Raw genomic sequence first — 72,089 nt, forward strand, 5'->3', positions numbered from 1 at the left:
AGAATCCTCCTGCATGTCTAATACTACAAAGTCCACAGGTATATAGAATTTACCTACTCTAACAGGGACGTCCTCTAAAACACCTAAGGGGTATTTGACAGAACGGTCGGCCATTTGTAGAGTGATATTGGTAACCTTAAGCTCACCCATATTCAGTTTAGTACAGACAGACAAAGGCATGACAGACACACTAGCACCTAGATCACATAAAGCTTTATCAATAAATACGGTGCCAATGTTACATGGGATGGAAAAACTCCCGGGGTCCTTAAGTTTAGGTGGAGACTTGTTTTGCAAATAAGCACTACATTCCTCAGTGAAAGCTACAGTCTCTACCTCACAAAAAGCACGTTTTCTGGTCAAAATATCCTTCATGAATTTAGCATAAGCAGGAACTTGTAAAATTAATTCAGTAAAAGGAACCGTTACCTGCAAATTTTTGACCACTTCCAAGAATCTGCCAAACTGCTTGTCTAGCTTATTCTTGAGTTGTCGGTTTGGGAAGGGGAGTGCAATAGGTGGTACTTGTATATCCGCTCCCTTCTTAACCGCAGTTGTAGCCTCATTCTCATTGACTATCTTTTCAGCTGGTTCCTTTTCACCCATAACTATCTTCGGGATTTCCTCACTGATCAGATCACTAGCAGACACCCCGGAATCAACCTCAACCGGCATAGAAGGACCATCATAATCCCTACCACTCCTCAATGTAATTGCATTAGCAGACTCCCTATTTTCGGGCTGTGAAGGAAGTTGGCCCGGTGGCCTCCCTGCAATAGTAGTAGCCATCTGTGCCAACTGTGTATCAATGATCTTGTTATGAGCAGTAAGAGCATCGATTTTTGCATCCTTTTCACTTAGAGATTTTTGCATTTGTAGCATCATGTTTCTCATCTCTACTAGCATAGGGTCAGGCTGTGTGGCTTGAGGTTGTGGTTGTGGGGGTGATGTGTGTTGTCTAGAGAACCCAGGTGGCCCACTAGACTGTTGGTTGTAGTTGTTTCGGGGTTGGTAAGATTGTTGGTGTGGGGGTTGATATGGTTGTGGTGGTGGATGTTGAACTTGGTGAGGGTTTTGGATGTTGTTGCTCCTGTAGGAAAGCAGAGGGTTATTTTTGTAGCCCTCATTGTAAGAGTTGGAGAATGGGTTGTTTTGTTTGTAGGATTGAAAAGCATTACATTGTTCAATAGAGCTTCTACATTCCTGTGCATAATGACCAGACATTCCACAACTTTCACAAATAGTAGTAGGTTGGGCACTCATAGCAGCTACACTAACAGGTTGGGCAGATTGAGCATTGGCCGCTTGCATATTATCGAATTTATAATGTAAAGCAGTCAATTGGGCAGTTAATTGTTCAATAGAATTTAAATCATGCTTACCACCCCTGTTAGATAGACCTCTAGGATTTCCATACTGGGCATTGTGAATGGCTATCTCCTCAATCACTTCCATAGCTCTAGGCACCTCAAGTTGCATGAACCTCCCACTGGCAGCTGAATCCAACAAACATCTAGACTCATTGCCCAGACCATTATAAAACTGCTGAATCAAGAACCAATCTTCCAAACCATGGTGCGGGCATTCTCTTTGCAAATCCTTGAATCTCTCCCAAACCTCGAACAAACTCTCATCCGCTTGTTGTGAGATACCTAATATCTGACCCCTCAGACGAGCTGTTTTCTCAGGTGGAAAATATTTAACATAAAAAGCAAGAGCCAAGGATTCCCAATTATTGATTTTCAAAGCCGCCCGATTCAACCCATTAATCCACAGTTTAGCTTTCCCACTCAAAGAGAACGGGAAAAGTATCTCCATAGTCTGCTCCGGAGTCAATCCCTTTTGCTTGATGGTGGAGCAATATTGGATAAAGGACTGAATGTGAAGATTCGGATCTTCACCTGGTTCCCCACCGTACTGGCGTCTCTCGATCATGTTAATCAATGCGGGCTCAATCTTGAAGGTCTCAGCTGCAATAGAAGGCATGATCGCCTTTGGCAGCACGGACAGACTTGGCTTAGAATAGTCCGTAAGCCGTGGGGTAGGTGGCGGTATCAGATTTTCGTCACCCATCTCTATCTCTGAAACTGAATCTGTATCTGAAGGAAAAAGATCGCCAAAATTATGATCAGAATCAGAGTAATTCCCACACTGTGCAATGAAAGTTCTTCGTCTACGAAAGGTTCTTTCGGGCTCAGGATCGAATGGAGTAAGATTACTAGTACCTACGGTCCTGGGCATAGACAAAGACTACAAAACAATGTGAGATCCGGTCTCAAGGAACGTGAGTTCCTTGAGTAGTAACAAACAATAATCTAGGATAATCAATCAACAACAGAAAATAAAACCGTTTCCCCGGCAACGGCGCCAAAATTTGACAAGTTAAATCGCACTCCTATCAAAGATAAACCTAACATTCACCAACTAAAAACATAGCAAGGGAAGCAGGGATCGTATCCACAGGGAAACAATGTTCTTTCTACTATTAATTAACTAATCTAGACTACTGGTAACAAAGAATTGGATTGGTTTGTATATTAAGCTAAGGCAAATAATCAAACTGGAATATAACAATATTAAGGGAATCTAGGGCAGCGGTTCACCACAAATGCAGACCGGGATTGGACAACGGACAATAACAATTAATTAACAATCATAACTAGGAAAACATGCATCTCTCGAATCTTATGAATTCCTTAGGATAGAACAACTAGCGGGCTCTCGCTACGTACTAGAAATAATTCCTATCTAATAGCCACAGACCAAAAACATCAGATTTATACCTCTCGGCGCATAATCTAAGGTTAATCAAACTCAAATCAAAATAGTCCGGCCGAACAGAATTGACGAGCAATAATAATAAGCTATAGAAATTATAATCAATCAATCAAATAATCAAATCCACATATAATCCCAATCATGCATTCATGGATCCCCTAAACCCTAGAAATTAAACTACTCACTCATGATAACTAATAACAAAGCGATTAACATAATGGAAAACATGATCAAAGCAATAGAATAAATTAAAGTAAGAAACAATACCTAATTCTCCAACAATGGAAATTGAAAGCTTGTGTTTTTATATCAATCGAACTAAGTGTTTGAATTAATATAGAGAGGAAATAAAACTTAGAAAAATAAACTAAGGGTTTAGTGCTGGAAAATAAGATGATCCTAAAAAAATAAAACAAGTTTGCTTATATAGTTTTGCCAAAATAAGGCCTAAAAACGGAATTAAAAACGCGAAAAACTGCTGGAGGTTGGCGTCGCCCGATCGGGCGACGCTTCGCCCGATCGGGCGACGCTTCGCCCGATCGGGCGAATAACTCGATAGTCGGCCCGATCGGGCCAAAATCCGCCCGATCGGGCGGATTGCGAAATCTCCATAAAGCCTCCAGATTGACCGCCCGATCCGGATCGAGCGAGCTGTGCCCGATTGGGCGCGCGTTGATGAACTTGGCTTGCTTATACTTCCGCCCGATGGTTGCATTTCGCCCTCAGCTTCCAGGGCGATTTGCAATCTTCAAGGTATGTCGCCCGTATCACCAAGTCTAACTCCCGGGGCTCAACCATAAGCATCTAAGGCTCCCGAAAGTCGACGATAGAGGTCCCGAACTTCTCGGACTCATATAGTGGCCTTGATCAACAATGAAACGGGTCTAAAACGACCAATTTCTCATAATCAAACCTGAAACTCAAGGCACACTCAATAACACACATTAGTACTAGAAACGGCTCCTAAGAGCACGTTTGATACATAAAATTACTAAGGGACGGGGGTAAAAAACTCTATATAAAACGCATATATCAGCAGCCCGCGAGCTCGCAGCCCACTGCCGCAAGCCCACACGCTGCCGTAGCCTTGGCGCGCGCTGGGCCTGCCTTGCGGTGGGCCTGGCGCAGCTTTGGATGGTGCGTTTATGGCGCGCTGGCTTGCTGGGCGATGGCCCGGCTTCGTGCTGGGCCTTCGTCTGGCAGGCCTCGTCCGATGCTAATTCGTACGATACGCTTCCGATTAATTTCCCGATTCCGGAATTCATTTCCGATACGAACAATATTCAATATTTCCGATTCCGGAATCAATTTCCGTTTCGAACAAATATTTAATATTTCCGTTTCCGGAATTATTTTCCGATTCCGATAATATTTCCGATTCTGACAATATTTCCGTTTCCGGCAATATTTCCGATTCCGGCAATATTTCCATTTCCGATAATATTTCCCGATACGTACCATGTTTCCGTTTCCGACAACATCTACGACTTGGATAATATTTATATTTCCGATACGATCCATATTTCCGTTTCCGGCAATATCATCGTTTCCGGAGTATTCATTTCTTGCCTGTGACGATCTCAGCTCCCACTGAAACCAAGATCCGTCGATTCCGAATATCCATAGATGGAGTATTTAATGCCATTAAATACTTGATCTGTTTACGTACTATTTGTGTGACCCTACGGGTTCAGTCAAGAGTAAGCTGTGGATTAATATCATTAATTCCACTTGAACTGAAGCGGCCTCTAGCTAGGCATTCAGCTCACTTGATCTCACTGAATTATTAACTTGTTAATTAATACTGAACCGAATTTATTAGACTTAACATTGAATGCATACTTGGACCAAGGGCATTATTTCCTTCAGTCTCCCACTTGTCCTTAGGGACAAGTGTGCATTTCCTAATTCCTTTGTCGCTCGATGCTTGCTCTTGAACATAAGGTAAGAGTTGTCATCCTTATTATGTCCAGAGGTGTTTCTCGGTTTCAGAGTTCAACTGATCAAATAAACAGATAATCATAGCCTATGATTCATCCGAGCACGGCCATGCATTTCACAGTTTCTAGCTCTCCGAGTGGCCTTGTACAACTTTTAAGCATCTCATCCCGATTTATGGGAGGACAATCCCAATCTTGCGATCTTGAGATTAGATTTCGTTTGATAGGTGATTACCTGAGCGTTGCCTTTATAGCCTCCTTTTACGTTGCGACGTTTGGTCAACGTCAAAGCAACCAGTTCTCAAACAAGTAATCTCAAATCACTCAGGTATTGAGGATTTAGTGTCTAATAATTTTAATGAAATTTACTTATGACAGATTTTCATCTCTTACAGTAAAGTTTCATAGGTCTTGTCCAATACTAGTCTTCCCAAAGTAAGTATCTATGCAAATGATTATGACATTTCCATGTCCACATAGTTCAAGAAACAGAACTACTAGTCATCTTGCATTCTAGTCGTCTAACGTTTTCTATGCGTCCAATTTTATAGAAAACTCCGACTAGGGACCATTTTCAACCTTTGACATTCAAGTTCACTTGATAGACATTTCTTAGTCACAGGACTGGTCCTGACAGTCTATCTAGAATATATCGTCAAATTGAAGGGACTCATCATTTAATAAACCACAAATTAAATGGAAAAATGAATTCTTTTCATTTATTGTGAATGATTAACCAATAATGTTTTACAAAGATTTAAACTCTAAAACTTTAAAACATTTAACAGGGTCATCAAAGTCATTCTCCAATATGCTTGATTCCCATAGCTGCAGTGTGCGAGTTGTGCTTCGCCTGCGGCAGAGGTTTAGTCAATGGATCTGATATGTTGTCATCAGTTCCGATCTTGTTTATCTCGACTTCTTTTCTTTCAACGAACTCTCGTAGAAGGTGAAATCTACGAAGTACATGCTTGACTCTCTGGTGGTGTCTAGGCTCCTTTGCCTGTGCAATAGCTCCGTTATTATCACAATACAGGGCTATTGGTCCTTTAATGGAGGGGACTACACCAAGTTCACCTATGAACTTCCTTAGCCATATAGCTTCCTTTGCTGCTTCATGTGCAGCAATGTACTCCGCTTCAGTTGTAGAATCCGCAATGGTGCTTTGCTTAGCACTTTTCCAGCTTACTGCTCCTCCGTTGAGGCAGAAGACAAACCCATACTGTGATCTGAAATCATCTTTGTCGGTTTGGAAACTTGCGTCCGTATAGCCTTTAACAATTAATTCATCATCTCCACCATAGACCAGGAAGTCATCTTTGTGCCTTTTCAGGTACTTCAGAATATTCTTGGCAGCAGTCCAATGCGCCTCTCCTGGGTCTGACTGGTATCTGCTCGTAGCACTGAGTGCGTACGCAACATCCGGGCGTGTACATATCATAGCATACATTATTGAACCAATCAATGATGCATATGGAATCCCATTCGTTCGTCTACGCTCATCAAGTGTTTTTGGGCACTGATTCTTGCTTAGAGTCATTCCATGAGACATGGGTAGGTAGCCTCGCTTGGAGTCCGCCATCTTGAACCTATCAAGCACTTTATTGATATAAGTGCTTTGACTAAGTCCAATCATCCTTTTAGATCTCTCTCTGTAAATCTTGATGCCCAATATGTACTGTGCTTCTCCTAGATCTTTCATCGAAAAACATTTCCCAAGCCAAATCTTGACAGAGTTCAACATAGGAATGTCATTTCCGATAAGTAATATGTCGTCGACATATAATACTAGGAAAGCAATTTTGCTCCCACTGACCTTCTTGTATACACAAGATTCGTCTGCGTTCTTGATGAAACCAAAGTCACTGACTGCTTCATCAAAACGTATATTCCAGCTCCTGGATGCCTGCTTCAATCCGTAGATTGACTTCTTTAGCTTGCATACCTTTTTAGCATTCTTTGGATCCTCAAAACCTTAAGGCTGTGTTATAAACACAGTTTCTGTTAAAACGCCGTTTAAGAAAGCAGTTTTGACATCCATCTGCCATATTTCGTAATCGTAATATGCAGCGATTGCTAACATTATCCGAATAGACTTTAGCATTGCAACTGGTGAAAAGGTTTCATCGTAATCCACACCGTGGACTTGCCTGTAACCTTTTGCAACCAATCTAGCTTTGAAAACTTCAAGTTTCCCATCTTTGTCCTTTTTCAGTTTGAAAACCCATTTGCTTCCAATGGCTTGGTAGCCATCTGGCAAATCGACCAAATCCCATACTTGGTTTTCAGACATGGAGTCTAATTCAGATTGCATGGCTTCTTGCCATTGCTTGGAGCTAGGGCTCGTCATAGCTTGTTTGTAAGTCACAGGTTCATCACTTTCAAGTAATAGAACGTCATAGCTCTCGTTCGTCAAAATACCTAAGTACCTTTCCGGTTGAGATCTATATCTTTGCGATCTACGCGGGGTAACATTTCTAGTTTGACCATGATTCTCACCAGATTCTTCTAAAGATCTCTGAGTTTCATCCTGAATGTCATCTTGAGCATTCTCCAGAGTTTGTTGTTCGACTCGAATTTCTTCGAGGTCTACTTTTCTCCCACTTGTCATTTTGGAAATGTGATCTTTCTCCAAAAAGACACCATCTCGAGCAACAAATACCTTGTTCTCAGATGTATTGTAGAAGTAATACCCCTTTGTTTCCTTTGGATAGCCCACAAGGATACATTTGTCAGATTTTGGATGAAGTTTGTCTGAAATCAATTGTTTGACGTATACTTCACATCCCCAAATCTTCAGAAAAGACACATTTGGAGGCTTTCCAAACCATAATTCATATGGAGTCTTTTCGACAGCTTTAGACGGAGCTCTATTTATAGTGAGTGCAGCTGTATTTAGTGCATGTCCCCAAAATTCTAATGGAAGTTTGGCCTGACCCATCATTGACCTGACCATGTCTAGCAAGGTTCTGTTCCTCCGTTCCGACACACCGTTCCATTGTGGTGTTCCAGGAGGAGTCAATTATGATAGAATTCCACATTCTTTCAGATGGTCATCAAATTCATAGCTCAGATATTCACCGCCTCTATCAGACCGCAGTGCCTTAATCTTCTTGCCTAATTGATTCTCTACTTCACTCTGAAATTCCTTGAATTTGTCAAAGGATTCAGACTTATGCTTCATTAGGTAGACATAACCATATCTACTGAAGTCATCAGTGAAAGTGATAAAGTAGCTGAAACCACCTCTAGCATTTGTACTCATTGGTCCACATACATCTGTATGGATTAAACCCAATAGTTCATTTGCTCTTTCTCCAACTTTAGAGAAAGGTTGCTTTGTCATTTTGCCAAGTAAACATGATTCGCATTTACCATAATCCTCTAAGTCAAATGGTTCTAGAATTCCTTCCTTTTGAAGTCTTTCTAAGCGTTTCAAGTTTATATGGCCTAATCGACAATGCCGCAGATAGGTGAGATCTGAATCATCCTTTTTGGCCCTTTTGGTATTTATGTTATATACTTGTTTGTCGTGATCTAATAAATAAAGTCCATTGACTAATCTAGCAGATCCATAAAACATCTCTTTAAAATAAAACGAACAACTATTGTCTTTTATTAAAAAGGAAAATCCCTTAGCATCTAAGCAAGAAACTGAAATGATGTTTTTAGTAAGACTTGGAACATGGAAACATTCTTCTAGTTCCAAAACTAGCCCGGAGGGCAACGACAAATAGTAAGTTCCTACAGCTAATGCAGCAATCCGTGCTCCATTTCCCACTCGTAGGTCGACTTCACCCTTGCTTAACTTTCTACTTCTTCTTAGTCCCTGTGGATTGGAACATAAGTGTGAGCCACAACCTGTATCTAATACCCAAGAAGTTGAATTAGCAAGTATACAGTCTATAACGAAAATACCTGAAGATGGAACGACTGTTCCGTTCTTCTGATCTTCCTTTAGCTTCAAGCAATCTCTCTTCCAATGCCCCTTCTTCTTGCAGTAGAAGCATTCGGATTCAGAAGTGGGTTGACTGACCTTCCTCTTTACAGATTTGGCGCCAGTTTGCTTAGTTGGGCTGGCCTTGTTGCCACCTTTCTTAGCATTCCTCTTCTTTCCATATTTCTTGAACTTTCCCCCACGCACCATAAGCACATCCTGCTTATCACTTTTGAGCGTCTTTTCAGCGGTCTTCAGCATACCGTGAAGCTCAGTGAGCGTTTTGTCCAGACTATTCATACTGTAGTTCAGTTTGAACTGATCATACCCGCAATGAAGAGAATGGAGGATGGTGTCTATAGCCATTTCCTGAGAAAATTGCTGATCCAGCCGACTCATATTCTCAATGAGTCCAATCATTTTGAGAACATGTGGACTTACGGGCTCGCCTTTCTTAAGCTTGGTCTCAAGAATTTGCCTATGAGTCTCGAATCTTTCGACTCGAGCCAGATCTTGGAACATGTTCTTCAACTCACTGATGATTGTGAAAGCATCTGAGTTGATGAACGTTTTCTGCAGATCCGCACTCATGGTGGCGAGCATTAGACATTTCACATCCTTGTTGGCATCAATCCAACGATTGAGGGCTGCCTGAGTGACCCCGTCGCCTGCGGCTTCGGGCATCGCCTCTTGTAGGACATACTCCTTTTCTTCTTGCATAAGAACTATTTGCAAGTTCCTTTGCCAGTCAAGGAAGTTCTTCCCGTTCAACTTCTCCTTTTCGAGAATTGATCGAATGTTGAATGAATTGTTGTTTGCCATATTTAAAACTACAATTGAAAAGAATAAACAAATAAATAACCATTCACAGTTTCTCTTAATAAACTTAAATTCTAGCATACATGCATAATTCAATGTTTATTAAGCATTTTATTCAAGTTATGTGTTCCGGCAGGTGTGAATAAAATGATTCCAAGATCCTAAAATCATTGAAGAACTAAGCACAGTTTGTCGACTTAATCCTAAAACATCTTAGGTAAGCAAAAACCTTTTGCTAATAGTCTAGAAACTATTCTTGGTTGATAGGTACGTCTAAGAACTTATTAGGTAAACCTATCGATTTTGCCACGACATAAAAGGACTCCTTACTTATATCGTTGAGTTTCACCAAAACTAACATGTACTCACAATTATTTGTGTACCTTGCCCCTTTAGGACCAATAAGTAACACCTCGCTGAGCGAAAACTATTACTAGATTGATGTAAAGGATATCCAAGCAAGTGTATATTTTGGCATGGCACCTTTTAACTCAATTTTTAAGTTTGGAACTTAAGGCTCTTACTATGTTGGTTAGATTTTAAGTGAACTAAAATCCTTAATCATGCAACATAATCAAGCTTTTGATCTCATGCATTTTAAGACATATTTAAAAGCAATAAATAACTTAAAACATGCATAAGATAAATGTGATCTAGTATGGCCCGACTTCATCTTGAAGCTTTAACTTCAAAGTCCGTCTTGAAAATCTCCGTGGGAGGCACCATTTTCTTCAAATAGGATAAGCTATAATTAAAGCTAATTACAACTATTTGATGGTACGCAGACCATATTTGAATTGAAAAACAACTTTGGTACTTTAGACCAATTACATTCAAATTAATGGTACGCAGACCATATTTTCTATCCTATTTGGGCCATACTAGTCATTTCATAACCTGCAAAACAGTACATATACAATATATACCATTCACCCATTCATTATCATGAATGGCCCACATAGCTGGTTAGTAAAACACATTATGCATCACGTAAACATTTGCAGCAATTAATCAAGGGCACCAATAATCTACCAATTATTCAGTCCTTATTAATTCTAATCAAGTTGTTTTAACCTTAAGGATTTGTAGACCTAATCAAGAGTTTATGACTAAAAGGGCTCCCACTTAAACCAATAAATTCATATGCTTTACTAATTTTAAACATAAAAATGTATTTCTAGTCTAACCGGAAACATACAAATTTAATTAAAATTTAAAGCTCATATAAATTTATAATTGAATCCAAAAAGTTTAATTTAATTTCAGTCGTATTTAAATTAATTCATGATTTTAATTTTAGTAAAATAATTAGAATAAATAAAATTTATTATAATTACAATATTCAAAATTAAAATCCAAGAAAATAATTTAAATTATTAATTTTAAAATTAATTAAAATTAGGTAAACTGAAAATTTCAAATTAAAATTTCAAAACGATCCAATCGCAACGCAACAACCCCACGCAACGCACGCCCATGGGCCACACGCACACAGCCATCGCTGGCCATGTGCGCGAAGCCCATGCGCTGCGTCGCATCGCTGCTGCTGCTCTCCTTCGCAAGGCATCACGCGAGCTGGTGCTCGCTGCGCGCGCCAGCACTCGATGCACGCGAGCCATCGCTCGCTCGCCAGCGCTCGCTTCATGCGAGCCAGCGCTCGCTGCGCGCGCTCGCCAGCGCTCGCTTTATGCGGACAATTGCTCGCTGCGCGCGCTTGCCAGCGCTCGATCCTGCGAGCCATCGCTCGCTGCGCGAGGCATCGACGCTGGGCGTAGCACTCGTGGCACGCGAGCTTGCGCTCGCTGCGCGCGAGGCTCCGCACGCTTGCGCGCGGCAGTGCGCGCTGTGGCGCAGCTCGCTTGCTGCCCACACGCGACTGCTGTGCCTTGCTTTCGCCCTCGCCCATTCGTCCATTGCTCACAGCCCACGACACAAGGCAGGGCTGCTGCCTTGTGCTCGTGCACCATGGCCTTGCTCATTGCATTCGTGCCGCATGGGCGACGAGCTCCCTTACTCGTTGTCACATGCCCGCACTATACAACACCCCTTAAGGGTAACACGTAGCGTCCATTGCTTTGTGCGTGCAAGTTATATGAGCGAATCGCATAAAATTTAAAAAATTTATATTTAAAATTAATGACAAATTAATAAATAATATTAATTTCATAATTTTAGGGCGAAAAATCAAAAATTTATTATTCAATTGATTTCCGATTAACATGGATTCAAGTCTAGGTCATAAAAATTTAAAATTTAACATAAATTTACAATTTTTATGGTGGTTTTTAATCATAGGTATCTAATTAAATTATAATTAATTATGAAAATCAAATTAATTCTAAATTATTCTAATTTTCAACAAATTAATCATAATTACAAATTAGATTGCATAATTAACAAGGCTAGGCATTCAAACTTGTTAAACATATACAGTAGGTCAATCAAAAATTCAAGATTTATCAACAAGAATCGCAAATATTTAATTTAACATCTTAAATTTACGAAATTTTGCATTCGAAAAACTAAAACCTCCGAAAAGTCATAGTTAGGCTTCGAATTTGAGAATTCTGGGTTCGGCAGAAAAATATTTTTTTTTCAAAATTTTAGAATTCCTTTTACATGCGGAATTGACACAAAAATCACTCGATTTGGATGAGTAACGAAGAAACTGCCGAAAAATTGCGTACGTATAATTAAATAAACGCAATTTGCAATTAATTAACAATTACGAAAATTAATCACCCCTTTTAATTCTTGCAAATTTGTAATATTTAACCATGTTCATGCAATTTTAGATTATGAAAATAATAAGAGGCTCGTGATACCACTGTTAGGTTATGATACATATGACAATTCATAAATCATGCGGAAAAACCATAAAGCCAGGAAAACATATTATTTACACATAATCATTTAGCATAGTTTAGATGCATACTCTTTGTTGCGTGCCCTCCCTAGCTGCGCCCGAACCGAACAAGAACAAGTCTTTAGGACTCCAAGTGTCGTCCCTTCGTAGATAGTCCATAGCACGTCCGGATCCGCCTTAAGATTGACCAACTTGAATCGCCCTTAAGATACTTAGAATTTTCGGCACTTTATAGGCAATTGTATGACTGAATTTTGCTCTCAAAAACTCACTTTGAATACTTGAATGCTCGATGTAAATATGTGGCCCTAGGCACCTATTTATAGAGTTATGGAAAAGGATTTGGAATCCTATTAGGATACTAATTTATTTAATTATAATCCTACTAGGACTCTAATTAAATAAACTAAATCTTTTAGGATTAGATTTAATCATATGACAAATCCCGGTAGCTTTAGGATTCGAGTAGCACAAAAACACACACGCACGCACAGCAGCCCACGAGGGGCGCCATGCGCGCGCGCGCAGCCTGCGAGCTCGCAGCCCACTGCCGCAAGCCCACACGCTGCCGTAGCCTTGGCGCGCGCTGGGCCTGCCTTGCGGTGGGCCTGGCGCAGCTTTGGATGGTGCGTTTGTGGCGCGCTGGCTTGCTGGGCGATGGCCCGGCTTCGTGCTGGGCCTTCGTCTGGCAGGCCTCGTCCGATGCTAATTCGTACGATACGCTTCCGATTAATTTCCCGATTCCGGAATTCATTTCCGATACGAACAATATTCAATATTTCCGATACCGGAATCAATTTCCGTTTCGAACAAATATTTAATATTTCCGTTTCCGGAATTATTTTTCGATTTATAATATTTCCGATTCTGACAATATTTCCGTTTCCGGCAATATTTCCGATTCCGGCAATATTTCCATTTCCGATAATATTTTCCGATACGTACCATGTTTCCGTTTCCGGCAACATCTACGACTTGGATAATATTTATATTTCCGATACGATCCATATTTCCGTTTCCGGCAATATCATCGTTTCCGGAGTATTCATTTCTTGCCTGTGACGATCTCAGCTCCCACTGAAACCAAGATCCGTCGATTCCGAATATCCATAGATGGAGTATTTAATGCCATTAAATACTTGATCCGTTTACGTACTATTTGTGTGACCCTACGGGTTCAGTCAAGAGTAAGCTGTGGATTAATATCATTAATTCCACTTGAACTGAAGCGGCCTCTAGCTAGGCATTCAGCTCACTTGATCTCACTGAATTATTAACTTGTTAATTAATACTGAACCGCATTTATTAGACTTAACATTTAATGCATACTTGGACCAAGGGCATTATTTCCTTCAGAAGGAGGTGGTGCGTGCGGCAGTTCTGGGGAGCGACGGTGGTTGGGGTGGTTGTATGGGGTGGGGTGGAGGTGGCAGTAGTGGTGGACGGTGGTTGCAGTGGTGTTTGCGGTGGTGGTTCGAAGTTACAGAAACAAGGGGAAGTGAGGTTTGTTTGATGTTCAATTCTGATTTTTGGCTTGAGAAATTTGGGTTTCTGGTGGTTGGGTTTGTAAAGGAAGAAAAGGAAGAGTTCAATTTGAACTTTGCAAGTGAATGTAGATGAGATTCAGGGAAAAGAAGAAGGAAGGAAGAACTCATCTTCTTCTTCCTCTGGTTCACGTGGAGAGCAGGAAAAAAACAAGTGAAAGTGAAATTTTGTTCTTAAGGGCATTTTGGTCATTTCACAAGATTAGGCCAAATTCTGAGATTTGTTGCTATTTTTGGAAGCTACTAAAAATAGAAACGTTTAGTTAAAATAATTCTTAAAAATATCGTTAACGAAAAATAAATAAATTTTCGTTTATAAATTTATCGTTTAAAATAAATCGTAAAAACGATTAAAATAACGAAATTCGATTATTCATAATTATTTAAAACGAAATCAAGTTAATAAATATTTTTGATTTTATTAAATCGAGTTTAAAATTTTGGGGTATTACATCCACCCAAGAGTCAAGATCCACCCCGCTTTTAAGTCATTGCTAATTAAATAAAGTATATGTTGGGAGCCTACCAAACACCAAATAATATAGAGTCCGGCTTTCTACCGACAGTCGGACCATACCGACGGAATTCTTGCGCGTTAAATAAGCGAATAACCAAATGAATGAAACTACGTCTTGTATCATTCAAGGATTGCGAGTTTCTCTGACACGACTCCCCCCATTGTTCATACTCAAGGTATATACGTTCCAAGAGTTTTGAAGCTCATTCGGGTTGCACTTTACGTTATTTAGTATATTAAGTTCAAGACTCAACCCAAAGACATAACTCACCAGTAATTCAACAATTACACACATGAATACTCAAACCCAACCCTGGGCTCAAGATTTTATTTGGTAAATCAGTTTTGAAATTTAAAACTCTATTCTATAGTCTTCAACAAATCGATCGATTAAAGGAGAGACGAATCAATGAGTGACATTTGTCATCACTACATTGATTACCTCTCTTTTAATATAATATATATAGATAGATAGATAGATAGATAGATAGATAGATAGATAGATAGATAGATAGATAGATAGATAGATAGATAGATAGATAGATAGATAGATAGATAGATAGATAGATAGATAGATTGGATTAAGTCTCTACTCTTTGAGAAGTGTTGATATCATGTTAATCCGGGGCAATACAAAAGGAGAATATGATCACATATAAACCTGATAGGGTTCCATCTCATAACCAACTGGCGATAAGTGGAGTAACCCACCAATCTTATATATCAATCAACCGCTTCTTCTTTTTTCATGTGGGATAATTTATCCCAACTTACATGTGGATTGGTACGTACTCTCAATAGAAATTTAACATAACAAAAGCTTTTGTGTAAGACCGTCTAACAGTTAGACCATTTTTTTGGTACTAACTAAACTAGTGTAAAACATAAATAAAAGTAACAAAATCATAACTAATTGAATAACAAAATAGTTAAGGTGTAAAGACAAATAGTAAAGTTTTTGAGTCGAATAGTTATTATTTTTGAACAAACTGTATTAACTAAAACTCATAAAATATTAACTAATTGATCTCATTGCTTAACTAATCAGCTTCATTGTTTAACTAATTAGTTCAGTGCTTAGCTAATTAGTTCGATTGCATAACTAATTGGTTTGTTGCTTAACTAATTGAATTTCAGATTTAACTAATTGGTTTCAGTGGTTAACTAATTAGTTCAAGTGCATAAAAGTGGTCTAACCGTTAGACCAATCTGTCCTAAAAAATTTGTATTAACCTAATTATATCGGAATTCTAAATACACTATAATTCCTACTACGTAATAGATACCAATATATATTGCTAAGCTAGAATTTCTTTTGTTTCAATGAAAAACCTCTTGTATGAGTAAAATGTCATCTAGAATTAACTGAATCTTAAGATACTTGAATCAGTGATCACTGTTGGAAATAATTAATAATGCATTTAGGGGATTTTTTAGAGTTGGATCCGATTGGATTATAATGGTGGTGGACTGGTAGGACTTAAAGCCACTTTGTTCTGTATTTATTATTCTTGTGAAATATACATATACTCTGCTAATTTTATTTTATTTCTTGATCATAAAGAACATACAAATTGACGACAAAGACCCCAAATACAAATCCTTAAATCTCTATTCGACACCAAACATTTTTTGAGCAATTCCAACATTTGTGTTTGGGGTGTAGGATTTAAAGGTGTTGTGTTAAACCATAAGGATATTCGTTCTAAACACCCGCACCGATACGGTATCGAAAATCGCTTCTAAAACAACGATCTCCATACCACAACGGAATGTTATTCTTATGTGATCTAAAAACAAGCTAAGTAATATAATGAGATTTGATTTGACTGATACTACGTATAAAACAACGTACACATGCATTAACTAGTGACAATTCTTGTCTTTTTGGCCAATATAAAATATAAAACAACCTTGTCTTTTTTGTTTCATCTCAGCCTTTTCCTTGGTTTGTGTATTGCACTTGTTGCCGGTAAAAAGGAATGGAAGAAGTATGAAACATACTACGTAATTATTTATAACAATATTTTTCACCTCAATTGGAAAAGTAGACGTACATGCATTAACTAGTGAAAATTGTTTTGATATTAGCTATCAAACTCTTAACTCTTTGAGGTCTTGGGTTAGAAAGTAGAAACACATCTAACTGCATTCTCATCTACCATAAATTAAGTGTGAAAATTAAATTATAATGTAGTACTACGTACTACGTAAATCTTAAAACTAAATCAATAATGAGTTGAAAGGTTCCAGTGATTCATCCAGGAATCGTCCCATTCCCAAAGAGGTTGTTGTTGATCACATTCCATGTCCATAATAATGTTGACTTGATTATTATTTAATCCTTGAGTAGCATCATTATTATTGTTATTATTAACTGCAGCTTCTTCCCCTGATGACCACGAGCTCTCACTTGATCTACACCTCCGAATCTCCACCATTGATCGAGCTTGAATTTGGTGTTGGTCAGATGAACTTGGTTGATTATGATCAACTTGTTGAGCTGATAATAATGCGGGTGTGTTCATGGGTGGTGCAGCTGGTCGTCTATCAAATGCTCGCAAACACTTTGATTTTATGTAAACTCGGCATATTGTGAACTCTCCCTTTTGCTGCAATAATACATCATATTCTTTGTTACAAGTTGAACACTTTGATTTTATGTAAACTCGATCGGCATATTGTCAACCCAAATTCAACATATTTTGCAAATATTGCTGGGGATACATTTCAAGTGGCCTGGACAAAATCGCTTGTGTTGACTTTTAAGACGTACTACATTATACGGAGTATTCACAAATAAATTTCTACTTTTAAACACTAAATTGTTGGGTCCTTATTAGATGTGCTAACACTACAACTAGCTAGACTGCTAGATCTTAGAAGTAATGCTTAAAATTAACTAGTTTTTAGCCCCGGGTTATATATTTTATTAAATCTACATAATTGTGTATGTTATATAAAAGTTAAAAGGGCAGTAAACTAATCAATTATTCCACCATTGATGAATTAAGAATTTAAGATGTTATTGATATGACATAAAATTAATTAAAAGTATATGGCGAGTCATACAAGTTTTCTTTAAGAAAATAAAATTAGAACTACAAGGGTAAATAGAACAATTAAAAAAATACATAAAAGTAAGAAGATAACACGTGGCAAGAAAATCATTGTGTTTAAAAATATTAGTATAGATATGTTAGTGGTCCCTAATAATTATAGGAACATAATTATCTTGGAAGAATGTATTATAGTTTTGTTTCTTCTTTCTCTATATATTATAACTTCGACATAGAGTACTAGACAAAAAGTAATGCCATCACATAAATACTTTTTAAGTTTCGTCATGTACGCGAAACTACTTGGAATGAACATATTTAATACCAAGTACGTCGTAAGTTCGATCATCATGTAGCGAAACTACAAAGTAATATGCCGCTACGTTACTACGTACACCGTTGAAGTTTTAAAGCCAAGCTACTGGTTACTATTGAGGATTTGTCATTTGTGTGTATAGGTCTACTATTAGATTGAATCTGAAATTATATTTTGTCTATTTTGTAATCATTCTGTTCCATAATTATGTTCCAATTTATGTTTTTCATGTTAAGTAATCGAATTCACATTTTATATCTTTACTTATACATGAGTAAAAGACTGAAAGTTATAAAAACTTGATATTGTTAAACTGTTAAAGTATTCATTGAGACAAATCAAACAAGATCTCAAATTAATAATATATTTTTATATATTTGGAAATTTTTTAGAAATTCTCTTCCATTATGAATAGTGTTAAAATTTCTAAATTACAACATCTTTATAGAATAGAGAGAGTATATCACATTGATTATGGTCGTCTCAGTTCCCTTAACTTGTACCTAATTTGTACTCCTATTGCTCGATCGTGAAGCTCATTTGTACAAATTAATAAAGAAATCAAATTGGTTGGTGATCGAAGCTATACTTACAGATGGAATAGGATTAGTTGAAGAAGAGGGTTGATGATCAATGGCCATGTACTCATTCATCTTCCACTCAGTCTTAGAGCCTGATCTACTACGAGCTCGTCCATGGTAGAAAACCATTGTTCTCTTAACACCAATGATTTTATTATCAGAAGAGGAGTAGACATAACCAGGTGACCCAGTGGCTTTCCAGTAGCCGGTAGTGGTGAGGCGGTTCGGCCTTCCTCCTTTTACTTGTCTCTCTTGTTTTGGTGTGAAGAAGAACCATTCTTGTACTTGAGGGTCACACCTACATCGCTCTCCTGATAATTCTGCAACAAATATATGTATCATCATTAATTCAAATTAAATATAATGAGATCGAGTTTAAAATGAATAATACGTACAAAAAAGTCTAACAAAAAACAATTAGGGTACGTTCATATATATATATATATATAATTAAAGATAGGATCACCGAAACACTTTTTAGGGCATTGGTCAAATAATTAGCTAGGGTTAGGATAGTTACATACGTGGAAGATCCCATGGATTATAATCATAAATATAAACCACAGGTATAACACCTTCGATATCTTGTCCTCCTCGTCCTTGAAGCTTTTCTTGAAGATAAAAAGATATTAACTCTTCTTCTGTTGGATAAAATCGAAACCCCGGAGCTTCCATTATTTCATCAACAATATCACCCATTTTAATCTTAAAACAAAGATAATTAATTACTTAGCTCGTATAATATAAAACGATAGATGAAGCTAATTTAAGTCATGGAATGGGTGATCGATGAGCATGCATGAAATAAATAAATTAAGGGGAAGTGAGGCATTAAATATATAATGATCAAATGATAGAACAAGTTGATAGAAAGTGAGAACAAGTGTGGAAGTTTCTATTGTCTGTGTATTACACGGTTTGTGGAAAACCTATATTTCAGATAATTAAAAAAGGAAACAAAATTTACACGCAAACAAGACTTCCTATCATTGAAACGGCGAGTCAATTAGGAGACAGGATACACCGTGGTCCCCCAGTTGATTTTTGCCCTATATTCAGGGTAAAATACTATTTTCACTTAATGTGTTGAAAAATCAAACAAAGTATTAAATATCGGCAACAATTACAGTAATTAATACAACAATGACATTATTTTAATATAACAAGGACAAAATTTATGCAAACAATGACGATAATTATATACTCCCTCCGTATTTATTTAAGGATACACTTGGTCGGACACGGGTATTAAGAAGAAAAATTGAATGAAATAAAGTAAGAAAACAAGTGGGGTTGAGTAGATAGTTTAATAATTAAAACAAGTAGGGACCATGTCATTTTAGTGGGTGGGGGTTGGAGTGTAGTTATGAAATTATTTGTTTAATAGGGTGGTGGAACATATGATATATTATATATTATTTAATTAGATGGTGAGGTTGATAAGTTACTAAAAATGGCAAATGTATCTCTTAAACAAATACGGCCGGAAAAAGCAAGTATATCCCTTAAATAAATACGGAGGGAGTACTCCGTAACACTTTATATGAATACTTTTACCCATCAATACCTAGTATTTAAAAAACATAATCATCACCATTTCAATGACACATAAGCAACACCATCTTGAACACACGTGTCCAAACCTTATTAATCTTTCTATTTACTTTTTGTTATAAAAAAATAATGGTCATTCATTATTCTCTTTAATTTATTAGAATTATACTCCCTCCGTCCCATATTTACAGCCCCGTTGACTATACGGGTTTTAAGAAAAATGGAATATAGTACAATTGATTTGTATGAGAAAGTGGAATATGTTACATGGAAAAAGGAATATAGTACATAAAAAATTGAAATATAGTACATGGGAAAGTTATTTTGTTGGGTTTTCAACGCATTTTAAATTAATATAGTACATGGAAAAGTTGAAAACTTAATGGCCAAAAATGGAAACATGACTTTAATTTTGGGACGCTTAAAATAGACAGAACTATAAAAAGGGGACGGAGGGAGTACCAAAAATTAAGATCAATACTAAACTTTCCTAAACTACCGTCCCCTACTTCATCTTCCCCATTTTTCAACTTCCCATTAACTCTCAAACCTTAATTATTTTCAATGTCAATTTAATTCAATCATAAATCTACCCTTCTCCTTCATTCAAAATTTAACCTCCCACTAATAGAATTTTTGGTTGGTCCGTTTTAAAACGGTAGGAGATTATAGGGTGTTTTAATTCAACATTTCAATTGTTTATTTTCATGCATGCAATTCAAGTTGTAGTACCACCTCCCCCCCCCCCCCCTCTAAGCACATTGTTCTTGATTTTTCTTAATTTTGGGACGCAAAATAAAAAAAGGACTATAGAAATGGGACGGAGGGAGTACCAAATATTATGATCGATACTCAACTTGATTATGCCTTAATAACCGTCCCCTACTTCATCTTCCTCGTTCTTCGATCATCTTCCCATCAACTCTCCAACCTTAATTATTTTCAATGTCACTTTAATTCAATCTCCAAATCTTCTCTCATTCTCCTGTAGCGTTCATTCAAAATTTTAACCTCCCACTAATAGAAATTTTGACTGATCCTTTTTTAAACGGTAGGAGGTTATAGGGTGTTTTAATTCAACATTTCGATTGTTTATTTTCATGCATGCAATTCAAGTTGTAGTGCCACCTCCCCCCCCCCCCCCCCCCCCCCCCCCCCCTCTAAGCACGTTGTTCTTGATTTTTCTTAAGCATATTGAAAGTATGTTTTTTTTTTTTGTTTAATTAGTTGCAATTCATTTTGCAGAGAAGGAAAATCTTAAAATGTATGGTTTCCATGCAAATGTATGGTTTTGCAGAGAAGGAGAATCTTAAAATGTATGTGAGTCATCATCAATGTACTATATTTCAATTTCTTCTCACACACTTAATTTCACTTTTTTTAAAATTCGTGTTTTTAGTCAAACATGACTATAATTTTGGGACGGATGGAGTACTTCGTAGCTTTACATGAGCATATATATGATAAAGATTCCTGAAAAAACTGAATTTGGAAAAATATGCAGTACAATTAAGCTGTAAAAGTACAACGTATGTAGATGGAAGGCGCTCAAAAGTCGAAATTAAGAGTGGCTAAATTTTGTGCACGTATCCGTTACTAAGTTTACTACTCCGTACTTGTTAATATCAATTTTTTATAATAAGAAGTATCGTAAAGTTAAAATTCTACGACAAAGAAAATTGGGTATCCAAGTGGGTTACTGGTTAATATCAATCAATAGAAAGAAGTTGCGCATAATTTCTAGTTCTGAGATCGTCCGAGAGGACTCGTATTCGTTAGTTGTTGTTATTCGAAAATAGGGAGGATGCATCATGCATGTACGTAGATCGAACAAAGAATAAATATAGAATGTAGGTCATTCAAATATGAAGCCAATTGACTCGGTGACGACTTAGTCAAATTTCTTATTGTTTTCACACCAAAGCAACTTCTACATACCTTCCTTTGCATTAGTAATGTCATTTTCTATAGTGATTGTGATTTGCGGTAGACAACAAAACAGGATTTTATACACAGATGTGTTAATCTCTGTTTAGAATATATTTCTCTCATTATAAAATATGCCAAACTAAGAATTGTGTCTAACTTGCTCCAAAGTAAGACTTCTTCAAACTAATCATAATAGTACTTCTAAATGTTAGAATATGCATTGAGTTTCTCTAGAGAGTACTGGTAGACAGAGGAGGCGTGATACACCGCTGGTAACCAACAGGCGTATTTGCCCATGCAGTATTTTGTTCACTTCACGTGTTTTTGTTGACAAGTTAACAAAAGTAAATTTTAAAAGACCAATGACAATATTTATGAAAACAATGACAATTTATAAAAACAATGACAATATTCTTACTAGAAAACATAATTATTCTAGAACATAGCTAGAAAACGAAAAGCAAAACCAACAGTAACCCAAATAATCAATGAAGGAATTTAATACAGAATGATAGTAACCAAATAATAAATGACGGAATTTAATATAACAATGACAGTAACCAATAGTCGATGACAGTATATCTAGATGGCATATTGTAGCCATATGTACGATCATTCCAATTCCAAGATCTAACAATTTTTAAAATCCTAATAATGTTAAAAATTACACAAATTTACACAAGTGATGTTAAATTCACATGAATTTGTAAAAATTCACAATTGTTTAAACTAGAGAAGAATGAAATTACCGTAGGAGAGGAAACTCGAGAGAGAGTGGAAGATGATGGAGAATGGAAACTGAAGAAGGAGAGAGGTAGAAGATGATGGAGAATGAAAATGCAGAAGGGAAGAGGTAGAAGATGATGGGGGTGGGCCAACTTTTCCTTTTCTTTTCATTTAACATTTAAAAGAAATCAAGGAAGCTAACCAAGAAATACGAAGAAACAATAAATCATGTTCAATAAACAAAGGAACTCAGAAAAAACTACAATTTCATATCATCAACAACCACGTACATGTCCACAACCAGAAACACATACATGACAAAAAACTACTCCGTATAAATAATTTAGTGAACAAAATTACCCAGGAATTCAAACTTTTTAACCAAGATCACAAAGGAATCGGAAAATTTAATGAAGCAATTGTACCATGAACACAAACCCCGGAAACTCATGAATAAAATCAAGAAGTAAACCAGGGAGCAAATAATCCAGAAATTCAAACTGTTTAACCAATATCACAAAGAAATTAGGAAATCTAATGAAGCAACTGAACCAAGATCACAAACACCCAGAAATTCAAAATGTTGAACCAACCAAGAACACATATACCAGAAATTCAAACTAACATCCAGATGTAAGAATCAAAACACAAGAAAAACAAATGCACATCAAACCAGAGGCACAAAATCCAGATGTAAAATGTAAACATAGAGATAACTTAACAAAAAAAAACATGCTAAATAACCGACTTACCGCAATTGGATATTAATCAATCTTTATAAGACTTCCAAAGCCAATTGATTTCCGTCAATTGGTTTTCTATGGAATCCTCTGTATTATTGGAGGACCTTACTATGGGCAGCTTCAAGATCGGGCAAAGAAGAGCAAAAACGTTACAATGGGCGATCGGGAAAGCCATAAATGGCAAGGGATTGAAGAAGATAACGGAAAGAATAATAGAATTAGTAGAGACTGAACGAAAATCACTAAAAGGGGAGACGAAAAAGGCAAGGCAAAAAGAGCCCGCCAAGGAAGAGGAGGGAAGATACCAGGCCAATAATAATCTGGTGTGAAGGGAAATGAAGAAGGGAGTCAGGGAAATGAATCTCCTTGTCGAATACCTCTACTTGGAGTGAAGCCTTTCGTTGGTTCCCCGTTCCATAATATCTGTAGTTTAGCGGAGGAGACACATTGCATTTATGACTTCCACCATGACTTGAGGCAAACGAATTTCCATAAGAGATTGCCTTATAAAGATCCATCGGAGACGATCGTAAGCCTTCTCGAAATCTATTTTTATAGCCATGTAACCAACCTTTCCCTGCTTCTTTCTCATGGTGTGGAGAATTTCCTGAACTATGATAATATTGTTTGTGATTTGCCTTTTTGGGACAAAGCTACATTGGGTTGGTGAGATAACCGTGGGGAGCATCCCTTTGAGTCGATTAACTAACACTTTTGTAGCAGCCTTGTACAAAATGTTACATAGCCCAATGGGGCGAAATTGAATGACAAATTAATTGGGGTGACATTTCTTTGGGAATAAGGACAAGGAATGCATTGTTGAGATCTTCAGGAAAATCACGCCCCTCTAGGATATCCAGGACTTTGCGGGTCACAGACGGGGATAGAAGCTCCCAGTAATGTTGATAGAATACAGGTTGAAACCCGTATGGACCCGGAGCCTTATATGGTTTCATGCTCATGATAGCAGCCTTCACTTCACACGGGGCATAGGCACGGGTTAGAGTACTCCAATCTCCTCCTGGAATTCGAGGGAAACAGTTTGGCATGAACTCAGTGGGCTGGGCCGAACCGTTCTCTTCTTGGAACAAGGATTTCCAATAATCTACCACTAGTTTCTTCACATCATTTGCCTCTGTGATCCAAATGCCTTTCGAATTTTGCAGCATATCTATTCGATTTCAACTCAAATTTGACCCGAGAATCCAACTCGATCACAAATTTTTGGCGCTTTGTCTCCACTAATATGCGTCTCAACTAACGCTAATACATTGGGTTTATTAATTAGAATAATTTCTCGAATTGTTGGCAGGAAAGCCGGCTTCACATCCCCTTGAACATTCCAAGTCATAATTTTTATTGACATATTAAACATCGGAAAAGAGGGAAAACGATCAAAAACATTCATAGGAACGTTTGGCAACATGCTCACAAAGGCTTGTCTCAATGCCTTCATTGGATGTATGAGCTCCATTGGGGGTTGAATTGTTGCCATCAACACCTTCGGACAATGAGCCGGAGGCAGGAACGCACTCAAGTTGAGTTCCAAATTGTGGAGTAAAGGGTGAACCGTCGTCATTGTTAGTCCTTCCGATCGATAGTCCAAGAACATTGTGTACTCCGGGTGAATACGAACTTCCAATGTAATTGGGGGATGCATTGGATTTATGATACCTCTCTCTTCCAACCCTTTCAACAATAGGTATGAGACTTTGATGAGGGGGGATTGGTTGAGGGTTAGGAATTGACACAAAAGAATTATCCTTGCCTACTGGACCCTTAAGATTTGCGTTAATAGGGCCTGATTTCTGGTCAATTGATTTGATTTAAATTTCTCTCCTTAAATGGAAAGTGGCGAGGCCCAAAGGATTTCCTCCCTTGATTGATTAACGAATTTGACTTGGTTAGAGAACTAACTTGCCTTAGGGAACTCTTTTCTCTCAAGGTATGAGTTGGCATTGAGTTTAAATGCACCATCGATCCACTTAAAATCTGATCTTCCGTTTCTACAATACTTCCTTTCTCAGCCCGAGTTTCCATAACTACAGAGTCCTCACCTAAATTCACCCCAGAATCAACCATAACATCTAATCCTTCCTTAAATAAAGGATTTTCCATCACAATAACATTCCTTGTGCAATTCCTTTTCAACTGAGATTCTTGCGGGAAATTCCCTTCCTCTAATTGCTCCTCGAGTACATGTTGTACAATTGATAAAGGGAAAAACTAGGTCGTTGCTAGTCTTACACCTAAATAAATCCAAATACCTAAACTAACCACTATAAATAAGTAGAGTGGCAAGCAAAGAGTCGATATCCACAGAGAATTGCGAGTTTCGTAGCTAGAAATGCTAATATAAGCTAGTTCGAAATGGGTTGGTTGTTGAAAAGGAAAATTCAAACTAAACGATTAGAACGATAAACAAGGATTAAAAACACTAGGGGGTTGGGGTTCACCAAGGGGTACATGTAATAGGGGATCAAGGATTTTGGGGGTTAACTAGACTTGCAAAGACAAATTGAAAAGGGGAATCGATCTTTAATACTCTCAAGACAATGAATCATGCTTCCGCACCAACCCAAAGACTAAGAATCAATCAAAATGAATCCGATCGAAATCATACGACGCAAAGACTCACAATCCCTTGCCAAATCAATGCATCGCATTCCATTGACCAAGCAAAGTTATGTCTAACTAAGCAAGCAACGAGGAACCCCCCCCCCCCCCCCCTAATTTATGCGTTTAATTGCAAGAACTAATAAATCCTACCCTAAAACCCCATACATGGAAACCCTAGGCTACACACAAACCCCTAGATGAGGACTACTCACTCATGGAATTGACCATAAATTTCAACATGATAAATTCAAGAGGAGCATGCATTTCCGAATAATCAAGGAAAAAGTCTCTAACCAAATAGTTTAAGCTAATTTCATCATGGAAATCAAATCTATAGGCAAAACCATCATCAACAATACAATCAAAATCATCAAATCTTGAAAGATTAGCCAAGAAGCTAATAAGTCTAATCATAGATAATTAGGAAAAGCTAAATAAACAAACAAGTAGGAAGCACTAGAGGAAAAAACCTCAAGTGCGGGCTCATTTTAAGGGGTTTAGTGCGGGCTTTTACATGTGCAGTACATGGCCTGCCCGCACTTGATGTTTCTTAAGTGCTGCCAAAATATTGGCAGTACTTGATGTTTCAAGTGCTGCCAATTTGGAAAATGAGCCCGCACTTGACATATTTTGTGCTGCCAATTTTAGAATATGAGCCCGCACTTGACATATTTGGTGCTGCCAATTTTGAAAATGAACCCGCACTTGACATATTTGGTGCTGCCAAATTTGAAAATGAGCCCGCAATTGACATAGAAATGGGCAGCACATGCATAAAAATGAGTCGCACTTGATATATAAAAGAGTCGCACTTGGCTTATAAATGAGCCGCACTTGGCCTATAAATGAGCTGCACTTGATCTAGATTTTTTATATAACCGATTTTCCTGCTACATATTACAATTGGACCACGCCACTGATTAACCTCCATACGTCACATAAAAAGTATCCAATTATATAGATAATTAAATTAAATAATATATAATTGTAAATATAAAAGTCGATTACATTACAATCATATGAAAAACTAGCATCCATAATTTAAGATTCAGTACAAGAAAATATCAAAGACAATCACTGATAATGAAGTTTGCCAACATTTCTCGAACTTCATCTATCTCCTCAAAGGTGAAAGGCCGCTCCCTCGGATTATTGAATACCTTAAAAAGATCGACCATCAAAAAATATATATACACTTTAGTTATATTATAAATATTGAATCGTACAATAAATTAAGACTTAATTTTTTCAAAACAAAGAAATAATGAACCGTATAATAAAGTTGGTCAATTTCGGTACCAACTTTCATCTAGTGAACTTAAATGAGTATTTTAAAGTCCTTCCATGTTTAATACACTTAGTTTTTATGTTTCAAAGACTCATTCTCACTCATTTTGGTGAAGTTATATATGCACATTAAAGCCTCGTTAGTTCATTATCGGTCACATTTTGACTAAAATGGCTAATTTCGATCCCAACTTTCAACTAATGAACATAAATGATTATTTTAAAGTCTTCCCATGTTTTATACACTTATTTTATGTTTCAAAGACTAATTCTCACCAATTTTGGTGAAGTTATGCACATTTAAGCCTCGTTAGTTCATTATCGGTCACATTTTGACTACAATGGCTAATTTCGGTCCCAACTTTCAACTAATGAACTTAAATGATTATTTTAAAGTATTTCCATGATTGATACACTTATTTTATGTTTCAAAGACTCATTCTCACCCATTTTGGTGAAGTTATGCACATTTAAGACTCGTTTGATCATTATCGGTCACATTTTGACTAAAATGGCTAATTTTGGTCCCAACTTTCAACTAATGAACTTAAATGAGTATTTTAAAGTCTTTCCATGTTTTATACACTTATTTTTATGTTTCAAAGACTCATTCTCACCAATTTGGTGAAGTTATGCACATTTAAGCCTCGTTAGTTCATTATCGGTCACATTTTGACTAAAATGGCTTATTTCGGTCCCAACTTTCATCTAATGAACTTAAATGAGTATTTTAAAGTCTTTCCATGTTTGATAAACTTTTTTTTATGTTTCAAAGACTCATTCTCAACCTTTTTGGTGAAGTTATGCACATTTAAGCCTCGTTAGTTCATTATTGGTCACATTTTGACTAAAATGGCTGATTTCGGTCCCAACTTTCACCTAACGAACTTAAATGAGTATTTTAAAGTCTTTCCATGTTTAATACACTTATTTTAATGTTTCAATGACTCATTATCGCCCATTATGGTCAAGTTATGCACATTTAAGACTCGTTTGATCATTATAGATCAAATTTTGACTAAAATGGCTTATTTCAGTACCAACATTCAACTAATGAACCTAAATGAGTATTTTAAACCCTTTACATGTTTAATACACTTCCCTTTATGTTTCAAAGACTCATTATCACCCACTTTGGTCACGCTATGCACATATAAGACTCGTTTGATCATTATAGGTCACATTTTTACTAAAATGGCTTATTTCGGTCCCAACTTACAACTAATGAACCTAAATGAGTATTTTAAACCCTTTACATGTTTAATATACTTATTTTAATGTTTCAAAGACTCATTCTCACCTACTTTGGTGAAGTTATGTACATTTAATGCTCGTTTGATCATTAGAGGTCACATTTTGACTAAAATGACTTATTTCGATCCCAACTTTCAACGAATGAACTTAAATAAGTATTTTAAACCTTTTTCATGTTTAATACACTTAGTTTTATATTTAAAAGATTCATTATCACCCATTTAGTCAAGTTATGCACATTTAAAACTAGTTTGATCCTCATAGGTCACATTTTGACTAAAATGACTTTGTTTCGCTCTCAATTTTCAACTAATGAATTTAAATAAGTACTCCCTCCGTCCCGGAATACTCGACCCGGTTTGATCGGCACAGAGTTTAAGGAACTTGAATTGACTTATTTAATTTAATAGGTAGTAGTTGATAGTGGGGTATTATTTTAATGTAGTTAGTGGGAGGTGGGTTAAGAGGTGGGGTTGGGGGAGAGTGGGGTTGAATTTTTAATTATTTTTTGTATGGAGTAGGGGGTAGGTGGGTTAATAGGGGTGGAGTGAGAAATAATATAATATTGTTAGAATATTTCCATTTTTAGAAACAGGTCAAGTATTAAGGGACGGCCCGATAAGGAAAACAGGTCAAGTATTCCGGGACGGAGGGAGTATTTTAAACCCTTTACATGTTTAATACACTTAGATTTTTGTTTCAAATACTCATTATCACCCACTTTGGTCAAGTTATGCACATATAAGACTCGTATGATCATTATAGGTCAAATTTTATCTAAAATGGCTTATTTCAGTCCCAACACTTAACTAATGAACTTAAATAAGTATTTTAAAGCCTTTCCGTCTTTAATACACTCAGTTTTATGTTTCAAAGACTCATTATCACCCAATATGGTCAAGTTATGCACATTTAAGACTCGTTTGATCATTATAGGTCACATTTTGACTAAAATGGCTTATTTCGCTTCCAATGTTCAACTAATGAACCGAAATAAGTATGTTAAACCCTTTACATGTTCATTAGACTAATTTAATGTTTCTAAGACTGATTCTCACCTACTTTGGTCAAGTTGTGCACATTTAAGACTAGTTTGTTCATTATAGGTCATATTTTGACTAAAATGGCTTATTTCGCTCCCAACTTTCAACTAATAAACTTAAATCCACCTAGTTTGCACATTTAGGGCTGATTCGATCAATATAGGTCATATCTTGTCTAAAATAAGTTATTTCTCTCCTAACTTTGAAATAATGAACCTAAATACCGAACCTAAGTACCTACGCACATGTGCTAAAGAAATCAACCGGGGGGTTGTTAATCAAGTGCTAAAGGAATCAACCGATGTTTAAATCTAACATATTTTGACATATTGTGAACTAAAATAAAACAGTTGCCAACTTAACAAAAAATAAAACATATTGTGAACCAAAAACATAAGCATATCAGAACAAAAACACGGGATCATAAAAGAATTAGAACAAAAGCTGATCAAAAACAGAAGATCAAGTCAAAAGTATGGAAGAAGCATATCAGAATCACAGTAGGTATAGCAGAATAGCAGCAGGCATAATCATATCGCATCAGGCAAAGTAGTAAATATAAACGAGCTCAGCCAAGGCCATGATGAATAGATATTGACTATAACAATATATACACCAACATAGAACTTCATTATTGAATTGACTTTAGCTACTGTATTAACTGAAAAAGAATAAGCAGCATACACCGATACACGTTGCCCTCAATGTGTGAATGAGAGTAAAAGAGAGAAAGCATGTGAACTATAGTGGCTAATAAATGTTGTAAGGCAGGTGGGTGAGCATGTGAAGGATACAACAAGCATGAAAGAAAAAGTAAGATGTGGCTGAACTAGTCAACTTTTGAATGCCACAAAATCATTATTAATTACCCGAAATTAGTAGCTGGCTCGGTGAGGTTTTCTTCCATATAACGTGTGAGGTGTACTTGAGCTTGCTTGAACACTGAAACTGAAAGGTGTTTGCTTGATGGCTTCCCCCCAAGCTTGAACCTTCTCATTTATCTAAGTGCAAACGCCAGGGAGCGACGAGAAGTGCAGCAATGTGCAGTATTGGTACACCTTTGAAGAAAATATACAAATTAACATATTGTCATGCATGAATTTGCGTTTTCAGTCTACTTCTATGAAACACCTTGTTTGCCAAATTTCAGTTTCGAGCTTGGCCAAACACTACCAAAATTTGAAACAGTAAACATGTCAAACAAGCAAAGAATCCAAGCTGGCAGACTAAATATTGATTCGCAGTTCGCACACAGCTTCTACTGAAAAATATACCAAATTCCCAGGTAATGTTCTTACCGTTCTCATCCTTGATACAACCACTTCCTTTATGGATGGAGATCTTAAGACCACATTAATGACAAAAATCCCCTTCTCACAAAGGACATCCTTTACAGTAGCAGAAAAAGAATCTTCTTCGAAGTCAGGAGCAGGGCAAGATAGTCCATAGCTGTTACAAGAAACCAGAAACAAGGATCCTTGAATTACTACTAGTATATTATAAATTACTAAAAGAATGAAAATGAAAAAATAATTACCTTGAATCTGATTACTACTAGTATATACAAAAATGTATTTAAAATAAAAGAAAATGAAAAAAATACACCGTCGCATGCATTAGTTTTCTAGGGATCATTCAAAATTCCATGGCTTTGAAGGCTAGCACATAAATAATTACTAATAAAGAAGATTATTCTAAGACAATCATTATAAATGAATTTGTACAGAGAGCTCTAGCTCAAGCCAGCTTGACTGAAAGAACTGTCTCAAGCTCAAGCAAGCAAACTATTTGCTGTAACAAAAAAAAGGGAACATTACTTGTATATTGAGGAAATACCCAGCTTGATTGAAAGAACTCAAGCTCAACCCAATTGTGAGAAAAACAGATGCAACGCTTGGAGACTTGGCTTTTATATGGTACACACAAGAAAGACTTCATACTTTGCTAGACAACATAAAAACAACACAAGACTCCTGAAGTAGATAGTTGTGAACTTTTAAATACGGAACCTCGGTCTTGCTTATGCAAAGTTGCACGACAGTAGGCATACTGTAAACATTAGATTCCAAATTTTGGAACTTCATAAAATCTGGTACAGGTAAAAGTTAATTATCTATCTCACCACCACCATTAAGCTGACAAATGTTGCATAAAGACAAGACCATTTTAAATCCATCCATCGAGTTTAACAAAGAATTATAGTAAACATCAAAAACCTTTCTCCCAAAGCTTAATCTCCCAAAGATATCAACATTACTTTGTATCCACCTCGATATCACAATCTGGTGAGAGTTTGAGACTCAAATATATCACGATCGAAATCTTCATGTTTCAATATTAGTTGATTGCTTTGTGCCACCAGGGACGTATTAGAAAACAATGAAACATGATGGAATAACGACACGAGATTATATGAGAGCATCAGACAAAAATGAAAGATGATGTCGCTTCAAAACATGATCAGCTGATGTAATCTACTCGAAGAAAATAATAACAATGACGCTTCCGCAGAAATGATAACAGTGAGACTTAAATGGATATCAGGAAGAAATATTGATTGTGATCAAGCTTAAAGTTTTTCACGGTGCCAAAACAAAAAATAACTGACATCTCATCTTATGCTTGCCCATTTCTTGCCTTTGAACTAGTATGTTTCCATGGATTTGACCCAATGAACCAACCCCCAACAGCCTCACACACACACTTCTGCAAGCCTACACCGACTAATAGTCTTGTACAGATACGAGACCAACCCCTACACCCAGCATACTAACTACGCAATCTATCATTCCTTGCGCTCACTCCACAAATGATTTATTCAAGCTAATCAACATCTAAATTCCTAAGACTTGTAGAACCTCATGACCAAACTTGTGAATTATCTACAATAAATTGATGTCAAAACCGCATGAGAACTTCCCATTTATAATGATGTGACTCCTTAGGCACGTGAAATAATCAAAATTAGAGAAATTGATATGATAAACAAGAGTTAAACAATAGAAATTCCGAAATCAATAATTGAAAATAAACTGATATTTCAGAAAAACAAAAATTAGAAATAAAATCGATACAAAAAACATGAAAACAAATAATTCAGGCCAAAAAAATCAAAGAAAATGGAAAAATGATCAACTGGAAAGCTCAATCTATGACCTATAAACCATGAAATCAAATTCAGAAAATTATTTTGTAAAAAATAACCAATCAATTGAAGATGGATTCAACCGTATGAACTGAAACTTTAAATCGGAAAAACATTGAATCATAGAGAGAAAGAGGAATAAGCTAGGCAACATTAGCATTACATAATCAATATATCTTAATGTACTCATTGAAACAATTTATGCATCATTTAGTAAGTTAGGGTTTTCTCATTTCGTAATTTTAATTACTCAATTCAATTGATTTATGGAATGGGTTAAAGAGCTCACCACTTGATAATGGAGTAAAGTTGATGGTGGATTCACGACCACCGTTGACGGCAGAGGTACGGATTGGAGATGAGAGAGACCGCAGAGACAAGTGAGATGGAGAGTGGAGCTACTGCAACAATCAACCCACACCAACAATGAACAACTACACATCGACACAAATGTTCGACGATGATCTCCGGCGGTGAGGAAGCGACGGCGACGGTGGCGGCAGAGGAGAGAGAAAACGAAGGTGAAGAGGGAGAAGTATCGGGGAGAGAGAAATACGAGGCTGTATGTTTTTTTATTTGGTCAAAAGGGTGTATGTTTTTCCAGACAAATTTTGCGCGGCTCATTTAAAAAAAAAGCAGCACTTGAGTTTAAAGCCCGCACTTGAACTCAAGTGCTGCCAATTTTCTTAAATAGCCCGCACTTGTGAAAATGCAATTTTTTTTTTTGTGCTCTCAAGTGCTGCCAATTTACTAAATGAGCCGCACTTGAAGGGAAGCACATGGCGATTTTTCCTCTAGTGAAGGAAAATATAAAAGTGCCTATTTTTAGGGGTTTTGATTAATGAGAAAACAAAGAGACAAAATTAAGAAAAATCAGAAATTAATGACAATAAATGAAGATAAGAGTTGAGAATTTTTACAATGAAGCTTCAATTCCAAGATTAGGGAGAATCCCAAGCATAACAATGAGCAATGAATGAAGTTCTATTCCTTTCTCTCTCCAAAATAAATTTCAGACTACTTTTTTTCTAAAAACTAGGTTTTCTTAAAGTTCCCAAAAAGCTTTAAATAGTCCCGAAAAACGGCTCAGCGCTGGCAGCAGGTTCAGCCGAACAACAAAGAAGTTCGGCCGAACCAAGAGGCAGGTTCGGCCGAACCAAGAGGCAGGTTCGGCCGAACCAAGAGGCAGGTTCGTCCGGACTTGAGGGGAATCAGGAACTTCTCACATCGAGGTTCGACCGAACTTTTTAGGGAAGTTCGGCCGAACACAAGGAAGTTCGGCCAAACCTTCTGAATTGTTCGACCGAACTTCTGGGCTTGTTTGCTTCAGACATTTCTACTTCGGTTCGGCCGAACACTTCTGAAGTTCGGCCGAACATATTGAGTTCTTGATTCCTTGACTCCCTTTTCCCACTTCGACCTTTCCTTGGGATGTCGTTGACTTCCATTGACCTTTTTGTCCGCTTTACTTGTTTTCCTACATATTAACAAACCCGTGAAAAGAAAAAGCTTGACAAAAGATAAGAAAAATAAGAAAAATAAGACAAAAGGACGGTAATTAGGAAAAACCGAGTCAACTAAGTAAATAAAAGCAAAGGGGACTAAAATAAGCACAAAAGGGGAAGAAAACGAACAAAAACAAGAATAAAAAGAGGCAAAGTACTATCCTAAGAGTGACATAAATGTCACTCATCAACAATTCCTTGAGAGCTTTCCTCATCACCGAATTTTCCTTGATCACCAGAGTGATTTTCTAGGTTCAAGATATCAAACCGAGATCCCCGCGAGATCGGTTCCTGGTTTTGTGGCTGGCTTTTATCCTTTCCTCTTCTGTCAGTTGCCTTCGAGTTCTGCCCTCCTCCCCGCTGGCCATCAGTGCAGCTACCCTGTCTTTTTCCGGCAATGTTCTTGTGCTTTGGAGGCTGTCGACGTGGTGGTCGTTGGACTAGCATCCATGCTCCATATTGCTCTCCCTCTGTAGGGACTTTAGGGGTTGCTAATGGTCTCGACTGGTCTAGGGGTTCACCACTAATGACCCTATCTAGAGTAGGTTTTGGCCCAAATACAGGGCACTTATCATCTTTATGTCCGAGAGTACCACATTTGAAACAGATTTGTCTCAATCCCTCATATTGAATACCCAAAACTCTACCATTCAGTTGGAATTTAGACAGTAAAGGTTTAGTAATATCTACTTCGACACATAGTCTAATATACTGACCTCGACTCATCGATTATGTGTGTTTATCGATCTTGATTACTCTTCAGATCTTTTCCCCTATTCTCATGAGGAACTTCTTGTCAAAATACTCCACTAAAAGGTTAGGAATCCTAACCCAGGCTGTTAACACCTTGATTGGTTCTTCATCGGGTATGAAGTTTGGGATCCATTTGCGTATAGTCAAATAACTATCATTGATCGTCCACGACCCTTCTGTAAGTACATAGGAGTAGTATTCCAAATTGGAAAATCTAACCACATAGTACGCACAACCCACATTTGTGAGGGTAATGTCCCTTTTCAAACTCCATTTCAAGCGCAACCTTTTAATCAAATCTTCGTACCTCATCCTTCTGTTAAACAGTTTGATTATCAACGCATTTAGCCAGGGATTTCGATGTCTTTTCTTCTCTTCTTTTGACAGATGGATTACCGGGCAATTAGGGTCATCTCGCTCATTGTCACTAGAGCAATCATCATCAGAGATGTCTTCTTGAACCATTTCTCCATCGATTCCAAAGAATCCTATTGCTTGATTTATGTTCCTTGCAGCATTGCTGTATGAGAAACCAACCTTTACAAAGTTGGTAGCTGATTGAGGAACCTCAATGGTTGGCGACACAAGTGTCATGACATCCTCCTCCATAACAAAGTATTCGTCATTCGCATCTTGGTGCTTTACCTTCTTGTTCGACCGTGTCATCAGATCCGTTTCCTCAGTAGAATTTTCTTCATTTTCTCTGTCTTCGGGAGCGTTTCTCATACTTTCTCTCTCTATATCATAGAATGGACTTATGCAACCTATTTAAAAGCGGGATGACAAACCAGTAGAGCTACCTTGTTTTAAAAAACTATTAACTAATCATAATTGATGAGATACTTTAGCTAGAATATTGCTTCAATAATTTAACTAATTATATTTTACTATCATTGGGAGCCACGCGCGTTAATGCCCGGTTGTAATCCCCCGCAAATTTATAAATTTTATTAATATATTTTAACGTATAGTTATTTATATTTAAATAGAATTTACGAATTTTAGTAATAAATATATAATTAACATATATTTATTCTATTTAATTAAATCCTAAATATTTTAACTATTTATGCAATCAAAATGATTTTAGAATTTTATGTTGAAAAGAATTTGAATTGCGAAAATACGTTTGAATTTGGAAAACAATCCTAATCGGTTTTTGATTCAAACATTAAAGCTCAATCCTAATCCTAGCCCAACTTGGTAAAGCCCAAAGTAAATAAGCCCATAATTTTCCTACCCTTGTTTCAACATTCACGTGAAAACAAAAAAACTCCCAAAACCCTCCTTATTTCTCCTCCTTCTTTCACGTACAGTTACTCAGCCTCCTCTTCTCTTTTCTCTCACACACCTGCTTCCCCTTTCTGCCACTGCTCGCGCCGCCAGCCACCGACCACCCGCCACCACGTCGGACCACCGTCGGTAACTCCTCCCTCTTCGTACTCTCCTTCGTTCTTCTATTTTTCTCCTTTGGTTTTGTTCTTACACGCCCTTAATGGTTGTTATTTGTTCGACCATAAATCACAGCCACAACCCGAGTCTTGTCGTCGCCGTCCACCACCTTACCGCAGGCTCGCCGTCCAGCACGGTAGTTCTTCTTCTCCCTTCTCTCTTTCGTTCCCTGATATGTGCGTTTTATATAGTGTTTCACCCCCGTCCCTTAGTACTTTTTATGTGTCAAACGTGCTCTTAGGAGCCGTTTCTAGTACTAATGTGTGTTATTGAGTGTGCCTTGAGTTTCAGGTTTGATTATGATAAATTGGTCTTTTTAGACCCGTTTCATGTTGATCTAGGCCACTATATGAGCCCGAGGAAGTTCGGGACCTCCATCGTCGACTTTCGGGAGCCTTGGATGCTTATGGTTGAGCCCCGAGAGTTAGACTCAGTGATATGGGCGAGCTATATTGAAGATTGAAAATCGCCCTGGAAGCTGAGGGCGAAATGCAACCATCGGGCGGAATTGAAGCAATTTAGACTCATCAACGCGCGCCCGATCGGGCGCAGCTCGCCCGATTCGGATCGGGCGGTCATCCGGAAGCTTATGTGGAGAGTTCGCAAACCGCCCGATCGGGCGGATTTTGGCCCGATCGGGCCGACTATCGAGTGCATCGCCCGATCGGGCGAAGCGACGCCCGATCGGGCGACGCCAACCTCCTGCACTTATGCGCGAGTTTTCTTTCCGTTTTTTGGCTTGTATTTTGGGCAAACTATAAATACCAGCCCCCTATATTTTTAGAGACACCCTATTTTCTAGTATCAAATACTTAGTTTATTTTCCTAAGCTTAGTTTTCTCTCTAATTTGTCCCAAACACTTAGTTTTATTTCCAATCAAAAGTTCAAACTTTATTATTCCATTGTTCTTCAATTAGGTATTGTTCTTTATTTCATTCATTTCTTTTGCTTTAATTATGTTTTCAATTATGCTAATTGCTTTATTGTCAATATGCTTGAGTAGTTTAATTTCTAGGGTTTGGGGATCCATGAATTAATATGATGGGACTTTGAATAATTGTGATTATTGACATGGTGATTAATTCCTATTGATTGGTTTATTCCACTATTCAATTAGATTTGCGCAGGTTTAATTGTGTAGTTATGCAATATCAAGTTAAAATTTGAGAGATGCAATTTGATGTTTAGGCTTGCGTCAATAGGTAGAATTGGGATTAATAAGTAGCGAGAGCCCGTTAATTCTAAGTCTATGACTAGTACCGATTCGAGAGAGCATGCTAGTCTAATTAATTACTTTGTTGATTATCGTGATTGTTCATTGTCTTGGATTGTTAATTGTTGGTGAACCTATGCCCTAGATTTCCTTAATATATTGATTCATACTTATTTAATTATCCTTCGTAGTCTTAGTTTACAAACAATCAACCGAATCTTGTTCCCAATAGTTTAGTTTAATTAATTAATAATAGAAAGAACGCCTGTCTCCCTGTGGATTTGATCCTGACTTCCCTTGCTACCTAGCTAGTGGACCTTAGGTTATTTTTGATTAGGTGATACGAGTTTAGCCTGTCAAAATTTGGCGTCGTTGCCGGGGAGACGGTTTTATTTTCTGTTATTAATTGTTTTTCTAGATTGTTGTTTGTTACTTCTCAAGGGACTCCCGTTCCTTGAGATCGGATCTCACGACTGTTTTCTAGTTTTTGCTTGTTTATGCCCAGGACTGTCCATACCAGCGATCTGACTTCGTTCGATCCTGAACCTGAACGGACCTTTCGTAGACGGCGTAGATTCGTTAAACAGTTGAGAGACTATTCTGACTCTGAATCCGACTATCTGATTAGCAATCTATTCCATACAGATTCAGAGATGGGTGACCAAGCACCACCACCGCCACCTCCACTTGTGCCAAGGCTTACAGACTATTCTAAACCAAGTCTGTCTATGCTTCCCAAAGCAATCATGCCTTCCATTGCGGTCGAGAATTTCAAGATCGAACCCCAGCTGATAAACATGATCGAGGGACACCAATTCGGTGGGGAAAAGGGTGAAGATCCTAATCTCCATATTCAGTCTTTCATTCAGTATTGTGCCACCATTAAGCAGAAGAATTTAACACCGGAGCAGACTATGGAAATACTCTTTCCATTTTCATTGAGTGGGAAAGCAAAGCTATGGATTAATAGTCTTAACCGCGCAGCTATGAAAATCACCGATTGGAATTCTTTGGCCCTTGCATTCTATGTTAAATATTTCCCACCTGAGCAGACAGCTCGTCTAAGGGGCCAGATATTAGGTATCTCTCAAAAAGCAGATGAGAGTTTGTTCGAGGTTTGGGAAAGATTCAAGGACTTGCAAAGACAATGCCCACACCATGGTTTGGATGACTGGTTCCTGGTTCAGCAGTTCTATAATGGTCTGGGTAATGAGTCTAGGTGTCTTTTGGATTCAGCTGCCAGTGGGAGATTTATGCAACTGGAGGTGCCTAGAGCTTTAGAGGTGATTGAGGAGATGGCCATCCATAGTGCCCAATATGGGAATCCTAGAGGTTTTGCCGATCGTGGTTTTAAGCATGAGATGAACTCTATTGAACAACTTACTTCTCAGCTAACTTCCCTACATCACAAGCTGGATAATATGCAAAACGCATCTTCCCAAGCCACCCAACAAGCTAGTGTCGCCGCAATGAGTGCTCAGTTAGCCAATGTCTGCAATAGTTGTGGGATGCAAGGTCATTATGCACCGGAATGTAGGAGCTCTATTGAACAATGCTATGCATTCCAGGCCTACAAGCAGAACAATCTGTACTCCAACTCATATAATGAGGGGTATACAAACAACCCCCTATTATCATATAGGAGTACTAATGTTCAGAACCCCCACCAGATTCAACACCCTCCACCACCACAACAACCTTACCAACCACCACCACAGCAACCCTACCAACCGCGGAGTAACTACAACCCGCAGCCCAGTGGACCACCTGGTTTTCCTCCACAACCTCAACCCACACAACCTGATCCCATGCTTGTAGAGATGAGGAATATGATGTTGGAATTGCAGAGATCTCTGAGCAAAAAGGATGCCAAAATCGATGCCCTCACTTCTCATAACAAGATCATGGATAAACAGTTGGCACAAATGGCTACTGCTCTTGTAGAGAGACCCAAAGGTGAACTCCCTTCACAGCCTGTGACCAGAGAGTCTGTAAATGCTGTCACTTTGCGGAGTGGATATGAGTATGATGGGCCACCTATGACTATAGAGGAAGGGGTTGAAGTAGCTGTCAGTGGTGCTATGCAAAGAGAAAGTGAGAAGGTGGTCAAGGATAAGGAACCTGACACAAGGGTTGAGAAGAAAGTTGAGATACAAGTTCCACCTATCAAACTTCCCTTCCCTCATCGTCAGCTAAAGAACAAGCTAGACAAGCAGTTTGGTAAGTTCTTAGAAGTGGTAAAGAATCTGCAGGTAACGGTCCCTTTCACTGAATTAATTACTCAAGTACCTGCATATGCTAAATACATGAAAGACATCTTGACTAGGAAGAGAGAATTTAGGGAGGTGGAGACTGTTGCATTTACTGAAGAGTGCAGTGCCTTACTGCAAAATAAGTCTCCACCCAAGTTGAAGGACCCCGGGAGTTTCTCTATCCCGTGTAATATTGGCAACCTTTTTATTGACAAATCCTTATGTGATTTAGGTGCTAGTGTTAGTGTCATGCCCCTGTCTGTATGTACTAAGTTGAACATGGGTGATTTAAAAGTTACCAACATAACTCTGCAAATGGCTGATAGATCTGTAAAATACCCCCTAGGTGTTTTAGAAGATGTGCCTGTTAGAGTAGGTAAATTTTTTATTCTTGTTGATTTTGTTGTTTTAGACATGGAAGAGGATAGGCAAATTCCTATTATTTTAGGTCGACCCTTCCTACACACTGCGGGGGAAATTATAGATGTCAAGAATGGCAAACTGACTTTAAATGTGGGGGATGACAAAGTCACTTTCAATTTAACCCAAGTTGCTAGAAGCCCGATGGTAGAAGAGTCATGTTTTGGAGTTAATGTTTCTAATGATTATTTTAATACTGAATTGACTCATACTAACTCTAATAACTCCTCGGAGAAAGCGCATGTTTCAAATTGTTTTGCAGGTGGAGGTGACCGGAGTGTGAACCCGTTAACATGGGTTCGAAAGAAGGCACGGGTTGATGATGCTGCGACCCAAAAGGCCAAAAGTTCTGTAAATGGTGGGCACCATATTCATGATCGGGGCCGTGGTCTGTCACTCCCCGCACCACATAGCTCATCCAAGGCAATCGATGTGACACCAGATGGCACCACCTTTGGTGCCCCCATTCGATGAGCTGTCGTGGCTCTCATCCCTTTCCTATCGATTGTCTGCGCATAAACGGAGATTGTGTAATGGGGACATTGCATCAATCTAATAGGGGATGACTATTTCATTATCCATTTATTGCTTTCCGTAGTATACTTTTTGATTTCATTTTTGTGTGTTTTAGTATACCTTTTGATCAAGTGTGTGATTCAGTGTAGCCTTTGGTATTGGAAAGGCGAGATGAGGGTATTTTACGGTTTTGGTGTTTAATGTTATGCAGGTTTAAGGCTCAAAGTTCGAAAAAAGTTGAATCAAAGCAAAACGGAGCAGCCTGCACTTCGCCCGACGCGGATCGGGCGAGGAGCGCCCGATCGGGCGCGTGTCGATTCAAAGAAAAGCTTGGCAAATCGCCCGACCGGGCGACGGAGGCCCGATCGACACAAAAGGCGAGTGGTTTGCCCGATCGGGCGAAATTATTTTGCCCGATCGGGCGGTTAAGGAAAAGTTCGTGGCAAAGTCAATGAAGAATTCTGAGCAGAAAAAGTCAAGAAAAGAGGCATTCGCAAATCGCCCGATCCGGATCGGGCGAGGTGCGCCAGATCGGGCGCGCACGGATCAGAAGAAAAGGATCGCAAACCGCCCGATCGGGCGAAATGTTGCACGATCGGGCGAAACGCGATTTCAGCGACAAATACACGGATTCCTCTTTCTTTCTTCACTTCCTCTTTATCTTCAACCTAACTTTCTCTCACTTCCTCCATTAAACCCCAACCTCCAAAAACTTCCAACCACCATATCTCCCTCAAATCTCCACCAAATTCAACAATTTTTTCACCAAAATCATCCTCTCACCATCCTCTACAACCTATACCCAACCGATTTCAGTTTCCTCCAATCCCCCCAAATTCACCCAAAAAGCTCAAAAACCTCAAAAATTCAGATTTTCAACCATGGGTGACCGACCAAGGAGGAATTGCACAAGGGTACCAAGGAATCAGCATGAAGCTTCGACGAACCGAGCTCGGGAGCCGACACCACCACCTCCGCCGCCGCAATTTGAGCCCGACACGGATTTTCCAGATGTCATTTTCGTTTCGGAGGGGCAACGATCACGTTTCATCCACCTCAAACTGAGGGAGGTAATCCCTACTCGCTTTATTTGCCAAAAATCTTTACATGACATGGGTATTGAAAGTGATGTCAAGCGTGTCTTTGTTGGTGTTGGAATGAGAAACATGTATAGCATGCTCCGTCTCACATTTAGACGGTTAACTCTGGAATTTTTGAGTAGTTTCAATGTGCGTAGAGATGGTTATCGAACCGTGTCGTCGGTTCAATTTCGTGTGATGAACCGAACTTTCACCATGAGTTTAGCTGATTTTGGTAGGATTTTTGGGTTGTCTGTTAGGTTATGATACATATGACAATTCATAAATCATGCGGAAAAACCATTTAGCCAGGAATACATATTATTTACACATAATCATATAGCATAGTTTAGATGCATACTCTTTGTTGCGTGCCTTCCCTAGCTGCGCCCGAACCGAACAAGAACAAGTCTTTAGGACTCCAAGTGTCGTCCCTCCGTAGATAGTCCACAGCACGTCCGGATCCGCCTTAAGATTGACCAACTAGAATCGCCCTTAAGGTACTAATAATTTCGGCACTTTTAGGCAAGATATGTGACTGAATTTTTCTCTCAAAAACTCACTTTGAATACTTGAAAACTCGTTATAAATTGTGAACCCAGGCCACATATTTATAGGGGTATGGAAAGAGAATTGGAATCCTACTAGGATACGAATTAATTAAATTAGAATCCTAGTGGAACTCTTATTTAATTAATTTATCTTTTAGGATTAGGAATTTAATCATTAAACGAATTCTATACGCTTTAGGATTCGAGTAACACACTTCGAGTAATACGCTAGCACCGCACGCAGGCCTTGCGGCCCACGCACAGCGCCAACCCACTCGTCGCAGCCCCGCGCGCGCCCCCAAGCTTCGGCTGGGCCTGGCTTTTGCGCTGGGCCTGGTCGCATGCTTGGCGTGTGGTTGTTGCGCTTGGCTTGCTGGGCGATGGCCCGGCTTCGTGCTGGGCCTTCGTCTGGCAGGCCTCGTCCGATGCTAATTCGTACGATGCGCTTCCGATTAAATTCTCGATTCCGGAATTCATTTCCGATACGAACAATATTTAATATTTCCGATTCCGGAATTAATTTCCGTTTCGAACAAATATTTAATATTTCCGTTTCCGGAATTATTTTCCGATTCCGATAATATTTCCGATTCAGACAATATTTCCGTTTCCGGCAATATTTCCGATTCCGGCAATATTTCTATTTCCGATAATATTTTCCGATACGTACCATGTTTCCGTTTCCGGCAACATCTACGACTTGGATAATATTTATATTTCCGATACGATCCATATTTCCGTTTCCGGCAATATCATCGTTTCCGGAGTATTCATTTCTTGCATGTGACGATCTCAGCTCCCACTGAAACCAAGATCCGTCGATTCCGAATATCCATAGATGGAGTATTTAATGCCATTAAATACTTGATCCGTTTACGTACTATTTGTGTGACCCTACGGGTTCAGTCAAGAGTAAGCTGTGGATTAATATCATTAATTCCACTTGAACTGAAGCGGCCTCTAGCCAGGCATTCAGCTCACTTGATCTCACTGAATTATTAACTTGTTAATTAATACTGAACCGCATTTATTAGACTTAACATTGAATGCATACTTGGACCAAGGGCATTATTTCCTTCAGTCTCCCACTTGTCCTTAGGGACAAGTGTGCATTTCCTAATTCCTTTGTCGCTCGATGCTTGCTCTTGAACATAAGGTAAGAGTTGTCATCCTTATTATGTCCAGAGGTGTTCCTCGGTTTCAGAGTTCAACTGATCAAATAAACAGATAATCATAGCCTATGATTCATCCGAGCACGGCCATGCATTTCACAGTTTCTAGCTCTCCGAGTGGCCTTGTACAACTTTTAAGCATCTCATCCCGATTTATGGGAGGACAATCCCAATCTTGCGATCTTGAGATTAGACTTCGTTTGATAGGTGATTACCTGAGCGTTGCCTTTATAGCCTCCTTTTACGGTGCGACGGTTGGTCAACGTCAAAGCAACCAGTTCTCAAACAAGTAATCTCAAATCACTCAGGTATTGAGGATTTAGTGTCTAATAATTTTAATGAAATTTACTTATGACAGATTTTCATCTCTTACAGTAAAGTTTCATAGGTCTTGTCCGATACTAGTCTTCCCAAAGTAAGTATCTATGCAAATGATTATGACATTGCCATGTCCACATAGTTCAAGAAACAGAACTACTAGTCATCTTGCATTCTAGTCGTCTAACATTTTCTATGCGTCCAATTTTATAGAAAACTCCGACTAGGGACCATTTTCAACCTTTGACATTCAAGTTCACTTGATAGACATTTCTTAGTCACAGGACTGGTCCTGACAGTCTATCTTGAATATTTCGTCAAATTGAAGGGACTCATCATTTAATACTAAACCAAGATTAAATGGAATATGAAAATACATTTCATATATGATAAATGTTCAACCCCATTGTTTTACAACCATGGGCCTCTAACCCATCTTTAAAACATTTCATGGAATTCAAAGCTATGTTTGATTTCCAGTGCTACAACGTGAGTGTTGCTTCTCACTTGTTGCATAGGTTTAGTTATCATGCTTTGCCAATCTTAATATCCTTTTCATCGAATGTTCTTCGAGATATGATAATAAGATCTTTTGAGTTTGTTTATTATGTGATCTAGTCTTTCTTACTTCGATAGTGGTTCTACGCATTTTGCAATGAAGAAGCATCAAGTTAGCAGACATGTGATCCACCTAAGTTCAATGAAGAACTCATTAATATAAACAACTCTGTTTTATTGCTTCTTAGGCAATAAGTACTTTTACTTCAACTGTTTAGGTTGCTAGTGATGCTTTGTTTGGATTTACTTATCCAAGCAGTTCACAGATATGTGGAAGACTTTCCAGTTGTATCTTAGAACATAGAAATTAATATTTAATTTCCCACGCAACAACTCATGGTCTCCAATCCATGTTGCCATTTTCAAAACACGATGCTCTATAGCTCGTCCTTATCAATGGTTAACTCCAAAGGGTCTTGCTTGATCCTTTGCCAGTGTTTATGCGTGTAGCATCAATATTTAGCATATCTTTATTTCCTTTAATCAAGAACTATTCCTATGTACCTTTTCAAGTACCATAAGTATTCTTGATCTCAATCTAGTTGATCTTCACTTAGATCAATAGAGATTGGTATATGTTCGTCATGCCTAAAGTCATACGATACGTTTTTGGCGATCCTCATATTATATCATACATGATAAATTCTTTTGCAGAATAATTCCCAATTGAATTCTATTCATGTAACTTTAGCTCATTCAATTTCAGTAGATACTGAATCCAGCTAAATTCTTTGACATAAAATATAGGTGAAGAATCTCACTTAGATCCTTTGATGTTTTAACTTAGTAAATGCTGATACATAGTTCAAACATTCTTTACTTAGATTTATTCACATGGGTCGAATATCTCCAATGGAGTCTTTCGTGTTTGATTTAGTAAATGCCATTACTTAATCCAAAACAATATTATAAGATCTTTGTAAATAGATCTTAGTACCCAGTATGAACTAAGTTTCGCCTTGGTCCGTCATTGATGAATAATCTCAAATCTAAGTATTTAGCATTTGAATGTTATTTCACAATAGAGAGATATGTGTGTGATACACGTAGGACCAATTAAGTTTTATGTACTCCCACTAAACTTCTTATATATCTATAAGAATCATGTACATTTTATGAAACTAAAATACTTATTAGTTTCACTAAAATACATTTCTAATTCCCAATTGCTTGCTTAAATCTGTACTTAGATTTTATAAACTAGCTTTTCTTTTCAAGCATTTATTTGGATCCACAAATCCTATGACATACCATGTACATAGTTTATTCCAACATTTGATTGAGGAATACGTTTTGTCATCCAATTGCTATATGTACCAATATGCAATCATTTCTTGAATATAGACTTGAGCATTACGATTATGCATGAGGTTTCAACACAATCCACGTCATGAATTTGCTTGTAACCTTTAGCAACTAATCTAGCTTTGTGTGTGAACACAATTTCATGTTTGATGGTTTTTATCCTTGAAACAAACTTGCAACCAATAGGTGTGAAACTATTCTTGCAAATCAACAAAATTTTAATTTTGTCATCAAAACATTGAGTATGTTTTATGGCCTCTAACCATTAAACATTTGAGTCTATATATGGCCTCTAACCATTTTAGGGAATTTGGGTTTCGTCATAGCTTTCTTACAGGTCACAAACTCATTAATTTACATGATAATAGTTTGACTGCAAGTTGTAGGTTTCTTCACTATCTAATAGAAGAATATCATAGTTTCATTGACCAGAACTCTATGTTTCTTTACTATCTAATAGAAGAATCTCATAGTTCCAGTGACTTGAACTCTATGCCTACTTGGGTATAGAACATCAAACAATAGAATATCAACAGGCACTTTGAGAGTCCTTTGAATATTCTATTCTCTTTGAAGCACTTGTAAAGTCTTCTAAGAGATGTCTATTCTTTAAAGCCACTTCTAAAGGTTTTTCTGAAGCACTTCGAAAAGCCTCCGGAATGTCCGTTTATGTTTGTTGTTCGCCTCGAAGACTTTCGAGGTCTATTTTCTAGAGATGTCTATTCTTTAAAGCCAATTCTAAAGGTTTTTCTGAAGCACTTCGAAAAGCCTCCGGAATGTCCGTTTATGTTTGTTGTTCGCCTCGAAGACTTTCGAGGTCTATTTTCTCCCACTTGTCATTTTGGAAACGAATCTCCAAAAGGACATCATTTCGAGCAAACAAACATTATGTTCTCAAAAATTCGTGGTAGAAACAATACCCTTGTGTCTCATTTGAATAAATCACAATGAAATATATATCTATACTTGAGCCTTAGTTTGTCGAATGACAAACACTAAGCTCCCACTGAGTTTTGCAACTCTCTAGATATATTTTATGAAAAGTTATTCTGAAATTACTTTTCAATAGCTTTGACGAATTTGGTTTAGTTTGGTGGTAGTTGAGCATTTTGTTTTAGAAATTATAGGAAAAGTCTTTATGATCCATCATTGATCGAATCAAGTACTAATTGACTTCGATTATTCCAACTAAGATATGCCATATCTTATGGACCTAGATTGTGAAATTACAACACACAATCATTGATGATCATATTTGGTCTCAAGTAATCATCAACATGATCTAACCTAGATCTTTATGATTTCTTGCCAAGTGGATTTTATACTTCTGAATCTTTGAACTAGCCAAACAGATTCAACTTATATCACATTTGAGTAAATAAACCTATATTCACTCAAATCCATGTGAAATAATAAAGTCATAAAATCTTTCTTTAGCTTTGAACTCTATTGTCTAGGCGTTCTAACAATAGTTCATATCTTTTGTTACTTTCAACAAGTAAGACTAGTTGTCTTAAAATGATCTAGAAATCAATCAACTTTCAAAAGTCCATCAAAATAGAGCTTATGAATGTTAACTTGTTGATATGGTCTAAGCAACAATGCCAAAGATTAGTGGAACTCAAATCAAGGGGTTGATTTGAACCTAGTAAAGTTCTTTAAAGAGTTGTTTGTTTTAATCAAGCATATTGACTCAACCTGTAATTGACCATTTCATTCAAATAAACAAACAAACATTGTTTTTGTTTTTCTTGAATGTGAGTCTTTCTGTGTTTGAAGTAGAAATTTAGGTATGCTGATTATGGAACAAAATAGCCATTAAGTTCCAGCCTTTGAAAGGACTTAAACTTAGATGACCCTAAAATTAATGTAGCAATGCCATGCTTCATTTCCCACTTGTAGGTCATTAGTGTATCCTAGCTTCCATTGTTTGAGTTATTACCGAAGTAAGAACCTCAAGCGGTATATGATACCAAGGAAATTTGATTGCTAGGTCACTTCTCTTTAAACATAAACTTATAGGTAGAAACGGAATTGTAAATTCCTTTCATTTGTTCCTTTGTTTTCCTATTTCTTGTACCCTTTCTTATAGTCTTAAGAATTGATTTCTTTAGTGTTGACTTTTATACTTTGTTAGACATGTCCAATGTCGCCAACAAGGTTTTTACCATTTTAATTTATGTTGAATATTCTGTTTCAACTAGATGATCTTACAAGAAGCTTCTAAAGTTCTCTAAGCATCGATCTATTCGAATGTCTAGGGACTAGACTCATTCGAGAATTAAATGGACAAAGATATTAGGTTGTTAACCATTGGTAAAGCTGAGCGTATTAAACTCAATGCTTTATGATCTCAAAACTACAGTGTATTTTGAATTCACAAGCACCAATTGGTTTGCCATTCGACTTTGATTGTTCGAAAACAACCATAAAAGTCGCTATAAGAAACGTACATTTTAAATTGCTCACTTTCTCTCATTTCCGTGAATCGTTCTTGGATTCACTACCAATCGAGGAAATTTACTGTTACCTTTCTAAAAGGATTTATTGCAGTGCAAGATATTTAATTATAAACAATAATTAAAACATACATTGAAGCATGCAAAGTCTAAACATTTATCATGAATAATAACTTGAAAATGAAAGCAATCATGCAATTTAAACAAGTCATTAGCATTTTATTCGAATTATGTGTTCCGGCAGGTGTGAATAAAATGATTCCAAGATCCTAAAATCAAAGAAGAACTAAGCACAGTTTGTCGACTTAATCCTAAAACATCTTAGGTAAGCAAAAGCCTTTTGCTAATAGTCTAGAAACTATTCTTGGTTGATAGGTACGTCTAAGAACTTATTAGGTAAACCTATCGATTTTGCCACGACATAAAAGGACTCCTTACTTATATCGTTGAGTTTCACCAAAACTAACATGTACTCACAATTATTTGTGTACCTTGCCCCTTTAGGACCAATAAGTAACACCTCGCTGAGCGAAAACTATTACTAGATTGATGTAAAGGATATCCAAGCAAGTGTATATTTTGGCATGGCACCTTATAACTCAATTTTTAAGTTTGGAACTTAAGGCTCTTACTATGTTGGTTAGATTTTAAGTGAACTAAAATCCTTAATCATGCAACATAATCAAGCTTTTGATCTCATGCATTTTAAGACATATTTAAAAGCAATAAATAACTTAAAACATGCATAAGATAAATGTGATCTAGTATGGCCCGACTTCATCTTGAAGCTTTAACTTCAAAGTCCGTCTTGAAAATCTCCTTGGGAGGCACCATTTTCTTCAAATAGGATAAGCTATAATTAAAACTAATTACAACTATTTGATGATACGCAGACCATATTTGAATTGAAAAACGACTTTGGTACTTTAGACCAATTACATTCAAATTAATGGTACGCAGACCATATTTTCTATCCTATTTGGGCCATACTAGTCACTTCATAACCTGCAAAACAGTACATATACAATATATACCATTCACCCATTCATTATCATGAATGGCCCACATAGCTGGTTAGTAAAACACATTATGCATCACGTAAACATTTGCAGCAATTAATCAAGGGCACCAATAATCTACCAATTATTCAGTCCTTATTAATTCTAATCAAGTTGTTTTAACCTTAAGGATTTGTAGACCTAATCAAGAGTTTATGACTAAAAAGGGGTCCCACTTAAACCAATAAATTCATATGCTTTACTAATTTTAAACATAAAAATGTATTTCTAGTCTAACCGGAAACATACAAATTTAATTAAAATTTAAAGCTCATATAAATTTATAATTGAATCCAAAAGTTTAATTTAATTTCAGTCGTATTTAAATTAATTCATGATTTTAATTTTAGTAAAATAATTAGAATAAATAAAATTTATTATAATTACAATATTCAAAATTAAAATCCAAGAAAATAATTTAAATTATTAATTTTAAAATTAATTAAAATTACGTAAACTGAAAATTTCAAATTAAACATTCAAAACGATCTAATCGCAACGCAAACACCCTACGCATCGCACGCCCATGGGCCACACGCACACAGTCATCGCTGGCCATGTGCGCGCAGCCCATGCGCTGCGTCGCATAGCTGCTGCTTCTACCCTTCGCAAGCCATCGCGCGAGCTGGTGCTCGCTGCGCGCGCGCCAGCGCTCGATGCACGCGAGCCATCGCTCGCTGCGCGCGCGCCAGCGCTCGATGCAAGCGAGCCAGCGCTCGCTTCGTGCACTCGCCAGCGCATGCTGTGCGCGCTCGCTAGCGCTCGCTTGGTGCGAGCCAGCGCTCGCTGCGCGCGGCATCGACGCTGGGCGCAGCACTCGTGGCACGCGAGCTTGCGCTCGCTGCGCGCGAGGCTGCGCGCGCTTGCGCGAGGCAGTGCGCGTTGTGGCGCAGCTCGCTTGCTGCCCACACGCGACTGTCGTGCCTTGCCTTCGCCCATGCCCATTCGTCCATTGCTCATAGCCCACGACACAAGGCAGGGCTGCTGCCTTGTGCTCGTGCACCATGCCCTTGCTCATTGCATTCGTGCCGCATGGGCGACGAGCTCCCTTGCTCGTCGTCACATGCCCGCACTATACAACACCCCTTAAGGGTAACACGTAGCGTCCATTGCTTTGTGCGTGCAAGTTATATGAACGAATCGCATAAAATTTAAAAAATTTATATTTAAAATTAATGACAAATTAATAAATTAATATTAATTTCATAATTTTAGGGCGAAAAATCGAAAATTTATTATTCAATTGATTTCCGATTAACATGGATTCATGTCTAGGTCATAAAAATTTAAAATTTATCATAAATTTACAATTTTTATGGTGGTTTTTAATCATAGGTATCTAATTAAATTATAATTAATTATGAAAATCAAATTAATTCTAAATTATTCTAACTTTCAACAAATTAATCATAATTACAAATTAGATTGCATAATTAACAAGGCTAGGCATTCAAACTTGTTAAACATATACAGTAGGTCAATCAAAAATTCAAGATTTATCAACAAGAACCGCAAATATTTAATTTAACATCTTAAATTTACGAAATTTTGCATTCGAAAACTAAAACCTTCGAAAAGTCATAGTTAGGCTTCGAATTTGAGAATTCTGGGTTCGGCAGAAAAAGATTATTTTTGTCAAAATTTTAGAATACCTTTTACATGCGGAATTGACACAAAAATCACTCGATTTGGATGAGTAACGAAGAAATTACCGAAAAACTGCGTACGTATAATTAAATAAACGCAATTTGCAATTAATTAACAATTACGAAAATTAATCACCCCTTTTAATTCTTGCAAATTTGTAATATTTAACCATGTTCATGCAATTTAGATTATGAAAATAATAAGAGGCTCGTGATACCACTGTTAGGTTATGATACATATGACAATTCATAAATCATGCGGAAAAACCATTTAGCCAGGAATACATATTATTTACACATAATCATATAGCATAGTTTAGATGCATACTCTTTGTTGCGTGCCTTCCCTAGCTGCGCCCGAACCGAACAAGAACAAGTCTTTAGGACTCCAAGTGTCGTCCCTCCGTAGATAGTCCACAGCACGTCCGGATCCGCCTTAAGATTGACCAACTAGAATCGCCCTTAAGGTACTAATAATTTCGGCACTTTTAGGCAAGATATGTGACTGAATTTTTCTCTCAAAAACTCACTTTGAATACTTGAAAACTCGTTATAAATTGTGAACCCAGGCCACATATTTATAGGGGTATGGAAAGAGAATTGGAATCCTACTAGGATACGAATTAATTAAATTAGAATCCTAGTGGAACTCTTATTTAATTAATTTATCTTTTAGGATTAGGAATTTAATCATTAAACGAATTCTATACGCTTTAGGATTCGAGTAACACACTTCGAGTAATACGCTAGCACCGCACGCAGGCCTTGCGGCCCACGCACAGCGCCAACCCACTCGTCGCAGCCCCGCGCGCGCCCCCAAGCTTCGGCTGGGCCTGGCTTTTGCGCTGGGCCTGGTCGCATGCTTGGCGTGTGGTTGTTGCGCTTGGCTTGCTGGGCGATGGCCCGGCTTCGTGCTGGGCCTTCGTCTGGCAGGCCTCGTCCGATGCTAATTCGTACGATGCGCTTCCGATTAAATTCTCGATTCCGGAATTCATTTCCGATACGAACAATATTTAATATTTCCGATTCCGGAATTAATTTCCGTTTCGAACAAATATTTAATATTTCCGTTTCCGGAATTATTTTCCGATTCCGATAATATTTCCGATTCAGACAATATTTCCGTTTCCGGCAATATTTCCGATTCCGGCAATATTTCTATTTCCGATAATATTTTCCGATACGTACCATGTTTCCGTTTCCGGCAACATCTACGACTTGGATAATATTTATATTTCCGATACGATCCATATTTCCGTTTCCGGCAATATCATCGTTTCCGGAGTATTCATTTCTTGCATGTGACGATCTCAGCTCCCACTGAAACCAAGATCCGTCGATTCCGAATATCCATAGATGGAGTATTTAATGCCATTAAATACTTGATCCGTTTACGTACTATTTGTGTGACCCTACGGGTTCAGTCAAGAGTAAGCTGTGGATTAATATCATTAATTCCACTTGAACTGAAGCGGCCTCTAGCCAGGCATTCAGCTCACTTGATCTCACTGAATTATTAACTTGTTAATTAATACTGAACCGCATTTATTAGACTTAACATTGAATGCATACTTGGACCAAGGGCATTATTTCCTTCAGTCTCCCACTTGTCCTTAGGGACAAGTGTGCATTTCCTAATTCCTTTGTCGCTCGATGCTTGCTCTTGAACATAAGGTAAGAGTTGTCATCCTTATTATGTCCAGAGGTGTTCCTCGGTTTCAGAGTTCAACTGATCAAATAAACAGATAATCATAGCCTATGATTCATCCGAGCACGGCCATGCATTTCACAGTTTCTAGCTCTCCGAGTGGCCTTGTACAACTTTTAAGCATCTCATCCCGATTTATGGGAGGACAATCCCAATCTTGCGATCTTGAGATTAGACTTCGTTTGATAGGTGATTACCTGAGCGTTGCCTTTATAGCCTCCTTTTACGGTGCGACGGTTGGTCAACGTCAAAGCAACCAGTTCTCAAACAAGTAATCTCAAATCACTCAGGTATTGAGGATTTAGTGTCTAATAATTTTAATGAAATTTACTTATGACAGATTTTCATCTCTTACAGTAAAGTTTCATAGGTCTTGTCCGATACTAGTCTTCCCAAAGTAAGTATCTATGCAAATGATTATGACATTGCCATGTCCACATAGTTCAAGAAACAGAACTACTAGTCATCTTGCATTCTAGTCGTCTAACATTTTCTATGCGTCCAATTTTATAGAAAACTCCGACTAGGGACCATTTTCAACCTTTGACATTCAAGTTCACTTGATAGACATTTCTTAGTCACAGGACTGGTCCTGACAGTCTATCTTGAATATTTCGTCAAATTGAAGGGACTCATCATTTAATACTAAACCAAGATTAAATGGAATATGAAAATACATTTCATATATGATAAATGTTCAACCCCATTGTTTTACAACCATGGGCCTCTAACCCATCTTTAAAACATTTCATGGAATTCAAAGCTATGTTTGATTTCCAGTGCTACAACGTGAGTGTTGCTTCTCACTTGTTGCATAGGTTTAGTTATCATGCTTTGCCAATCTTAATATCCTTTTCATCGAATGTTCTTCGAGATATGATAATAAGATCTTTTGAGTTTGTTTATTATGTGATCTAGTCTTTCTTACTTCGATAGTGGTTCTACGCATTTTGCAATGAAGAAGCATCAAGTTAGCAGACATGTGATCCACCTAAGTTCAATGAAGAACTCATTAATATAAACAACTCTGTTTTATTGCTTCTTAGGCAATAAGTACTTTTACTTCAACTGTTTAGGTTGCTAGTGATGCTTTGTTTGGATTTACTTATCCAAGCAGTTCACAGATATGTGGAAGACTTTCCAGTTGTATCTTAGAACATAGAAATTAATATTTAATTTCCCACGCAACAACTCATGGTCTCCAATCCATGTTGCCATTTTCAAAACACGATGCTCTATAGCTCGTCCTTATCAATGGTTAACTCCAAAGGGTCTTGCTTGATCCTTTGCCAGTGTTTATGCGTGTAGCATCAATATTTAGCATATCTTTATTTCCTTTAATCAAGAACTATTCCTATGTACCTTTTCAAGTACCATAAGTATTCTTGATCTCAATCTAGTTGATCTTCACTTAGATCAATAGAGATTGGTATATGTTCGTCATGCCTAAAGTCATACGATACGTTTTTGGCGATCCTCATATTATATCATACATGATAAATTCTTTTGCAGAATAATTCCCAATTGAATTCTATTCATGTAACTTTAGCTCATTCAATTTCAGTAGATACTGAATCCAGCTAAATTCTTTGACATAAAATATAGGTGAAGAATCTCACTTAGATCCTTTGATGTTTTAACTTAGTAAATGCTGATACATAGTTCAAACATTCTTTACTTAGATTTATTCACATGGGTCGAATATCTCCAATGGAGTCTTTCGTGTTTGATTTAGTAAATGCCATTACTTAATCCAAAACAATATTATAAGATCTTTGTAAATAGATCTTAGTACCCAGTATGAACTAAGTTTCGCCTTGGTCCGTCATTGATGAATAATCTCAAATCTAAGTATTTAGCATTTGAATGTTATTTCACAATAGAGAGATATGTGTGTGATACACGTAGGACCAATTAAGTTTTATGTACTCCCACTAAACTTCTTATATATCTATAAGAATCATGTACATTTTATGAAACTAAAATACTTATTAGTTTCACTAAAATACATTTCTAATTCCCAATTGCTTGCTTAAATCTGTACTTAGATTTTATAAACTAGCTTTTCTTTTCAAGCATTTATTTGGATCCACAAATCCTATGACATACCATGTACATAGTTTATTCCAACATTTGATTGAGGAATACGTTTTGTCATCCAATTGCTATATGTACCAATATGCAATCATTTCTTGAATATAGACTTGAGCATTACGATTATGCATGAGGTTTCAACACAATCCACGTCATGAATTTGCTTGTAACCTTTAGCAACTAATCTAGCTTTGTGTGTGAACACAATTTCATGTTTGATGGTTTTTATCCTTGAAACAAACTTGCAACCAATAGGTGTGAAACTATTCTTGCAAATCAACAAAATTTTAATTTTGTCATCAAAACATTGAGTATGTTTTATGGCCTCTAACCATTAAACATTTGAGTCTATATATGGCCTCTAACCATTTTAGGGAATTTGGGTTTCGTCATAGCTTTCTTACAGGTCACAAACTCATTAATTTACATGATAATAGTTTGACTGCAAGTTGTAGGTTTCTTCACTATCTAATAGAAGAATATCATAGTTTCATTGACCAGAACTCTATGTTTCTTTACTATCTAATAGAAGAATCTCATAGTTCCAGTGACTTGAACTCTATGCCTACTTGGGTATAGAACATCAAACAATAGAATATCAACAGGCACTTTGAGAGTCCTTTGAATATTCTATTCTCTTTGAAGCACTTGTAAAGTCTTCTAAGAGATGTCTATTCTTTAAAGCCACTTCTAAAGGTTTTTCTGAAGCACTTCGAAAAGCCTCCGGAATGTCCGTTTATGTTTGTTGTTCGCCTCGAAGACTTTCGAGGTCTATTTTCTAGAGATGTCTATTCTTTAAAGCCAATTCTAAAGGTTTTTCTGAAGCACTTCGAAAAGCCTCCGGAATGTCCGTTTATGTTTGTTGTTCGCCTCGAAGACTTTCGAGGTCTATTTTCTCCCACTTGTCATTTTGGAAACGAATCTCCAAAAGGACATCATTTCGAGCAAACAAACATTATGTTCTCAAAAATTCGTGGTAGAAACAATACCCTTGTGTCTCATTTGAATAAATCACAATGAAATATATATCTATACTTGAGCCTTAGTTTGTCGAATGACAAACACTAAGCTCCCACTGAGTTTTGCAACTCTCTAGATATATTTTATGAAAAGTTATTCTGAAATTACTTTTCAATAGCTTTGACGAATTTGGTTTAGTTTGGTGGTAGTTGAGCATTTTGTTTTAGAAATTATAGGAAAAGTCTTTATGATCCATCATTGATCGAATCAAGTACTAATTGACTTCGATTATTCCAACTAAGATATGCCATATCTTATGGACCTAGATTGTGAAATTACAACACACAATCATTGATGATCATATTTGGTCTCAAGTAATCATCAACATGATCTAACCTAGATCTTTATGATTTCTTGCCAAGTGGATTTTATACTTCTGAATCTTTGAACTAGCCAAACAGATTCAACTTATATCACATTTGAGTAAATAAACCTATATTCACTCAAATCCATGTGAAATAATAAAGTCATAAAATCTTTCTTTAGCTTTGAACTCTATTGTCTAGGCGTTCTAACAATAGTTCATATCTTTTGTTACTTTCAACAAGTAAGACTAGTTGTCTTAAAATGATCTAGAAATCAATCAACTTTCAAAAGTCCATCAAAATAGAGCTTATGAATGTTAACTTGTTGATATGGTCTAAGCAACAATGCCAAAGATTAGTGGAACTCAAATCAAGGGGTTGATTTGAACCTAGTAAAGTTCTTTAAAGAGTTGTTTGTTTTAATCAAGCATATTGACTCAACCTGTAATTGACCATTTCATTCAAATAAACAAACAAACATTGTTTTTGTTTTTCTTGAATGTGAGTCTTTCTGTGTTTGAAGTAGAAATTTAGGTATGCTGATTATGGAACAAAATAGCCATTAAGTTCCAGCCTTTGAAAGGACTTAAACTTAGATGACCCTAAAATTAATGTAGCAATGCCATGCTTCATTTCCCACTTGTAGGTCATTAGTGTATCCTAGCTTCCATTGTTTGAGTTATTACCGAAGTAAGAACCTCAAGCGGTATATGATACCAAGGAAATTTGATTGCTAGGTCACTTCTCTTTAAACATAAACTTATAGGTAGAAACGGAATCGTAAATTCCTTTCATTTGTTCCTTTGTTTTCCTATTTCTTGTACCCTTTCTTATAGTCTTAAGAATTGATTTCTTTAGTGTTGACTTTTATACTTTGTTAGACATGTCCAATGTCGCCAACAAGGTTTTTACCATTTTAATTTATGTTGAATATTCTGTTTCAACTAGATGATCTTACAAGAAGCTTCTAAAGTTCTCTAAGCATCGATCTATTCGAATGTCTAGGGACTAGACTCATTCGAGAATTAAATGGACAAAGATATTAGGTTGTTAACCATTGGTAAAGCTGAGCGTATTAAACTCAATGCTTTATGATCTCAAAACTACAGTGTATTTTGAATTCACAAGCACCAATTGGTTTGCCATTCGACTTTGATTGTTCGAAAACAACCATAAAAGTCGCTATAAGAAACGTACATTTTAAATTGCTCACTTTCTCTCATTTCCGTGAATCGTTCTTGGATTCACTACCAATCGAGGAAATTTACTGTTACCTTTCTAAAAGGATTTATTGCAGTGCAAGATATTTAATTATAAACAATAATTAAAACATACATTGAAGCATGCAAAGTCTAAACATTTATCATGAATAATAACTTGAAAATGAAAGCAATCATGCAATTTAAACAAGTCATTAGCATTTTATTCGAATTATGTGTTCCGGCAGGTGTGAATAAAATGATTCCAAGATCCTAAAATCAAAGAAGAACTAAGCACAGTTTGTCGACTTAATCCTAAAACATCTTAGGTAAGCAAAAGCCTTTTGCTAATAGTCTAGAAACTATTCTTGGTTGATAGGTACGTCTAAGAACTTATTAGGTAAACCTATCGATTTTGCCACGACATAAAAGGACTCCTTACTTATATCGTTGAGTTTCACCAAAACTAACATGTACTCACAATTATTTGTGTACCTTGCCCCTTTAGGACCAATAAGTAACACCTCGCTGAGCGAAAACTATTACTAGATTGATGTAAAGGATATCCAAGCAAGTGTATATTTTGGCATGGCACCTTATAACTCAATTTTTAAGTTTGGAACTTAAGGCTCTTACTATGTTGGTTAGATTTTAAGTGAACTAAAATCCTTAATCATGCAACATAATCAAGCTTTTGATCTCATGCATTTTAAGACATATTTAAAAGCAATAAATAACTTAAAACATGCATAAGATAAATGTGATCTAGTATAGCCCGACTTCATCTTGAAGCTTTAACTTCAAAGTCCGTCTTGAAAATCTCCTTGGGAGGCACCATTTTCTTCAAATAGGATAAGCTATAATTAAAACTAATTACAACTATTTGATGATACGCAGACCATATTTGAATTGAAAAACGACTTTGGTACTTTAGACCAATTACATTCAAATTAATGGTACGCAGACCATATTTTCTATCCTATTTGGGCCATACTAGTCACTTCATAACCTGCAAAACAGTACATATACAATATATACCATTCACCCATTCATTATCATGAATGGCCCACATAGCTGGTTAGTAAAACACATTATGCATCACGTAAACATTTGCAGCAATTAATCAAGGGCACCAATAATCTACCAATTATTCAGTCCTTATTAATTCTAATCAAGTTGTTTTAACCTTAAGGATTTGTAGACCTAATCAAGAGTTTATGACTAAAAAGGGGTCCCACTTAAACCAATAAATTCATATGCTTTACTAATTTTAAACATAAAAATGTATTTCTAGTCTAACCGGAAACATACAAATTTAATTAAAATTTAAAGCTCATATAAATTTATAATTGAATCCAAAAGTTTAATTTAATTTCAGTCGTATTTAAATTAATTCATGATTTTAATTTTAGTAAAATAATTAGAATAAATAAAATTTATTATAATTACAATATTCAAAATTAAAATCCAAGAAAATAATTTAAATTATTAATTTTAAAATTAATTAAAATTACGTAAACTGAAAATTTCAAATTAAACATTCAAAACGATCTAATCGCAACGCAAACACCCTACGCATCGCACGCCCATGGGCCACACGCACACAGTCATCGCTGGCCATGTGCGCGCAGCCCATGCGCTACGTCGCATAGCTGCTGCTTCTACCCTTCGCAAGCCATCGCGCGAGCTGGTGCTCGCTGCGCGCGCGCCAGCGCTCGATGCACGCGAGCATGTGCTCGCTGCGCGCGCGCCAGCGCTCAATGCACGCGAGCCATCGCTCGCTGCGCGCGCGCCAGCGCTCGATGCAAGCGAGCCAGCGCTCGCTTCGTGCACTCGCCAGCGCATGCTGTGCGCGCTCGCTAGCGCTCGCTTGGTGCGAGCCAGCGCTCGCTGCGCGCGGCATCGACGCTGGGCCCAACACTCGTGGCACGCGAGCTTGCGCTCGCTGCGCGCGAGGCTGCGCGCGCTTGCGCGAGGCAGTGCGCGTTGTGGCGCAGCTCGCTTGCTGCCCACACGCGACTGTCGTGCCTTGCCTTCGCCCATGCCCATTCGTCCATTGCTCATAACCCACGACACAAGGCAGGGCTGCTGCCTTGTGCTCGTGCACCATGCCCTTGCTCATTGCATTCGTGCCGCATGGGCGACGAGCTCCCTTGCTCGTCGTCACATGCCCGCACTATACAACACCCCTTAAGGGTAACACGTAGCGTCCATTGCTTTGTGCGTGCAAGTTATATGAACGAATCGCATAAAATTTAAAAAATTTATATTTAAAATTAATGACAAATTAATAAATTAATATTAATTTCATAATTTTAGGGCGAAAAATCGAAAATTTATTATTCAATTGATTTCCGATTAACATGGATTCATGTCTAGGTCATAAAAATTTAAAATTTATCATAAATTTACAATTTTTATGGTGGTTTTTAATCATAGGTATCTAATTAAATTATAATTAATTATGAAAATCAAATTAATTCTAAATTATTCTAACTTTCAACAAATTAATCATAATTACAAATTAGATTGCATAATTAACAAGGCTAGGCATTCAAACTTGTTAAACATATACAGTAGGTCAATCAAAAATTCAAGATTTATCAACAAGAACCGCAAATATTTAATTTAACATCTTAAATTTACGAAATTTTGCATTCGAAAACTAAAACCTTCGAAAAGTCATAGTTAGGCTTCGAATTTGAGAATTCTGGGTTCGGCAGAAAAAGATTATTTTTGTCAAAATTTTAGAATACCTTTTACATGCGGAATTGACACAAAAATCACTCGATTTGGATGAGTAACGAAGAAACTGCCGAAAAACTGCGTACGTATAATTAAATAAACGCAATTTGCAATTAATTAACAATTACGAAAATTAATCACCCCTTTTAATTCTTGCAAATTTGTAATATTTAACCATGTTCATGCAATTTAGATTATGAAAATAATAAGAGGCTCGTGATACCACTGTTAGGTTATGATACATATGACAATTCATAAATCATGCGGAAAAACCATTTAGCCAGGAATACATATTATTTACACATAATCATATAGCATAGTTTAGATGCATACTCTTTGTTGCGTGCCTTCCCTAGCTGCGCCCGAACCGAACAAGAACAAGTCTTTAGGACTCCAAGTGTCGTCCCTCCGTAGATAGTCCACAGCACGTCCGGATCCGCCTTAAGATTGACCAACTAGAATCGCCCTTAAGGTACTAATAATTTCGGCACTTTTAGGCAAGATATGTGACTGGATTTTTCTCTCAAAAACTCACTTTGAATACTTGAAAACTCGTTATAAATTGTGAACCCAGGCCACATATTTATAGGGGTATGGAAAGAGAATTGGAATCCTACTAGGATACGAATTAATTAAATTAGAATCCTAGTGGAACTCTTATTTAATTAATTTATCTTTTAGGATTAGGAATTTAATCATTAAACGAATTCTATACGCTTTAGGATTCGAGTAACACACTTCGAGTAATACGCTAGCACCGCACGCAGGCCTTGCGGCCCACGCACAGCGCCAGCCCACTCGTCGCAGCCCCGCGCGCGCGCCCAAGCTTCGGCTGGGCCTGGCTTTTGCGCTGGGCCTGGTCGCATGCTTGGCGTGTGGTTGTTGCGCTTGGCTTGCTGGGCGATGGCCCGGCTTCGTGCTGGGCCTTCGTCTGGCAGGCCTCGTCCGATGCTAATTCGTACGATGCGCTTCCGATTAAATTCTCGATTCCGGAATTCATTTCCGATACGAACAATATTTAATATTTCCGATTCCGGAATTAATTTCCGTTTCGAACAAATATTTAATATTTCCGTTTCCGGAATTATTTTCCGATTCCGATAATATTTCCGATTCAGACAATATTTCCGTTTCCGGCGATATTTCCGATTCCGGCAATATTTCTATTTCCGATAATATTTTCCGATACGTACCTTGTTTCCGTTTCCGGCAACATCTACGACTTGGATAATATTTATATTTCCGATACGGTCCATATTTCCGTTTCCGGCAATATCATTGTTTCCGGAGTATTCATTTCTTGCCTGTGACGATCTCAGCTCCCACTGAAACCAAGATCCGTCGATTCCGAATATCCATAGATGGAGTATTTAATGCCATTAAATACTTGATCCGTTTACGAACTATTTGTGTGACCCTACGGGTTCAGTCAAGAGTAAGTTGTGGATTAATATCATTAATTCCACTTGAACTGAAGCGGCCTCTAGCCAGGCATTCAGCTCACTTGATCTCACTGAATTATTAACTTGTTAATTAATACTGAACCGCATTTATTAGACTTAACATTGAATGCATACTTGGACCAAGGGCATTATTTCCTTCATTGTCTACCACCTATAGTAGGAAACCTAAGGAAACCCATAATAACTATGAAATGTGGGGAAAGCTTACGGGTAATGCCAATCCCGGGAGCATGCAACATTTGCATGCTTCCAAGATACAACACCCGGCCCCTATTGTCTTCTACAGGTTTCTGGGATTTACGATCTTTGGTAGGGATGAGACCCAAAATATTAGGAGTACGGAGCTTGAGATTTTAGGTGGCTACGTTTTAGAAGGGGAGGATAGCTACAAAATGAACCTTGCACACCATATGGCCTCCCAATTCTATTCCATAGCCACTTCCACCCATACTACTCGTATTACCATTGGTGGGTTGATCACCCACATAGCCATGGACACGACCAACTTTACTGAGGCTAACCAGACTCCAGTTCTGGGTAGCAACCTACTTGACTTGGCTTACTTTACTGGACTCCGTCGGCTATAGGGGGAGCATGGGTTGTTTAGGCCGGGAGCCATGTATTGGATGTTTGAGGGAAACAGGCTTTTTACCTTGCCTGACCCTCAAGGCCGCACTAGTTTCAGACCCGGTCAGGCTCATTACTTATATGTTGGATTTGGGCAAGAGCCTCAGCCTGACCCCCAGCCTCCGCCTGACCCACAGCCAGAGCCCCATCAGTACCAGCCAGAGCCTCGCACCTACTTTAGGAGGGGGCGTCGAGACGCGGGGAGGCCCCAGGGTGGCCCGGTAGTAGATGAGGAGCAGGGGTCCATTCATGAGCGGTTGAGCAGACTTGAGCTCGGGTTCCATGAGTTCGCAGCTGATCACCAGAGGACCATGTTCCCGTTCTACGAAATGTATGCCAGGCAGGGCTACATTGCCCTAGATTATGAGCACCCTACCTGGTATACCTATCCCGCGGAGGGATATGGAGCTCCGGGTTCTATGGGCACCTTCACACCTACCCAGTACGGAGGGTTTGGAGCGGGTCCTAGCGGGCATGGTGGCAGAGATGATGGTGATGATGTTGATGATGATGGCGGCCAAGGCCGTCACTGATGATGATGAGGATCGAGCTGGTTCGATACCCCTTGAGCCAATGAGGACATTGTCTGATTTGGTTTGAGGGGGTTTCACATTACTTGTACATTGTAGGTATGTTTTTCTTTTCGCATTTCTTTATTTTGGTGTGTTTCTTTGGTGTGTTTATTGCTTTGTAGAGTAGTTTATTGCTTTGAAAAAAAACAAAAAAACAAAAATACGTTCCGATGAATACAATATCATGCTTCCCTGTGCCCCTTGAGCGGAAATTGTTTTGATTCTTGGTATTTGATGATGGGCAATGTAGATGTGTTAGCCATGATTTGATATTCGATTGCTTTGATGCCTTAACAGGAGTCAACTCCGACTAACTACTTGTGGACTTGGTGCTTGACTAGTTGACTTGGTTAGGATTGTGATAGCTTCCTGGTGTGTCATTGATTTTGAGTATTGGTTTGCAACTATCAGTAGTGTTCTATGACTCATATACATGCACATTGTGGAGGACGAAGACATTTTTCTATTTAGGTAGCCTTCAGATGAATTTAGATATATTTGTTCCCTCTTTTTCTACCCATGTTGTGCTTGTGACCTTTATTCGATGACTAACCATATTACAAGCCCATGAAAGCCCCATTGGTTACTAGTCCCAAGCCTAGCTTGGGGGAGCTAATAGTAGTGAGGTGAGGGAGTTGTAGTGTGGTATATTTTGAGCATATTGAGTATTGAAAAGGGAAGTTCTTCTTATCATGATTGTTGTTGAAAAATGAATGAGATGAGGAGAATAAAAAAAAAATGTGAAGGTTCCAAAAGAAGAAAAAAAAAAGAAAAAAAAAGAGATTGAGCAAAAAAGAAAAAAATTGTTATTCTCAAAATAATTCAAGCTTTTGTCACTCCGGTATTACAATTTCTTATCTTCATGAGTGATTGGTTATAATTGTGAAATCAAGGCAAGAAAGTATAGTGTGGTTTGTTTGTTGTTTTATTCATGTGTTGAGTGGGAGAGTTGTGGTCATCATTTGGAATTGATCATGGATTTGCTAGGATTTATGCTCCCCAAAGCCAAGGCTTTAAGCTCACATTTTACCCAAATTTACCACACCCTTACCTAAGCCTATCATTACAAGCTTGAAAGACCTTCCGACCTTTGTGCATAGAGTTGTATTAATGTGAAAGTAGTTGTTTATCAATGCAAGTTATGACATGACACATTCCGAGTCGACTACTAGGTTGAGTGTATGTTTTTCTAGACACACGAGTGTGTGAGTTTAGGAGGGCATTGTTCACTTATATGTTGGGAGGGGAGCGAACGGGTACATCTTTTATCCGCCACATAAATGAGTGACGAGTGTGTGAGCACTAGTCTTGAATTCCAATGTGCATTTGTGGTTCGCTTTGCGTGACGATTGTTAAGAAGGATTAGCGATCGAATGGATTTGATTGGTTGACATTGATGCATGCTTGTTGAATTTTACCTTGGATTATGTTTTCAATTTGAAAAATGTTGGGGGTGAAGTTGGTCTTGTGTTCATCGATGATTTCCTTACTTAGGGACAAGCAAGGATCTAGCTTGGGGAGGTTTGATATGTGCGTTTTATATAGTGTTTCACCCCCGTCCTTTAGTACTTTTTATGTGTCAAACGTGCTCTTAGGAGCCGTTTCTAGTACTAATGTGTGTTATTGAGTGCGCCTTGAGTTTCAGGTTTGATTATGAGAAATTGGTCTTTTTAGACCCGTTTCATGTTGATTTAGGCCACTATATGAGCCCGAGGAAGTTCGGGACCTCCATCGTTGACTTTCGGGAGCCTTGGATGCTTATGGTTGATCCCCGAGAGTTAGACTCAGTGATATGGGCGAGCTATATTGAAGATTGCAAATCGCCCTGGAAGCTGAGGGCGAAATGCAACCATAGGGCGGAATTGAAGCAATTTAGACTCATCAACGCGCGCTCGATCGGGCGCAGCTCGCCCGATTCGGATCGGGCGGTCATCTGGAAGCTTATGTGGAGAGTTCGCAAACCGCCCGATCGGGCGGATTTTGGCCCGATCGGGCCGACTATCGAGTGCATCGCCCGATCGGGCGAAGCCAACCTCCTGCACTTATGCGCGAGTTTTCTTTCCGTTTTTTGGCTTGTATTTTGGGCAAACTATAAATACCAGCCCCTTATATTTTTAGAGACACCCTATTTTCTAGTATCAAACACTTAGTTTATTTTCCTAAGCTTAGTTTTCTCTCTAATTTGTCCCAAACACTTAGTTTTATTTCCAATCAAAAGTTCAAACTTTATTATTCCATTGTTCTTCAATTAGGTATTGTTCTTTATTTCATTCATTTCTTTTGCTTTAATTATGTTTTCAATTATGCTAATTGCTTTGTTTATTGTCAATATGCTTGAGTAGTTTAATTTCTAGGGTTTGGGGATCCATGAATTAATATGATGGGACTTTGAATAATTGTGATTATTGACATGGTGATTAATTCCTATTGATTGGTTTATTCCACTATTCAATTAGATTTGCGCAGGTTTAATTGTGTAGTTATGCAATATCAAGTTAAAAATCGAGAGATGCAATTTGATGTTTAGGCTTGCGTCAATAGGTAGAATCGGGATTAATAAGTAGCGAGAGCCCGTTAATTCTAAGTCTATGACTAGTATCGATTCGAGAGAGCATACTAGTCTAATTAATTACTTTGTTGATTATCGTGATTGTTCATTGTCTTGGATTGTTAATTGCTGGTGAACCTATGCCCTAGATATCCTTAATATATTGATTCATACTTATTTAATTATCGTTCGTAGTCTTAGTTTACAAACAATCAACCGAATCTTGTTCCCAATAGTTTAGTTTAATTAATTAATAATACAAAGAACGCCTGTCTCCCAGTGGATTCGATCCTGACTTCCCTTGCTACCTAGCTAGTGGACCTTAGGTTATTTTTGATTAGGTGATACGACTTTAGCCTGTCATTCCCCCTCTTCTCTTTGTTTTGTGCTTGTTCCCCTCACTCCTACCTCTGTTTCGCATAGCCTCTGCGAGTCGTCCTCGCCACCCGCACAACACCACCTTCGTCGGCTGACAGTCCGTCGCTGCCGCGCCGTGCGCCGCCGCCCTGCCTACTTCTCTCCTCTCCTTTTGGTTGTTTCTTATACTCTAAGTAATTTAATTAAATATTCTAATTTTTTTGTTACCAATTTAAGTTATGTTTTAATTGTATTGAATTTAGAATTTTTATAATTAAATTAGAATTTTCGGATTTATATATTTTGTTTAAGTAATAAATTTAATTTTCAGATTATATAAATGCATTGAAATAACGATTTTAATTATTTGAAGCTTGAATTTTAAGTCTTTAATGGTTGGAAATCATAGTGGGATGATTAGGGATTTTGAAATTGATTGTTTCAACGTTCTAAGAACGTTAATTGGTCTTGGTGAAGTTTTTAAACAAGTTTTATTGCTAAAATTTTTAAAGTATAATGTTTGCGAAGAGTTTTCAACGAATTTCAATAATTAATTCAATAATTATGATGCTAGGAAATCAAATGTTCAAGTTTTAATGTTAGGGAATGTTCTAAATATGTTTAGGATGTATTTAGAATGCTTTGTTATTGTTGTGAGTGATTAGAAGTTGAATGGGAATATTTGTTGGTTGTTTTAGGCGGAAAATTCTTTTTAGGCGACTTTTGAAAGTGTTAAAGTGGCCTATTAGTTGTTTACACAAGGTACGTACATACTTGTGTGCTTGGAATGTGTGTGAATTGTTGAAATTGTTGATGAACTTGGTTATGTTGAAAGTGCATGTTTAATATTGTTGGATGGACATGTTAAGCATATATATTTCGTTATGAGAATTATAGCATGTTAGTATGGATGATTGATGCAAACATGTTTGGTTGGGAACACTAGATTATTTTATAGATATATTGATTCAGATCGATTGATCGTTGTTCCATTTTAGTTTTTCACTACTTTATGAGGGCCGTGGACCTTGTTTAGTAAGTTGAAACCTTATACCCATATAGAGGGGTCGATCAGTATTAAAGGAAAAGTTGGATTTAATTGGAATGAGTCATGTTTGATGCCTTTGTGATCACATACTTAATTCCAAGACAAAAACAGTGGAGAATAATTGTTGATTGTATGACTTATGTGATTGTTGAGTCATAACAGAGTTTAAGTTGTAAATCATGTAAAGTGAAACTGAGTAGCAATAGCTTTAGACTGTGCACGTCTAAAGTGACGGACAATCAGGAGTTGGGGTCATGGGTCGCCTATGGCTTTTTCTGGGGCCGGATTGATCACCGGTTCTATTTTATTCAAAAGTCCCTCGATATCGCAGGTCGTTGGGATTTACGGAGTCGCGCCCGTACCTCGTCTTCCTTAGTGAAGAAGAAGAAGTTTCTAGTAGCAACTTGGTCCATTGACTATTTCAATTAAAATAATGTTATTGTTATAAAAGTCTAGTTCAGTCTAGCCTAGTCCAGTCAAGTGTGGTCTTCAAATTAATATGTGTTGTTTGCCCTTACTTATGTTTCATTAGCATCATGTTAGGATTGTTCGTTTAATAGAATCATGTTAGGATTATTATTGTTTTAGTATGTAGTATTCAGCTTTGCTGATTACGTGCTTTGGTTTGTGTGTGTTGATCATGGCTATGCCTTATTGATCCTGTGATGACCCATCTTTGGTGAACAGTCTCTAAGGATCAATAAGCATTGTCTATCTACAGGTTTGAAGATGATGCATCATGGAGATCGGGATTAGAGAGCTTGTATTGATTTTGTCTTGCTATGTTATTTGGGTTTTGTTAATTGGGACTTTAAACTTGTCGTACTATTTATATTTCCTTATTTTCGTTGGTTGATTTTTGGGATTAAACCCGTAATCGATTATTTATAAACCTAAAGTTAGTTTTACGTTTTCCGCTGTAAAATTCTGAATAAACCGTTTCGTTTTCACACGGGCGATAATGCCTTGATAATTCTCTATAGTTATATTTATAAAAAGGTTGTTTTAGAAAAAGGAGAATTGTCAGGGTGTTACACCGGTCCAACTAACGTCGATAAATTTGCGGTAATTCACCTCTTACCGGTTGGATTAGTAAGGGCCAAATACTCCCAAATGGGCAACGGGCCAGCACCGATATTGAAAACGGATCTTAAACCTTAAGCCCAATCGACCTCTAACACAGAGCCGTCACACCAAATGTTAACCGTATCAATTTTGCAAACCCTAGCAAACCAAACCCTCTTACAAAACCCCTCTTCTTCACCGTTCTCCTCTCCTCATCTCTTTCTTCATCCTCCTGCAAATTCAATCAACTGTCCTATCTCTCCGATGTGAGTGTTTCTTGCAATTCCCTTATTTATTTATTGGAAATTAGAAATTCAGCACCATTTTCTGGTTTAGTTAGCTACAAAAAATCTTGACTTGTAACCAAAAAATTATTGTAGAAAGTTATGCGCGGCCCTTAAGATCGCCTTCCAAAATTCATCAATGGAAGCGTCTCGAGTCATAGCTGCGCAAAATCGATTCAATTTTCTGGGTTTCTCTCATTAGGGTTTTCCTCTTGAGTTAATTCCCATTTTATCCTCGCCTAAATTTGTAATGCCATTTTCCCATTTTAATTCATTTTGGTACTTTTAGACTTCCATTAATTGGTGTTTAAATATCCAAATGAAGGGTGTTGTAAATGGCTTAGTATTTTAAGGCGGGGAAACATTTTATTTTATTTATTTATTGATAATTATAAAATTAAGGCAAGAATGATGATCATAATTGATTAGTCTTTATGATGGATTTATTCCTCATGATTTAAGTTAATCTTAAAGGGATTTATATGACTTGCCATTACCATATTCATGATTTTTTCTGGGTTTTTCTTGGTTTGCACTTATAAAAGTTTAGTAGTATATGATTTTTTTGTACAATAGCGTAGACAATCTTCAGATGATGATGTTGGATTTATATTCTCACGACGGTCGTCTGAGGCACTTATTAGTGTCGTTTTGATGTATTATGATCCAATTGTCTGATGATTACTATCATTTTAAGAAAATTTCTGTATTTTAATTTGCAAAGATTTTATCGTTATTGTGTTAATGGGCATAGTGATGATGAACTTATATATAACCTACAAGTTCGTGAAGGATAAAAACCTCCTACTCATACTGAATGTTCTCGCATTAAACTAAGCTTTCTCAGATTCCTTTGATTTTCTGTTTCAAGTACATATAATGTATGTTTAGGCATTTGGTTGTAGGGCTTGGCACTTTGGCAGATCCTGGCACCAAAAGGCATTATGGCAGATAGAGTAATCTGGTGGATGAGTCCACTGTATTGCAGACAAGTCTTAGGATATACGAAGTGCAATATTACTGTTGTTTCGGTATATGACTCGTTTGAATTAGAATTGTCTGTGTTAGTTGTTGATGTGTGAAGATTGGCAAGAATGATGATTCAATTAGATGTGTGAAAGGAGCAATTCTTGATGAACATAAAACTTTTGAGGCATAATTAGTCTGACTTGCCAATTTTCCCTCAATTGTTCCCTTGCCTTGTATTGGAGCTGTTGTGATGTGGTTGTTAGAGAATTTGGTTACAGTTTTTGCATATGTCGGAGTACTATTGAATAATGACCTGATTTGTGGTGTCGATCTTTGTCGATGTTTTTGGAGATTGATTTGGTGCTTTAAAACGTCTGTACGAAATATTTGTAATGTGTGAGTTGTTTGGTGAAGATGAAAAGGCAAGAATGATGATTCAATTAGATGTGTGAAGAAAGCAATTTCTTGTGAACATTAAACTTTTGAGGCATATTTATATCCTGACTTGCCCGAATCAATTGTTTGTGTAGCTTAGATAAGATTAGTTGTGTTTGATGAACATCAATTGAATCAGTTTCATTGTGAAGAAAGCAATTTCTTGTTTCTAATTTCTTGTTGTTCTTAAATGTTCTATAAAGCTGAGAGTAGTTGGTACCAAAAGGTTTTGTTTTGCAAGAATGATGATTCAATTAGATGTGTGAAGGGATTCAATTTCTGATGAACACAAATTATTTGAGGCATAATTAGTCTGACTTGCCAAGTCAAATCCGTCTTTAATTTTGTAGAGTTTTATGATACCTTTTGTAGATTTTGATCCTAAGATTTGTTTAGAATAATTGATGATTTCATTTTAAACTTGTGTGAAGGATGAAAATCCTAATGAACCTTTTGATGATGGCAAGAATGAGGACTAAATTTGTGTGAAGGATGCAAATCCTAATGAACCTTCAACTTTACTAAGCTTATTGATATTCTGACTTGCCAGAATAATTCTCCCAAATCATATTTTCCATTATTGGTCCAGAACCAGAAGTGAAACAATTTCTTTGATCTGCTTTAATCTGTTGTATCAATGTGACGGATTTTTCATTGATGTTTTTAAACTTTCATAATTGTGTGTTTGAAGCTGTCTATGGCGAAGGCCAAAGCTACCTTTTAGGATGCAGGAGATGAACTTTACGAGCAGCGAATTTTGTTGTGCTACATTGAAAATGCCTCGAGTATGTGGCTTCATCAGTTAATCAGTTATGCAGTGCTGACTCTAGACTATGCCATTAAGCACGCTCGGAGTGTCTTTGTTGCTATGGATCCATAGTTTGAAGTTTTTGTTCTCCAACGTTTTTTACTCCTTAACTAGTGTTAATTTGAAATATTTATCAAGTAGAGTAGAAATTCTAAATTATATTATTTAATCAAATTAAATATATAATCGAAATTCTAATATTATTAAGTTAGTTTGCACATTACTTCCAACTGGAAGGGGTAAAAATTGGAAAACTTGAATGCAACTTGTTTCTTATCTATGGCTGTCACCTGATTTTTCATTCCTACAACTAATGTTGTACCGTTAAGTTTCACTCATATATGTCCAGTGACCGAAATCGAAATTTTGGATAATTTAAAGCTCGATGTTAGACCGATTCTAGATATGTTCTCTATTACAAAGGACTTTACTCGAGGAGGCGTAATGTTCACCTTAAGAAATGAGTTTCAATACTACAGTAACAATAATAATATAATAATAATGTTTTTTATTATTAATTCATATTTATTCTGACATCAAATAATGGGCATAGGAAAAAAACAAATTTATAGGCCTCACCTAAAAGCTAAAACATTGGGTTATGATGGGCTAGCCTGTCCAATAGGGCTGCCCCAAATCTGATTTGCACATCTGCATAGCTTAATTCCCCGTAAAATCTTGCTTGGCTCCTCTGGGCGAGAAACCAATTTTCACTAAATAGTGGTTCTGCAACTATGTATATTACACAACACTTTTTAGCACTAAAAACGGCTTTAAAGGTCTCAATTGAGACCAAAAGTGCATACAGGACGAGTGAAATCTTTATAAAATATGATCCCTAAAAAAATAAACCTAGGGATGGAGTATTATTTAGGCCATATTGATTTGCTACTCTCAAGGCCAATAACGATCAACCTCCCATACCTAGGGATGGAAATGGGTAGGATTTGGATCGGATTGAGCATCATACACTTCCATCTGCACCACCCGGTTCATCCGTCACCCGCTTTACTCATCACTCGCATTCCGTCTATCCATCACCCGCGGGTGAAATGGGTATTCGGGTGAAAACTATTAATTATTAAAAATTCACCATCTAATATAACATTTTATGTTTAAATATTAACATTAAAAATATATTTAAAAATAAGGGTGACGGATCGGGTGATAAACGGGTGATGGATAAAAAAAAATCACCCGCATTTATCAATGCTTCACCCATTATCCGCTTTTCATCCATTTAATTCGGATTTTCACCCGTTTAATTATAGCGGGAGTTCGGGTTAACGGATTATGCAATGGATATTTCCATCCCTACCTATACCCACCCATCCATCCTCGGCTAAAGAAGCATTGCATTTGATTTAATACGTACCTGCATTGATGGGTATCCTTATTATTGAGGGGTGTTGGTTTTCGGAGATTCAACAAAGAGAGAGAATCAACTGCCATGATTCATTTTCCTGTTGTTTGTTAAACTATTTTAACCATTCCCTTTACACCATCATTCCCCCACACCTCCCAAAGAATCAACCTAACCCCTAAACTTCTGTTTCCCCAACAAACTTAACTACCACTTTGACCATCCTTCACCATCTTTCACCATCCTATAACACCACCATACCACAGTCTTAATCTTAAAATATTTTAGGTAAGCAAATCCTTTGCTAATATTCTAGAAACTACTCTTGGTTGATGGGTACGCCTAAAACTTATTAAGAAAACCCATTTCATTTGCCACGGCATAAAAGGACTCCTTACTTATATCGTTGAGTTTAACCAAAATCAACATGTACTCACAATTAATTGTGTACCTCAACTTTTAGGATCAATAAATGACACATCGTTTTGACGGAAAACTATCACTAATCGACCGAAAAATGTACTCACAACTAATGGTGTACTTTACCCCTTTAAGATCAATAAG

At 37.4% G+C, this 72,089-nt stretch overlaps 1 protein-coding gene, 2 long non-coding RNA genes, 6 other non-coding genes and 1 pseudogene across 10 annotated transcripts; 7 read left to right on the top strand and 3 right to left on the bottom strand.

Moving 5' to 3' along the window:
* The first annotated feature begins 1,567 nt into the window (after positions 1-1,567).
* On the top strand, positions 1,568-1,674 carry LOC130468216 (small nucleolar RNA R71). The gene has a single exon (XR_008928635.1). It is a non-coding gene; the product is annotated as a small nucleolar RNA R71 (small nucleolar RNA).
* A 14,874-nt stretch (positions 1,675-16,548) lies between these two features.
* Positions 16,549-19,171, bottom strand: LOC110791348 (NAC domain-containing protein 90). Its single transcript, XM_021996097.2, has 3 exons — positions 18,882-19,171; positions 18,370-18,677; positions 16,549-17,013 (listed from the first exon to the last, which is right to left on the bottom strand). The coding sequence occupies exons 1-3, from the start codon at positions 19,054-19,056 to the stop codon at positions 16,630-16,632; spliced, it is 867 nt and encodes a 288-aa protein (XP_021851789.1). The 5' UTR covers positions 19,057-19,171; the 3' UTR covers positions 16,549-16,629.
* Positions 19,172-26,888: 7,717 nt separating this feature from the next.
* Positions 26,889-33,260, bottom strand: LOC110791350 (uncharacterized). The gene is made up of 4 exons (XR_002534069.2): positions 32,947-33,260; positions 30,811-30,961; positions 30,382-30,570; positions 26,889-27,088 (listed from the first exon to the last, which is right to left on the bottom strand). It is a non-coding gene; the product is annotated as an uncharacterized lncRNA (long non-coding RNA).
* Positions 33,261-38,647: 5,387 nt separating this feature from the next.
* Positions 38,648-38,746, bottom strand: LOC130468270 (uncharacterized; annotated as a pseudogene).
* Positions 38,747-67,728: 28,982 nt separating this feature from the next.
* LOC110791357 (uncharacterized) lies at positions 67,729-70,440 on the top strand. 2 transcript variants are annotated; one of them, XR_002534071.2, is made up of 2 exons: positions 67,729-67,932; positions 68,842-70,440. It is a non-coding gene; the product is annotated as an uncharacterized lncRNA (long non-coding RNA). The 2 variants fall into 2 exon arrangements; XR_002534070.2 differs by having other exon boundaries at positions 68,856-70,440.
* Positions 68,534-68,633, top strand: LOC130468360 (small nucleolar RNA Z161/Z228). Its single transcript, XR_008928748.1, has one exon. It is a non-coding gene; the product is annotated as a small nucleolar RNA Z161/Z228 (small nucleolar RNA).
* Positions 68,699-68,767, top strand: LOC130468347 (small nucleolar RNA Z105). Its single transcript, XR_008928737.1, has one exon. It is a non-coding gene; the product is annotated as a small nucleolar RNA Z105 (small nucleolar RNA).
* Positions 69,034-69,128, top strand: LOC130468364 (small nucleolar RNA Z266). The gene has a single exon (XR_008928752.1). It is a non-coding gene; the product is annotated as a small nucleolar RNA Z266 (small nucleolar RNA).
* LOC130468367 (small nucleolar RNA Z266) lies at positions 69,337-69,430 on the top strand. The gene has a single exon (XR_008928755.1). It is a non-coding gene; the product is annotated as a small nucleolar RNA Z266 (small nucleolar RNA).
* LOC130468366 (small nucleolar RNA Z266) lies at positions 69,586-69,681 on the top strand. Its single transcript, XR_008928754.1, has one exon. It is a non-coding gene; the product is annotated as a small nucleolar RNA Z266 (small nucleolar RNA).
* Positions 70,441-72,089: the final 1,649 nt, after the last annotated feature.

Source organism: Spinacia oleracea, chromosome 2, assembly GCF_020520425.1.
Source record: "Spinacia oleracea cultivar Varoflay chromosome 2, BTI_SOV_V1, whole genome shotgun sequence".
In the NCBI taxonomy this organism is placed as follows: Eukaryota; Viridiplantae; Streptophyta; class Magnoliopsida; order Caryophyllales; family Amaranthaceae; genus Spinacia; species Spinacia oleracea.

Excerpts from the sequence above, each read along its gene's own strand:
- LOC110791348 (XM_021996097.2), bottom strand. The coding sequence starts at position 19,056 with ATGGGTGATATTGTTGATGAAATAATGGAAGCTCCGGGGTTTCGATTT. Across the intron at positions 18,678-18,881 it reads TAATCCATGGGATCTTCCAC|AATTATCAGGAGAGCGATGT; the intron begins GTATGTAACTAT and ends TATTTGTTGCAG. Across the intron at positions 17,014-18,369 it reads CAACTAATCCTATTCCATCT|CAAAAGGGAGAGTTCACAAT; the intron begins GTAAGTATAGCT and ends GTATTATTGCAG.